Source organism: Notolepis coatsorum (genome assembly GCF_963971535.1).
Source record: "Notolepis coatsorum genome assembly, chromosome: 4".
In the NCBI taxonomy this organism is placed as follows: Eukaryota; Metazoa; Chordata; class Actinopteri; order Aulopiformes; family Paralepididae; genus Notolepis; species Notolepis coatsorum.
The window spans coordinates 69,665,253-69,726,200 of NC_140168.1; the positions used below are offsets into that span (position 1 = coordinate 69,665,253).

The 60,948-nt window shown below is 42.6% G+C and overlaps 2 protein-coding genes across 3 annotated transcripts; both read right to left on the reverse strand.

The window, feature by feature from the left end:
- Positions 1 to 3,534: 3,534 nt before the first annotated feature.
- On the reverse strand, positions 3,535 to 12,809 carry LOC311226548 (uncharacterized protein; the record flags this gene model as incomplete). The annotated part of the gene is made up of 2 exons (XM_084311968.1): positions 3,535 to 5,090; positions 12,524 to 12,809. The coding sequence occupies 2 exons, from the start codon at positions 12,807 to 12,809 to the stop codon at positions 3,535 to 3,537; spliced, it is 1,842 nt and encodes a 613-aa protein (XP_084168094.1).
- A 4,086-nt stretch (positions 12,810 to 16,895) lies between these two features.
- On the reverse strand, positions 16,896 to 59,572 carry LOC311226373 (uncharacterized protein). 2 transcript variants are annotated; one of them, XM_084311803.1, is made up of 2 exons: positions 59,298 to 59,572; positions 16,896 to 20,665 (listed from the first exon to the last, which is right to left on the reverse strand). In XM_084311803.1, the coding sequence occupies exons 1-2, from the start codon at positions 59,545 to 59,547 to the stop codon at positions 19,644 to 19,646; spliced, it is 1,272 nt and encodes a 423-aa protein (XP_084167929.1). In that variant the 5' UTR covers positions 59,548 to 59,572; the 3' UTR covers positions 16,896 to 19,643. The 2 variants fall into 2 exon arrangements, with proteins under 2 accessions (XP_084167929.1, XP_084167928.1); XM_084311802.1 differs by lacking the exon at positions 16,896 to 20,665 and adding an exon at positions 29,343 to 32,496.
- Positions 59,573 to 60,948: the final 1,376 nt, after the last annotated feature.

Here is a 60,948-nt window from a genome sequence, read left to right on the forward strand (position 1 = left end):
CACATCTTGTCTGCAGGGTGGTAATAATAATAACTTAATTTTATATAGCGCCTTTCATGAGACCCAAGGTCGCTTTACACAGACACACATTAATTGTCGGAAGCTAGAGGTCAAAGGCCATATTAAAGAGGTGAGTTTTGAGGAGTTTCTCGAAGCAGTCCAGAGTTGGGGCGTTGTGGAGTTCTGCGGGGAGGGAGTTCCAGAGGGTGGGAGCTGCCACACTGAAAGCTCTGTCCCCAAAGGTCTGCAGTCTGGTTCGGGGAATGGAGAGCTGACCGGTGTCCGAGGATCGCAGGGACCGTGACTGAGTGTGGGGGTGGAGGAGGTCAGTGAGGTACTGAGGTGCCAGAGCATGGAAGGACTTGTAAGTTATGAGGAGGGTTTTGTAGGTGATGCAGGATTTGATGGGGAGCCAGTGAAGGTGGATAAGGGTGGGGGTGATGTGCTGCCAGGGTTTTGGCAGGGTACAAGCATTTCATAGTTCCACCCATGGCAAGTGTGGACTTTGCGACTTAAACCAATACTGTAGCCTCAGTAACATTATTGACATTTATTACATGGCGTTTTCACATTCGCCGAAATGCTTGCTTGTGATTGGTCAACAGCCAATTATTTTTCGATAATGACCGCAGATTTTTCAATAATGACCGCAGAGCGCAGCTGTTCGCAATCAAGCCCACTGACACACACTGTTTCAGTGCTGCCGGCGATGACAGGGGGCGGAGCAACGAGCGGAGCCTGAACACAGCGGAGCCAGAACAGAGGCTGCTGCTCGCGATAATAATAATCACTTTATTTGGGCTGACAGAGCCACAGAACTGCGATTTGTCAAATGAATTAGGTATATTGTTAGTAAGTTAGCCATGTAATAAGTGGGATAATGTATAGCTTTACTCGGTCATTGTCGCAAAATAATTGACCTTCACTCCGTTTAAAACACCTCGGCGCGGCGCCTCTGTATTTTAAACTCCGTGTCGGTCAATTATTTTGCGACAATGACCTCCTAGCCATACATTATCCCTTACTTATCTAGTCATGTGCAAAGAGGATGAAATAGAGTAGTAAAGGGTTAACCTTCTGTCGTGTGGCAGTGAAAGGGTTAATACAGGGAGATGGCCTGGAGGAGAGACATTAGAGGGGAGGTGTTTCCCTGTTGCAAATAAAAGAAACGCACAGCTCAAGGCAAGCAGGCCAATCACCACTTGCGTTTCTGAATTGTCATCCACACAGGTACTGTACATTTCTAGTGCTCCCCGCTGATCCTCACTGTTCTCCACTGATCCTCCTTCTTCCCAACATGTCCTTCTTGTCGTCAACAATGGGACTAGCGTTGTTGAACGCCGACTCCTCTTTATGAGCATCTAGAGCAGCTTGTCATCCACCCAGCAGGGGAGAACACTGTGGTAGACCACTGTGGGAGAACACTGTGGTAGACCACTGTGGGAGAACACTGTAGGAGAACAATGTAGTAGAACACTGTGGTAGAACAATGTGGTAGAACACTGTAGTAGAACACTGTGGTAGAACACTGTAGTAGGACACACAATCACCTTTAAAACAGGGTTATATGGTCAAAAGCACCTATATTTAAGAAAACACTTATTTTTGCTATTAAACAAATTGAGCTACAGTACAAATTCAATCAGTTCACACTTCACAGACATACCAACAAACAAGAACATCTCCCGATGCTTCAGACATACCAACAAACAAGAACAACTCCAGATGCTTCACAGCAGCTAGAATAGTAACATAGATGATTCTGTATGTGATTATTCACATAAAATTTCAGGCCAAGCAATATATCAATATTTATTGTTCATCATATTAGGATTTATTTTGTTGTTATTGTGAGTTGTGATACACAATTTGTCTGAAAGATGAAACACAAACATTGAAAAAGTTTCTCCGAAAATAAATTCTGAAAAGATTTGTGATTTTGATAGTCAGTCAGTATCACAATTAGGCCTGTCACGATAACACATTTTGCTGGGGGGCGATTAATTGTCCTAGAAAACTATTGCAATAAGAGATATTATTGCGGTTTTGAGAGAAATGTATTTCCCAAAAGTTTTCAATTAACCTTTTTATTTTTTTTTACTATAATAATAGCATACTAATGCAAGGAAACAGTTTCAAAGTGCAATAAACCTTTATTTAACATTGGAAGACATTTTAAATATCCTAAATAAAAAAATGCTCAGTTTGATTGTTTATTATAAAACACTGAAACTGGAAACAAGCCCTCCGTCTGGCTTTTTGTGTCATGCCTTTTAACATGTACATGTATTATGTACCTTGCGGTACCATGTACAAAATGTTAATAAAGTATGAGGAAAAAACTGTGGAAACGTAATAAATAAAAAGGCAGTGAAACAATAATCAAATAAACACCAAAATATATACTATCTCTATTGGAATGGAGACTTCAGCACAGGATAAACTAGGGATGGGCAAAAATAATCCAGATCGATTGATCACATGATGTACTCGAGTACTCGTGGAGGAAAACGCTGTACAAAATAAACGTCTTTTCCGGTGTTTTAGACTTTTATTTTGAAACCCACTGACCGGAAGTATTGTTGTTATTATCCTAGCAGAACGTATGAGCGGACAATTTGTCTCGTCCGGTTCTGTGTTTTTGAGCTAATGATAAAACAAATGTTGAGATTGTTGGTGAACAACTAACTTTAGGTTAGTTTTAACGTTAGCTACTAACGTTAGATGCAGCTACTACAGGCAATCAACGATGAGGAAGCGTCAAAGCCGTATATAATAGATTTGCCCTGTGGTGCATAGGCACGACTCGAAACTACCTGTTATAATAAATTAATTCATGTTTAACTTGTCCCCATGTCCAGTCCTTTGACTAGCCCCACCCGTTCATTGTAAACAATGATGCATGTAATTGTATTAACGTTATTGTGTGTTGTAGCTATGCTATACATTGTATTTAGTTTGTTAGCTATTTAGCTAATGTTGATAGCATTGAATAGCATCAACGCTAGATCTTTAATCTTTATTTAGCAGTCCAGTTTCTCCGGGCAGTAGCGAGTAACTACTTGGGTCTAAAAATAGCTACACTACAAAGAACGCTACTTGGTTAAAAGGAGCAACACTATTGAGAAATGTAGTTAAGCTATGTGGCGTTGCTAGTGCCCCACGGAGCTCCTGTGCTGTACTCTGTAGTAAGGCCAGCGGCCCCCCACACGGAGTGACTGACAAGGAGTACTGGTTCCGCCTCATTAAAACAAACGCGCAAATAGCAATTAATCGCGCCCGTCAAAATCATTGCATTCATTTTAATTATCGCGCCGATTAATTGATTTATTGCTTATCGCGGCAGGCCTAATCACAATACATATATAACCTATCATGAACAACGATTGATTATTCCAACATGTGACTTTCCAAACCTAAGCAGATATCTTGATATAATATATATCGATAACGGAAACAGTTTTTCAGAATATCATGAACCCCCCCCACCCTGACCAGTCCCAATCTTAAGTATTCTCATTGTCTAGACAAACTCTACAGCTGTATGAAGCCTGTATGGAGACTGTCATTGGTTCTCAGGTGTGACGTGTCGGCTTTCTCCATCATATGAGCTTTCACGTGGGAATTCAATGATCTTTTTGCCTGAAAAGATTTGCCACAAAATGTGCAGGAGTACGGTTTCTCCCCCGTGTGGATCAGCATGTGTCTCTTCAGGTCAATGTCCTGCATGAATCCCTTTCCGCAGATCTGACAGAGGAAGATCCTCTCTCCCTTGTGGAACCTCACGTGCGTCTCCAGAGTTTGTTTCTGAGTGAACCCCTTGCCGCAAATGGTGCACGCGAACGGCCTCTCGCCCGTGTGGATCTTCATGTGCGTCTTCAGGTTCCCGTTCTGGTTGAACCCCCTGCCGCAGTCGCCGCAGGTGTACGGTTTCTCCCCCGTGTGAACCCGCATGTGCATCTCCAGCGACGCGTGCGCCGGGAACACTTTCCCGCAGATGTCGCACGTGTTGTTCAGCTCCCTGTGAGACTGCAGATGCAGTATCAGACTCTCCGCCGACTCGTAATGGTGTCCGCACAGACCGCAGCGGCATTCCGCCTCCTTCAGATGGGTTTCCACGTGCTTCACCAGGAAGACTCTTCGGTGAAACGCCTCGTGGCACACTTTACAGCAGTGGGAGGCCGGCAAGCCTTCCCCGCCCGGCCTCCTGCTCTTCTTGTCGGCGACGCCGGCCGCGTGGTGAACCTTCATGTGTCTTTTCAAATGGTATCCTTTAGCGAACACCTCCCCGCAGACGTCACACCTGCTGGACCCCGCCCGCGCGTGGACGGTCACGTGTCGCTCCAGGGAACCCGAGTGGAAGAACTCCTTGTTGCATTCAGTGCATTTGTGTGGTTTCTCCTTCGCGTGAGTTTGAATGTGCGAATGCAGGTTTCCTTTCTGGCTGAACTTTTTGCCACAGAATTCACAACTGTATGGTTTCTCCCCCGTGTGGAGCCTCATGTGCAACTCCCGGGCCACGATCGACTGGAACGTCTTGCCGCAGAACCCGCACATTCTGCTGCTCTCTCTGTGGGACTGCAGGTGACTCTTCAAACTGTCCGCGGACTCTAAACTCTCCCCGCAGAAACCACAGAGACTCTCTGCATCCTGCAAATGCATTTCAGCATGCTTCAACAAGTAGCCCTTTCCCCGGAAAACCTTTCTGCACACTTTGCAGGACTGAGAGGCGGCCTGCTGCATCTTCCTCCGTCTCTTCCTGGCGTTGAGGCCTCCCCCTTTGGCCGCCATCTTCCTCAGTGGTCTCGGCGCGCCCGGACCCGCCCGACGCGCTACGGTCTCCTTCCAGTCCCCGTCGGCGTCCTCTCCCTCGTGTTCAGATCCGTCAGAGGAGATGTCCTGGTAGTCGCTGTTGCAGTCCGTTTGGGGCTGGAAGTCCATAGTTAGTTCCACATCACCGGTGGTTGGTTCTGGTTCTCTATGGCCTGGACCGCCAGCTTCTGACCCCCTCTGTGTGGCCGAGGTGCTGGGCAGCGAGCCGGACTCTCTCACCGAGACGCGGTGGGTCTTTGCAGAAGGCTTCCGGTGTTCTGAAGGGAAAGTAAAATGCGAAAAGCGCAATTTCAACATTTATATTTTATTAAATTGTATTAGAATGCATTTAGCAGACGCTCTTATCCCAAGTGTCTTATGACAAGTGCAAAAATAGAGTAACCTCCAATTCTAGTACCACCAGGGCTGTGTGATAAATCCATTTCAATTACGCAGGCGGGCCGTTGGAACGTTAAGAGGTTAAGTAAAATAAATAATATTATCGTCCCAAAATAAAGTTGAAGACATATGTGGCAGCTTTTATTTAGAAAAATTACCGTAAGTATTATTGTGGTTGTCCTAGCTGGACACAGACTTTGCTACAAAGTTAACTTTACAATCTCAGGGAAAGATCCAAGCATTTTGATTACATAGTACTATCCTACATGTCTGTGGTCAGTACATAGAACTATCCTACATGTCTGTGGTCAGTCAGTACATACTAGCACTAACCTACATGTCTGTGGTCAGTACATAGCACTATCCTACATGCCTGTGGTCAGTACATAGCACTATACTACATGTCTGTGGTCAGTGCATAGCACTATCCTACATGTCTGTGGTCAGTGCATAGCACTATCCTACATGTCTGTGGTCAGTGCATAGCACTATCCTACATGTCTGTGGTCAGTACATAGCACTATCCTACATGTCTGTGGTCAGTGTGATAGAACTATCCTACATGTCTGTGGTCAGTGCATAGAACTATCCTACATGTCTGTGGTCAGTGTGATAGAACTATCCTACATGTCTGTGGTCAGTACATAGCACTACCCTACATGTCTGTGGTCAGTACATAGAACTATCCTACATGTCTGTGGTCAGTACATAGCACTATCCTACATGTCTGTGGTCAGTGTGATAGAACTATCCTACATGTCTGTGGTCAGTGTGATAGCACTATCCTACATGTCTGTGGTCAGTGTGATAGAACTATCCTACATGTCTGTGGTCAGTGTGATAGAACTATCCTACATGTCTGTGATCAGTGTGATAGAACTATCCTACATGTCTGTGGTCAATACATAGCACTATCCTACATGTCTGTGGTCAGTACATATAACTATCCTACATGTCTGTGGTCAGTACATATAACTATCCTACATGTCTGTGGTCAGTACATAGAACTATCCTACATGTCTGTGGTCAGTGCATAGAACTATCCTACATGTCTGTGGTCAGTACATAGAAGTATCCTACATGTCTGGTCAGTACATAGAAGTATCCTACATGTCTGGTCAGTACATAGAACTATCCTACATGTCTATGATCAGTACATAGAAGAACTATCCTACATGTCTGTGGTCAGTGCATAGAACTATACTACATGTAGTCAGTACATAGAACTATCCAAAAAAAATTAATTTATTTATTATCTTTTCCCCCCTCCCAATGTTAGTCGCTATGCCAATTCCCAATCCCCTTCCTGGTCGTTGCGCACTCTACCCCCTACCGTCGGTCTGGGAGGGCGGAGACTATCACATGCTTCCTCCGACACATGTGTACCCAGCCCACCACTTCTTTTCACCTGGCAGCGTGGACTCTCACTGAGAGAGTGTAACGTGTGGAAGGTCACACTACCTCCCTCCAGATCCTTCCCTCGCTGACTGTGCAGGCGCCCCGACCGAAGTGTAGGAGTCGCTGTTTACAACGACCCGGACCCACCCACCGGCTTCCCTCCCGCTGACTCTGCCAATCGAGCCAGTATGACGGCCGGCCAAGCCGGAGGCAACGCTGACAGCCGGATTCGATACCAGTGTCTCTTGCGTTGGTGACGAGCGCTTAGTCCGCTGCGCCACCCAGCCGCCTTGAACTATCCTACATTTCTGTGGTCAGTGCATAGAACTATCCCCTCACCAAACATTGTATATTGTGAATCCAATGTGCTTAAACCTTGATTAAAATTGTCTGTGCCTCGTGGAGTCGTTTGTTCCTACGGTTGACCGTATTTTACGTTGCACAGTTTGGAGAGCTAGGTGGTCACCATAGGAGGGACTCGGAGTTCCACCTCTGTCACGTTGTTAGGAGTGTTTACATTATTTTGCGAACGAGAGCAGTCATCTTCCCTACACTTTCCCCACTAAGTCAGGCTACATGCGGTAACGTTACACACAGGGTCAGAACGTGTGGCCAGGGAGTGAAATTAACTTTTTGACTCACCGGCCAGTGGCGGGTAGATGGGAAGAGTCTACCCGCCAAGCATATTTCTTACCTGCCAAAATTTAAAAAATATATATAAATATATTTTATATAAAAAAAAATTAAATAAAATATATATTATATAATCATACTTGTAGTTGTATTATCTGCGAGACATCGCCACCACGCAATAAGTCAAAATGCTTGCTATCTGCAAACAGCTCCACTGTCTGTGTGTATACTTGAGTAGCCTCCAGCTCCAGCAAGGATTCTCCGGCCCTGCAGCTAGACCCTATATTCAGCTAGACCCTACATTCAGCATGCAAGGATTCTCCGGCGATGCAGCTGGACCTATTTTTAACGTTACGGTTATTTTGTCAAATCACATTCAACATGCCCTCAGCTAGAATACGCATTCAATCAATGTTATAAGACATTGATATCAGGAGCTATCTGTAGCTACTGCTAGCCCGGTAGATAACGTTAAGACAATTTAGTTTACTGGGACAGATCGATCTAACTTGAGCTAGCTAACGCGAGCTAGCTAACGAGGGAACGGAGGTATTATGCAGCTCATGGAGGTCCGATCTAGACTAGAGCAGACTGCTACCATTCTGAGAGCTTAACGTTAGCACTAGAGCTGCGGGCGAGCTGCTACCATTCTGACAGCTTAACGTTAGCACTAGATGCTGCGGGCGAGCTGCTACCATTCTGAGAGCTTAACGTTAGCAGTGGCACTAGAGCTGCGGGCCGCTCTGTGTTGATACGAGCAGAAGCCAATAGTATCCCGCTGCAGGGCTGGCCCGGCTGGGCGGATATGACTCGTTGCCACGTTTTTTTTCAAAATAAGAATATCATACGAACCGAATGCTGCTAACTGCCGGAGCCATCGATATTATGACTCTAGCTGCGCTTGGGCCGGAAATGAGACCCGCACAGATTTTCAAAATAAGAGTATCGTTATGAACTACACGTCCACACGCCACACGGCGGGCAGGGCTCTCAGTGGCAATCGCCAAAGGTAAAAACTGAGCGCCCCTGGCGGGCGGCGGGCTTTAATTTCGCCCCCTGCGTGTGGCTCACATCATGTTACTTTTTTAATACAACAATGCTGTGAAGCAAGAGAGAAAGGGAAAGAGAGATACAGACTATAGACTAGATTCATAATAGACTTACCGCAGACATCCACCATGTGATTCATAATATACTTACCGCAGACATCCACCGTAAATTACTTGCCCACCGGTGTATGCTTTTTTAATTAATTTATTATTATATATAAATATAATTAAAACCCATTTAGTTAATTTTCACATATCAGTGCCCACATTCAAATAAAAAGCGCTAATTTGTAAAATACTGTGACTGCGGGCAGCGTACACACATACACACACAGAGTGACTCCGACACAGAGTGTGGGCAGTGTACACACAAACACGCACACAGGGGGCGAAATTAAAGCCCGCCACCCGCCATTGGCGAGCAGTTTTTACGTTTGGCGCCTCCCACTGAGAGGTCTGCCCGCCGTGTGGCGGGCAATAATAGTCATGTGAAAACCGAAAATCATGATCCAATTCTTAGCGCAGTTCTCACTCGCTGTCTCAGCACAGACATGCAGCGCACCCCGCACTGCTGCTCCTACCCCTCCCGCACCTGTTTCTGTATGCTGCATGTAAACAGAGTATTGCCTCGGACAGTCACCGTGACATTAGTCTAGTCAGAGGGACCTCTGTGAGCTAATGTTAGCTACTGTTACAAAATGACCCAGTCAACTATTAACTTTTAGTTTAATACATGAGGCATTGTGTAACGTTATCCAGCCGGCTAGCTACTGATAGCTCCCGACATCAACAACTGCTCCAGCAAGTGTCCAGTGCATAATACCTCCGTTGGCTAGGTAGCTCATGTTAGCCCACGTTAGCTCACTAGTCACTACGAAATGTCCCAGTAAACTAAATAGTTCAGAGGTGTTGTCCCTACAGATAGCTCCTGACATCAATGTCCTACAACATGCGTATTCGAGCCCCTGGCTTACATCGCATTAGGGCTGCTGAATAGGGTCCAGCTGCAGCGCAGGAGAATCCTTTCATGCTGAATGTAGAGTTTAGGGGCCAGCTGCAGCGCCGGAGAATCCTTGCTGGAGCTGGAGGCCACTCGAGTATACACACAGACAGTGGAGCTGTTTGCAGACAGCGAGGTGGCGATGTCTCGCAGATAATACAACTACAAGTATGATTATATAATATATATATTTTATTAAAAAAAATATTTTTTATATAAAATAATAATTATAATTTTTTTAATCAAAAAAAAGTTGGCAGGTAAGAAATATGCTTGGCGGGTAGATTCTTCCCATCTACCCGCCACTGGCCGGTGAGTCAAAAAGTTAATTTCGTGCCCTGCACGCACACACAAACACACACCAAACATTCCCCGCTCCCATCTGTTCTTTCAAAGTACTCCATAAACCTCACTATTATCCCTCTTTCCTTTACGCGACCAAGGGTGCTAAAAGTGTTATTAAGCGTGTAAATCAGACATTATAGGACCCAGGCCTAGAACTGCGCCCCGAGAGAAGGAACTGCGCCCTGAGAGGGAGGTTTGCCCTGAGTGGGAGGTTCGAAGGGTCAAAATGGGTATCAAACAGGAGTGAAGACTGTCAGGTTTTTTGTGGATACCAAACAGAGAAGGTAAAGAGGACTTTAAACTGTTAAACAGTAATCCAGAACTATTTTATTGCACTGTAAAAAACTGTGATTTTATGTCTGCACTTTATACATGTGCTCATTTCATGTCTATTCTACTACTTATTGCACTGCACTATTTCACTTTGTCTATTCTATCTTACTCTTTTTTATTGTTGTCAATTTTTTAAACTGAATCAAACTATAAACAAGGTGGCCTGTTGGGATGCTAGATCCTAATGTGAAAAACTGTGATTTTATATGTCTGCACTTTATGTGCTCATGTGTCTTTTTTCTGTTGTGAAGCACTTTGAGCTGCAATTTCTGTATGAAAGGTGCTATACAAATAAAGTTTATTATTATTATTATTATTATTATAAACTGAACGTGCAGACAGCACCTATATTAGGCTAGATTTAACTTAGTTTTAACTTCACATGAAGGCAAGAAAAAAGGCTCACCTAAGCCTAATAAGGATAATATCCTCCTATCGCCCAAGCCTCTTCTGAATGGACCCGTGGATAATAGCATGGAAAGCCATGTTCTTCATGACTTAGGATGCCAGTGTTCCATGGTTTGGCTCAGCACCAACACCAGGACTTCTGATCTCCTCTAACAGAGTAGTGAGAGAGCCCCCGCTGGAGACCAAGGTGGTGTCACACAGAAAGCAGTGTCAGATACTGCAGGGATGGATTCTATCTTCGTGAAGATTAAAATACAATAATTGCAGTGCATTACAAAACGTATACTATAACATCTATTATGTCATTTAGGGTACAGACCATCACCTGCACCTTGTGTCTACTGTTTACTTTACTCATAGTATATTCAGATTACATTTTCTTTATTGTCTATTTTTGTGTAGTAACACTGTCGCCTCACAGCTAGAAGGTCCAGGGTTCGATTCCCGCTTGGCGACCAGGTTTCCGCATTGCCAGGTACCCAGGTGGGGTATCTCCCGGGCCTTTCTGTGTGGAGTTTGCATGTTCTCCCCGTGCTCGCAAGGGTTTCCCCTCCTGATAAGATAATCATAAACCCAATGGAAAAACAGATTGCTAACGCTATCGCATTCCCTGACGAAGGCGGACAGGATCACTTGGATTGATCCCTGGGGTGAGGCCCCACGCCGCAGGCCCCTATCTGCTTCCGGCATGGGTCAAGTGCAGAGAGACATTTCATCGGCGACCCAATGCATGCGTGTGTTCCTGTGTGTCGCCCATCTCGCATGTGTGTTAAACTGCATGACAAATAAAGACTTCTTCTTCTTCTTCTTATATAATATAACCGATAGGGCATACAGACCCTCATCTTTGTTTACACGGTTTAATTTTCTCATATTTGTATTACGGTTACCGTCTGTAGTGTGATAGTAAAGGGTTAACCTGCTGTTGTGTGGCAGTGAAAGGGTTAACCTTCTGTGTATTGTCGCAGTGAAAGGGTTAACAGTTTGGTAGTGTGGCAGTGAAAGGGTTAAGATAAGATTTTATAGTTTAGACAGTTTATTTTTCTCATATTTTTATATTCAGATTTAATCATATTGTTTGGTTTATGTTTCTCATATTCATATTTTATTTTATTGCCTATCTTTATGTATTTCTTCTATTACCATGCCCATACTCATACAGATGAGTCTGGTCTCCAAACCACTTGGTCTTGGTTTGGTTTTGGTCAGAGGAATGCACTGGAAAAAGCACAAGACAAGGTTTTAGCTGTCATTCCTTCCTTGTCCAGGTCTCAGATCTCCGCCCATCCCCTTTTGGACGACGGATCGGCAGGAGTCACTCGGGTCTCGTCTTGGAACATTTCACGCATAGCAACCGAGCGCTGATTGATTGAACATTTTATTAACAGATTGCAGAATGGGTACAAACAATACAGTACGGCTCAATACACACAATTGTTAAAGGGATGCAGACCAGAGAAAGACTTTTGTCTTACATCAGGGTCCCCCATTTTCAATTCATCATAACATTTATGACATACACGACATACAAATATACAGTACTGTTTATTTACAGACAGAGTTTCTAAAAGAGAATATATACATTTGAGGGGGAAGAAAGTTAAACTGTACATTGGAGGGGGTAGGGGGGTTTGGACATTTACCGGGGCCAGTTTTGAATTGCAGCCTCAGAGCGGTTTTGAAGGTGGGTAGGGATTCACATTATTTTACAGCTTTGGGTAGCCGGGTAGGGCGTTCCACATTGTTGTGGCATAATTGCGAAACGTGTTTAGTCCCTTGTTTGAGCCGAATCTGGGTTGAACGCTGATGTTAAAAAATTTCCCTAACTGTCACCGAGTGCAAAATCAGTCATATAATACGAATTTATACCTGTGTCACTGTACAATAATACTAAAAATAATAATACACAATTAGCACTATTACTCAGTAATAATGTATATTTTTATATCCAGTTTAATCACCTGTACATTGTATTACTATTGCATTTTACTGTTAGATTTTCACTCTGGTTGGATGCCAAACTTCTTTGTGTTGTACTGCACTTGTGGATAATGATGACAATACATTTTGAACTTGAAAAGGCCCTGGTGTCACCAACAACGGACATTAAAACATCTCTGAATAATAACCATTTAAATGTACGAACCTGCTCTGTGTAACTTGATCTCTGGCTTCAACACTATGTCCAGCAACTTCCTCTGGCGACAGTTCTCCTGCTCCGAGCGACAGCATCTCTCCTCATATTCTGTTATTGTTTGTTCGAACAGCCTCAGTATCTCTTCAGCCGCCGCGACCAGTCGTTCATTAACCGACACCCTCAACACGTGGAGCTCCGTCACCTCAACCCGTTTCTCAATAACAACGAGTATCTCCGCCGCGGCGGCACATATTCTCTCGTTTACCGAGACTCTGAGAGCCTGTATTTGAGACATTTTCGTTCGGAAATGTGAGAAACGTTTGTCTTCTTTGTCCAGACAAAGAGCTTCAACCGGGGGACATAAACAACACGACTCGGTTCCGGACCAACGTGAATTCCTTGCACGACGTAAAGTTGCGAGGGTGCAAAGAGCGCCACCTGTCTGTGTGGAGTGCACATACTTCAGGGGGGTCAGGACGTTCAGACTGGAGGCAAAAGTGGCCCTACTATACTCCCCAAATCTGACTCAGATCTGTGAGCAGAACGATGTGAACAGCACAAATGAAATGTAATCTGATCTTTTCAATTCTGATTTGGGCCACTTTCATACGTGGTCCTACATCAGATACAGGTCTGATTTGTTTTAGCTGGCCTCCACTGCATTCAACTTGTAGATTAAACCATAAACTGTGAGTTCAGTGTCCTTCATGTTTATGACCATCATCATTATTGTTCATTTGCGCATGTGGGTCAGTTCAGGAGCATGACCAGTTCACACTGGAATCTGATATTGGATAACAGCCAACAGTTTTTTTTATCTGAGCAATAAATCAGAATAAAGCACTAAAGATTGCCGTATGAACGTATACCTAAAGTGATGTTCAAAGATTTTGTTCAAAATGAACCATACTCTCCTCATGCAAAGTAAGTGTCAGGTCAAATGGGAGGATTTACAAGTCAAGTTAGACCGCGCTCACAATAGTTGACACTGGGTGCTGCAATCCCGAAGATAAATGTAGAATAAAGCAGGAAGCCGGACCAGCACTCTCAGGTTTCAAATTTTAATTGCAGCCGGATACATACATGTTTCAGAACCAATGTGTTCCTTCTTCAGTGTTGATGGCTAGCACAATTTGATTTCTATACAATATAATATGATCATAATGAATGGGAAGTGTGATGAGGGAAATTAACACAGATTACAGGTGAATTGTTTCAGTGAAAAATCTGGTCCATATACAAAGCCAACACAAACTATTTTTAATACGACGTTTGAGTACCAAAATCCACATTGAGCAACTTGCCTACCTGCCTTCACTGTCTACAACTGCTGTACACTGTAATCATAACTATGTACGTACCTCAACCTAGTCTACCCATATAACTCTGTATGATAGCATGTACAACAATGCTGTATATACCATATACTATATATATATATGGTATATACAGCAACATTATTATCCACATCTGTCTGAATATACCTGTATATAATCCTTTATATATCTATTTATACACCTGCATAATAACCCATATCTGTATGATAACATGTACAATAATGCTGTATATATATTTTTTGTAATACTTACCATATACATATGTATCCACATTTGTCTGAATATACCTGCATATAATCCTTTTTACATACCTGTATAGATATATATATATATATATATATCTGTACATATCCCTTACCTACTCTTAACAGTTAAACCACTGGCCAGTGTGACTTCCTACCATAGTGTAGGAAGTCTCAGAGTATCTGGGAAGATACTCCAGTCCTTCTACTCCGGAGCTGTAGAGAGCATCTTGACTGGAAACATCACTGCCTGGTATGGAAACAGCACGCCACAGGACAAGAAGGCCCTACAGAGAGTGGTGCGCTCAGCCGAGCGTACCACGGGTATCGCACTACCTCCCCTGCAGGTTCTATACAACAAGAGGTGCAAATCCAGAGCCTGCAGAATAATGAAAGACCCTCACCACCTCAATAACAGCCTGTTCCAGCTGCTGAGGTCAGGCAGACGCCTGCGAACCCCAGCTACTAGGACAGAGAGGCTTCGGCTCAGCTTCTTCCCCCAGGCCATCAGAGCCTTGAACACTGAGTGCCACAGAAACACTGAACTCTCCACACACAAGCACACACACGACACGCACGCTGTACACGCTCGCACACTAGCAGCCACTTTAACATGAGCAAGCACACACTCATGCTGCACACGCCCACACTTATGGCCACAAAGGAAAGGTCACTTTAAAAATAGTATAGCAACAGTAACAGTGTATTGCACTACCAAAGGACCTAGCATGTCCTCCATGCTCTGTAAATAACGTATGTACAAATACCGAGATGCCCCACTATGTTACCTGTTTATTGCACAATGTTGTTTTATTGGATTCTATTATATGTTGTACTACTGTATTGCACATCGTTGCGGGCAAGACCACCCGCATTTCATTGTATACTTGTATGCTGTGACAAATAAAACTCTTGACTTGACTTGAAGTGTCTGTATACCTGTATCACTGTACAGAAATCTGATTAGCACTATTACTCAGTACTAGTCAGTAGTACTCATTTATTTGTATCCAGTTTAATCACTTGTACATTGTACTTTACTGTTACATGTGCACTCTGGTTGGATGCCAAACTTATTTTCATTGTACTGTACTTGTGCTGTATAATGACAATACATTTTAATCTAATCTTAATGAACATGGGTATAAAATAAACAAGTCTCTTTTATTCTGTTGGAGGGATGTGGCAACAGCTGCCCAGTACAACCACAGCCTGACACTATTGGCCACTGAGCAGCTCCACTGGAGCAGCTGGGGGGTTAAGCTTTTATTTTGTATCTTGTTTATATTCAGATCTCAATTTATTGCCTATATTTATGTCTTTCTACTATTACCCTGCCCATACCTGTACCCCCCCCCCCCTATGATGTCCGAAGGGGATCAATAAAGGAATATCTTATCTTATCTTAAGTGCCTTGGTCAAGGGCACTTCAGCGGTTAGTATCGAGGGACGGGAGAGCGTTATTCATTTACTTCCCTGGCCAGATTCGTTCCTGCCCACATCACAAGCTCACTTCTCTAACCTTTAGGCCACCATTGCCCCTCCCTGATGTCTTTGCCATGTGACGCCATTCTGATTATGACTGCATGGTTTGAATCCTGGTCACACAAGAAATACTGTATTATTGTGTGTACAATGTTTATGGGTGGAGCTCTGCTTCTGGATCATCTTCTGTTTCTGGAACATCTTCTGTTTCTTCTGCTTCTGGATCATCTTCAGACCATCTTAAGCAAAGCAGAGATCCCTTTAATGAGTTGTATGTGTAGAGGTGTTAGGTTTGATTCACTCCCTGAAAGCAAGACACTCAACTCAAGACACTCAGTTTCAGAGAAATCGGTTGGCTTAACCTTTCCACCGGTACAGGTTTAGATGTAGCAGCGATGATGTAGTTGCAATTGCAGGTTGCAAATGAAGGTCCCCAGAGTTTGTTCGGAACAGAGTAAATCTGCATTTGGCTATGATGCCCTTAGCTCATAGAATGAACTCCAACAGTCCTAAAAGAGTTTAAAACCTTGATCTCCAACCTTTGTCAATCAAGTTGTATACGTGTTTGAATTGATTTGTTATTATTGCTCATTGCCTTGCCTTGTTGTCTTATTGTTGATTTTATTTGCTGTGTGACTTTATGTGCTTTTATGCTTATTGTTGATAAATAAATTGATAATATTGATGGGTGAGGACAGAACAGTTAACAGAGCTGTCCAATATGTACTTATTGGTTAGTTAGTAGCCTGAGATGAGTCAAACTAAAGTGAATATAAATACTTTGTTTGCAGAAAAATCTTGAGTTATTTGATCTAATTCTATTGTGATTCAATACTACTGTATTATTGTGACCCAGTGAATACTTTTTATTATATGTATACTTTGATCTATATATATATATATATATATATATATATATATATATATATATATATATACATACAGTATATATTTATATATATTAATAATTTACATTAACCTCTTTTCTCATCATTCATTCTCAAACAGTTGCTAATATTAGCATTTTCCCCCATTGTGAATTACACTATTCCCATTTCTATCATTAGGACTTAATTTTCTTTATTTCTATATTATTTAGATTGTATCAATTAATTATTGGTTGATTGACCAAAGCTTTGGCAATATATCCAGAAAGGTACCTAGCCAATAAAGCTTATTAAATTGACTTCCCAGTGAGATGCTTCCTATCAGCAGCAGTCAAGTCAAGTGTTCCTTTATTAATCCCCTTGGGGACATTCAGGTGTCATAGCAGTATGGGGAGGGGGGGGGGGGGGGTACAGGATGAAAAGATAATAATAGAAATAGTAATAATAATGATGATAATAATAATAGAGTAGAACAGTATCTCCTCTCCTTGTTGTTTCTGAAGCTCACTCACCCAAATCTACCAGCACATACAAACAAAACAGCAAAAACAAACAAATGCATCTCATTTAGCAGAGCCTCAGGTGCCAGTTCTACAGATTCAACAGTCTCATCAGAAAACGTAAAACAAAGTACTAATCGACCACAGGAAAAAAGTACATAATGTACGTTATGTTATAGCCAGTAATATAAGTTATATATTTACTTATTGTACAAGTAATATATTTACATTTCGCATCGGCGAAAGTACAAAACAAACTGTGTGACAGGGATTCAAACCAACAACGACTGTGGTCGCAGGCGAGTGCTCTCACGCTCTCACCACTAACTCCACCCTGATACAAATACAGCAATACTAGTGATGCACCGATGTGAAAATTGTGGCCGATACCGATAACCGATATTAATATTGCTGTTCTGTCCGATACCGATATATATATATTTTTTAAGATTTTCTTTTGGAGTTTTATCGCTTTATTTCTACTGGGCAGTCCAGTAGGGAGAGACAGATGAGGAATGGGAGACGGAGTGGGGGGAAGACATTCAGCAAATAACGACGGGTTCGGGAGTCGAACCCGGGTCGGCCGTGTCGCGGCTGAGCGCGCTATGTGGTTCGCCACTGGGGCGCCCCCCGATACCGATATTTACAGATGTCTCTGTATAGAAAACTTTTTTATGATAATCAAATAAAGAGCTATTTTCCGAAATGCTTTTTTTTGTTCTTTTGTAACCTATTTTCAGAAATGACTGATATTTGAAACTATTTAAGGCCAAAACAAGTAAAGAAAAAGAAAAAAGATAAAAAAAGAAAAAAAGAAAATTAATATCGGTTCATATCGGCCCTATCTTGATATCGGACCGGTGTAAAAAAAACTGCCATATCGGGTGATATTATATCGGCGGACGATATATCGTGCATCACTAAGCAATACTATGATGATCATTTGTTTCAACATAACGATTATGGTTAAGATAGAAATTTTGATTTATGGTTAGTTTAAGGTAACAGTGTTGTTAAGGTTAGAGTTAGGGTTTGGGCGAGGCTATCAGAAAAGTGTGTCTTGGTAGTCTTGAGGTAAAGGCACTTGCCTCCCATGTGAGCATCGTGGGTTTGTTTCGCAGCAGGGGAACTCAAACGTTTTCTGGAAATATTTAAAGTTAACATTGGTCACTGTTGGTGACATTCAGTAATCCTGACGTACGGCAGTGACTGGTGAACTCTGGATAAACCGGTGATCAGTACCATGGAGACTTGTACACTGGCCCGGGGCTCTACTACATCAGATGTTCTGCGGTGTCGTCTTCCTTTCAGACATCCAACTAGAAATTCTCCACTGTCCCAAATAAAAGCACAATGTACATAATTAAATCAATCAGTAGGCTGGACAAGATATGCCTCCTAAAGTGTCTAAACGGTTTTCGACAACAATTATAGAAACGTGTGAAGTGCACAACATTTCCTTGTTTAAGCCACTGCAACGGCTTTGCCTGAAGAATTTACTACATGACCGGGACGTTCTAGCTTGTTTGTCGACAGGATTCTGGAAAAGTTTGGTCCGTTCGGAGGCAGCTTCCAGGGGAAGTACATACACCGGAAATTCTACCCCATAGACACTTTTGGCAGTAGTTCTTTACCAGGCTTTATCTCACGGAGATAAAACTGGGAACGAGGTTAATCAACCAGTAACTCACTCATCTGTCCCCTAGTGGTGGCTCAAAGGAAATGCACTTTGGGTAAAGTGCTTCACATCTATGACACCGTGTTACTTAGTTATTCATTGTATGAATAAAGTTATTTATAGGGATGGACTGATCCGACTTTTTCAGCCGGATACCGACACCTGGACTTTGAGTATCGACCGATTGTCATTTTGGGGTCATTGGACAAAAATTATTGAGATATAATACATTCGTCTCTATTAGAGAGCGTTACCTTGTCAAAAAATTTCTATTTTATTACATGGCGTTTTAACATTCGCCGAAATGCTTGATTGTGATTGGTCAATAGCCCCCGACAGCAGTGAATTATTTTTCGAAAACCACCGGTGATTATTGTTTTTCGCAGCTGGAGTAATCAAGCCCCACTGACACACACTGTTTCAGTGCAATTAGACACACCTGCCGGGCTGCCGGCGATAATAATAATCACTTTATTTGGGCTGACAGAGCCACAGAACAACTGCGTCTGCATTTTATCTCGTCTTGTCGATTTTGTAAAATGAATTAGGTATATTGTTAGTAAGTTAGCCATGTAATAAGCGGGATAATGTATAGCTATACTCGGTCATCATCGCAAAATAATTGACCTTCACTGACGCTTAAAACACCTCGCCGAGGCGGCTCGGTATTTTAAACTCTGTGTCGGTCAATTATTTTGCGACAATGACCTCGTAGCTATACATTATCCCTTACATAACCTGGTGCACCCCTAGTTATTTCCTTGTGTAATGGGACTAAAATCACGTTCTTCCCATTCCTACATACCTGCCCCTCTGTTCTACTTACACTAAAAGGAAATGTATCTTTATACTGATTGGAGAGGGATATGGGAAATAAAGGAATACTTATTTCAAACTTCCTATTTGAAGAAAATTTTCAGTTTTTCACTTACTGGGAGTAATATTACTAGTGGAACTCAATGGCTCTAGAAATACACAGGCAGCTTCCTTCCCACCACACCTACAGTTGTATGAAATCTGTCTGAAGACTCTCGTTCTCCCCCGTGTGAACTTTAACGTGTAAATTCATGGATCTCTTGGCTTGAAAATCTTTACCGCAAACAGGGCAGGTGTAGGGTTTTTCCCCTGTGTGAACCATAATGTGTAAATTCATGGATCTTTTGGCTTGAAACGTTTTACCACAAACAGGGCAGAGGTAGGGTTTTTCCCCTGTGTGAACCAGCATGTGCCTCTTCAGGTCGACGTCCTGCATGAATCCCTTCCCGCACACCTGGCAGAGATACACCCTCTCCTTCCTGTGGAAGCGGACGTGTATCTCCATGGTGTGTTTCTGTCTGAAGACTTTGCCGCAGATGCCGCAGGTGAAGGGTTTCTCCCCCGTGTGAATCCTCATGTGTATTTTCAGATGTATTTCCTGGTTAAATTCTTTGCCACAAATGCCGCAGATGTACGGTTTATCCCCCGTATGGATCCTCATATGTAGTTCCAGCGCCGGTATCGACAGAAATGTTTTATTGCAAAGCTGGCACGTCCTGCTGGTCTCTCTGTGAGTCTGTAGGTGAAGCCTTAAGCACTCCGTTGACTCTAAACGCTCGCCACAGAAACCACAGAGACATCCTGGGTCAGCTGTGTGCTTCGCCGCATGCTTCATCAAAAAGCCCTTCCCCTGGAAATACTTCCCACACACCCTGCAGCAGTGAGGCGTGGCCTGGGCCGACTTTCTACGTATCTTTCGGACACAGAGGCCTCGTCCGTTCACTGTCCTCTTTGTCCGCTTTGACGTCCTTAAACCTCCCATCTCTGCGCTGTCCAGGTCTTCGCTGTCCAGGTGCTTACTGTCCAGGTCCTCGCTGTCAGCCTCAGAGACGTACGATGAGAGCGGCCCGCACTCACTGGCGTGTCCTGGTACACAGTCCTCTGCATCAGGGTCCGTTTCCTTCCGCTGGGGAGCTGAGGTGCTGGGTAGACAGTCGGCCTCGCTCTCCTCCTCACCCTGGGTCTGCTCAGGGGGCTGGGGGGGTTCTGAGAGGAGGAAACAGTGTTAGAGGGGAACCTTTTAGTCTGGAATTCTGCAAAAACACTTAAAATTTGCCCACGTTTTGATTTGGTTGATTTCTGAGTTTTGTGGCCTCTCAAATAGTCTGACATCTGGCCAGGATTCCTTTGGGACAGGAGTCCATTTCACTATCAATCCTGTGATTAGGACGGGATAGAGAAAGAAATCAACGGGAGTAGGCAGGATGGGAATAATAATTGAATCATTTATACATCTATTAATGTATAAAGGTTTTCTTGATTCTGAATTAAATCTGGCATTACACTCTCTCAAACAACTTTGCCATATCCAATTCAAAATTGTTGCAATTGTTCAATCATTGTTGCAATCGTTCCCCTAAAACATCCCTATAAAACTCTACCTGCATATGTATGTATGTATATATGTATGTTGTGTATGTACATACTCAGCCGTGTACAGCTGTGTGGGTGCTGCCTTGCAGAGTCAAGCCTGATGTCATTGCTTTTTGTCTTTGTAGGGCAGTATGTGTACAGGTATGTATGAGCTGGATTATATAGCAATGAATGTAATGTATGTATGTTACCCCTATAGGGGAAAAATAACACAAATTAATAGAGATAATTGAAATAAAGTCAATATATAAAAACAAACAACTGAGCTGGAAATAAAAGTATTTGTGATGTTATTATTACATATAATGTAGAAAGTGATGCCACTTTTTGGAGTTGGTCCATTGACAATTAATTAGTGACTAACTGTGGGCTTTATGTCACTGTCTACCCTGTTAAGCTGTGTTTACTATCCATTTAAGAAAAAAAAACATTTCAAATCAAATTGATTTATAGCCCGAAATCACAAGGAATTGCCTCCGTGGGCTTCACTGATCAAGAAGAAACATCACAATAAATCCACAATAAAAACACCACAAAATCCACAATTTTGCAACAACCCCAGTCCCAGACTTTCCCCAATGAAGATACGGAACAACTCCCTAAAACCTAGCAATAGGAAAAAAGGGGGAGAAACCTCAGATGGGCAATTCAAAGGGGATCCCCCATCAGATGGTGTTGCTATCCTATGGATGATAGATAAATAGAACAAGTGATTAATAATTGGTATGTATATGTATTATATATATATGCTGGTATGAAAAATAAGATGATGGCTCAAGGTCACTCTCCCCAGAGGGCAGGAGAACCACTCAGATCCAGTTGAAATAGAGCGGGTATGGTTAGACGCTGTAGGTCAAACTGAGGACGGTGTAGAGCAGAATCCATCGCGCCTGTGGTGCTCAGATCCAGTTTGAGGTAGAACAGCCACTGCAATCGGTGCCCAACCTTTTTTGAACCAAGATCTACTTTTTAATTTACCACCTAGCCGAGAGCTACCAGCCAAAATTGTATATTGTAAGCCGTCATTTGAGGCTTTATAAAAGCAGCATAATGAACACAAATATGTCAGTGCAGAGTCCGACCTCATCTTAAATAACAAACAGCATTGCTTGTTGTAGTTAACAAGGAGAGGCAGACTTGATTTTGCAAAAAATAATAATAATAATAAATAATAATAATAATAATAACAATAACAATAACAATAATAATAATAATAATAATAATAATAATAATAATAATAATAATAATAATAATAATAATAATAATAATAATAATAGAATTGTATTAATCGAGATCTACTTGAAATCAGCCCGCAATCTACCGGTCGATCGCGATCGACTGGTTGGGCACCACTGGTAGACCATGAGGACGGCGCAGGGAAGATCACACCACCTTGTTTTTCACAACTTGTAAGTCGCTTTGGATAAAAGCGTCAGCTGAATGACTAAATGTAAATGTAAATGTAAATGTTTTCTGCCAGAACTTCCAAAGGAATTTGATATTGTATGATAAGAGCTGACCCCAAGTCACAGCAATTCATTATTGGGTGAGTAGCTACACACATAGAGACTGAGTGACGCATTACTGCATCACAGCCTGGTACCGCTGACCGGAAAACACTGCACAGAGGGTGGTGAAAACTGCCCAATGCATCACTCCCTACTATTGAGTCTATCCATCACAATCGGTGTCTGAGGAAGGAAGGCATGCAGCATTGTCAAGGACACTTCTCACCCCAATCATAGACCGTTTGCGTAGACCGTGTACGACAGAGTACAGCAACTTGCAATGGGCCTGGTCTACAAGATACACTACACGACCAAGGTACCCATGTACATGTCAAAATACTTCCCAAAGGTCAGTGAATACCACGATCACCAGAGGGAGCTCCACAAATCATGTTAAACCCAGATTCGGCTCAAACAAGGGACTAAACACGTTTCGCAATTATGCCACATCAATGTGGAACGCCCTACCCAAAGCTGTAAAGGAATGTGAATCACTACCCACTTTCAAAAACACTCTCAAAGAACACCTACGGGAGACTGCAATTCGAAACTGGTCCCTGTAAATGTCCTAACCCAACCCCCTCCAATGTATAGTAAATTACCAAGTATGGTTGTCAATATTCCAATGTACAGTTTTGCTTGTACAGTTGTACAGTGTCCCCCCCCCCCCCCTACTTAGGCTTAGCTTCTTCCCACAGGCCATCAGAGCCTTGAACTCTCCACGCACAAGCACACATGAGCACACACACAACACACACACTGTACACGCTCACACACTAGCAGCCACTTTAACATGAGCACGCTCACACTACGGACACTTTACAGAAGGAAGGATCACTTTAAGAATGTACAGATACCGATATGCCTACTTTGTTTACCTGTTATTGCACTGTCGCTCTATTGGTTGGACTCTTATATTATATTATTACTTGTATTATGCACATCGTTGCGGGCGAGACCCCCCGCATTTCACTGTATACCTGTATGCTGTGACAAATAAAACTCTTGTATCTATCTTGTATCTTGTATCCCACCCCGCCCACCCAACCACCTCCAATGTACAGCCCCCCCCCCCCCCACCTACCCAACCTCTTCCAATGTACAGTTTCTACGTCAAATGTATACTCTCTTTTCTGGACTCTTTTTGTATCACAAACAGTACTGTATTTGCAAATCTGGTATGTCATAAATGTATAGATGTAGCAATACTGTCTGTCTGTATGTCATGTCATATATGTTATGATGAATTGAAAATGGGGGACCCTGATGTAAACAAGACGAAAGTCTTTCTCTGGTCTGCATCCCCTTAACAATTGTATGTATTGAGCTGTACTGTACTGTACCCATTCTGCAATCTGTTAATAAAGTTTTCAATCAATCAATAAATCAATCAACATAGACCTGATTTGTACTTCTTGATGCCAGGGTTGAGAACCACATCCAACAACCCGCGTCGGCGTTCCATTTCTTTTTCTGAACAAAATACTTTATCTTCATATTCTGCTACAGTTTTTTCAAAAATCCTAAATATCTCGTCGGCAGCCGCGATTAGTCGTTCATTAACCAACTGTCTCAGCTGCTGGGTTTCAGACGGTCCTCCTTGTTGTTCGATTAGCACGAATATCTCGTCGGCAGCGGCACTTAATCTCTCGTTTACAGACACTCTCAGCGCTTCAGCTTTGGACATTTTCGTTCGTTTTCTACGCATTTTGCCTTTTTGTTCTAAATCAAAACACGAGAACGCAAGACTAAGAACTACGCGGACCACTTCCGGGTCGCCGAGACGCCCGTCGGTTACATGACGGTATAGAAGGGCACCACCTGTTGGTGGGGGTTTTAAAATACATATATTTTGCACGTTAACTTTTGTATAACACAAACACATTTAATCTTTATCATGAAATAAATAGATCAGGTGAATCCAGGTGAAAATCTGTGGTATGAAATACTTGCTAATATTGTAGTTGATGCAGTGGTGGGAGTTCTGGTCGGGTTCAGAGCCAGCCTGCTTCAGACAGGCAGTCCAAACACAACATTCCTGGGGATGCCCTGGTACCTCCCTGGTCCTCCATGGGGCACACATTAACCACGTTTACTAGGTTGTGTACAAAATAATACTCCCCCCGTCCATATCAACTACTACCTATTGTTGTAAAAAGTTTGGTCTGAATGCAGGTCCAAAAAACAGGCTTTATCTTCAGATAATCAAATGTTCTAGTGAACAGGGACATTAACCCTTTCACTGCCGCACTACCAAACGGTTAACCCTTTCACTGCGACAATACACAGAAGGGTAACCCTTTCACTGCCACACAACAGCAGGTTAACCCTTTCACTGCCACACTGGTTGGCAGTGAAAGGGTTAAACACTCTGGGACTGGGAAAAATGAAGGAAGAACAATTATATTGATTGATTCTTAAAGATAACATTCAGCCACTAGATGTCGCATCAGAGCACTCACATGTCATTTATGGAGAAATGGGAAGTAGGGAGAGGATAAATGCCTGCAACACATGTAAACAACGACATTAATTTTGGATCCACTTTTAAAAAGATCAATTCATTAATCAATCATTTGTTTTGGGGAAAAGCAATACTTTTATTCCACACTTTTCTAAAAGCTCTGTGGGTGTATTATATATTTTTTAATTACTCTACATAAAAATGTATCTATAGCATAATGCTTTTTTTCCAGTGGATGTGTGAAGATTTTCTCTAAGCGGTATTTCTAGCGCGCCTCCCATCCTGCAGATGTCTCTAGTTTGCCTTGTGTTGAGTTTCTGCTGAACTACTACGGAAACCCTTTTGATGTCATATATTTTACAGTGCCTGATTACTCACTGTAATAAATAATGTATACAACAGGGAATAGGAATATTATTTTACCTAGAAGACATACTGGTCCTTGGCCAGTCGGAGGAAGCAGCCAGGTCCCAGACCAGGTGGGTGGTGGAACACCTGTCCAGTCTGGGCTTCGCTGTGAACTGGAAGAAGAGTACTCTTCCCAGCCAGCAGGTGGAATATGTAAGGGATAATGTATGGCTACGAGGTCATTGTCGCAAAATAATTGACCGACACAGAGTTTAAAATACCGAGGCGCCTCGCCGAGGTGTTTTAAACGTAGTGAAGGTCAATAATTTTGCGACAATGACCGAGTAGTAGGCTATACATTATCCCGCTTATTATTACATGGCGTTTTCACATTCGCCGAAATGCTTGCTTGTGATTGGTCAATAGCCCCCTGACTGACCGCAGATTTTTCAATAATGACCGCAGAGCGCAGCTGTTCGCAATCAAGCCCACTGACACACTGTTTCAGTGCAATTAGACACTGCCGTATGCGACGAGCGGAGCCAGAACACAGAGGCTGCCCGCGATAATAATAATCACTTTATTTGGGCTGACAGAGCCACAGAACAACTGCGATTTGTCAAATGAATTAGGTATATTGTTAGTAAGTTAGCCATGTAATAAGCGGGATAATGTATAGCGCTGCACTGACAGCGGAGCCAGAGGCTGCCCGCGATAATAATAATCACTTTATTTGGGCTGACAGAGCCACAGAACAACTGCGATTTGTCAAATGAATTAGGTATATTGTTAGTAAGTTAGCCATGTAATAAGCGGGATAATGTATAGCCTACTCGGTCATTGTCGCAAAATAATTGACCTTCACTACGTTTAAAACACCTCGGCGCGGCTCCTCGGTATTTTAAACTCCGTGTCGGTCAATTATTTTGCGACAATGACCTCGTAGCCATACATTATCCCTTACTTACATGGCTAACTTACTAACAATATACCTAATTCATTTGACAAATCGCAGTTGTTCTGTGGCTCTGTCAGCCCAAATAAAGTGATTATTATTATCGCGGGCAGCCTCTGGCTCCGCTGTCAGTGCAGCGCTATACATTATCCCGCTTATTACATGGCTAACTTACTAACAATATACCTAATTCATTTGACAAATCGCAGTTGTTCTGTGGCTCTGTCAGCCCAAATAAAGTGATTATTATTATCGCGGGCAGCCTCTGTGTTCTGGCTCCGCTGTGTTCTGTCTCCAATAGTATCGCTCGTCGCTCCGCCCCCTGTCATCGCCGGCACGGCAGTGTCTAATTGCACTGAAACAGTGTGTCAGTGGGCTTGATTGCGAACAGCTGCGCTCTGCGGTCATTATTGAAAAATCTGCGGTCATTATTGAAAAATAATGACCGCAGTCGGGGGGGCTGTTGACCAATCACAAGCAAGCATTTCGGCGAATGTGAAAACGCCATGTAATAATTGGGTTTAATCCTAAACTCAAGGTCTATGAGGGCAACTCTCTCGGAGCGGTGCCAGGAAGATATCCTTGGTCAGGGAGTTTCATCCTGGCAGGTTGGTTACGGCTTGGTCCGTAATGCGCCTGCTCAGCAGGATGGCGTTGGCCCACTCTGTGGTTCTGCTTGGCCTCCCCTTTATGAGGAAAATACAGAGGTGGTTTTCCAGCATGAGAATCGACCCTGTGAGAGACAAGTGGAGGCGCCTGAGAGTCCCTATATCAGTGATAGGGGACCTCAACCACTGGAGGAAGCCAGGAACCCTCACCAGAGGTGTCCCCATGGGCAGCGTCACGTCTCACGTGACAGTCTTCTCTGACGCCTCCCTAACGGGGTGGGGGGGACATGTCAGACCAACGCAGTAGGGGGCAGTTGGCCTGCTCTGTCTACCCTACATATCAACTATTGGTACTGAAGGCAGTGCATTTGGTCCTTGGGGAGCTTATCACTCTGGTGAGGAACCAGCACGTCCTGGTCAGGACAGACAGCATAACGGCGGCTTACTGTATGTGAGCAGACAGGGCCCTCCCTGGAATACTGTATACTGCTCGGAATACTGTATGTGTTTCCCCCCATCCATCTGATACACCAGTTGTTGGAGTGGGTACATTGGGAACACAGGACTCTTATCCTGGTTGCGCCGGACCGGGGATCAGCATCACCCCGTTCTAATTAAACTCCTAGTGGCTCCACCATGGCCACTCCCATGGTCTCGGAGAGCCCTCTCTCAGGCACACGGCTCAGTGTTTCAGCCACCTGTCCTGGGACAGCGTCTGATGGCCTGGCTGCTGAGAGGTTGAATTTCGAAAGGATAGGTATTAACGCTGATGTGATTAATACCACCCGGAGCACGGTTTACGCAGGGAAGTGGCGTATATTTCAAGAGTGGTGTCAGGATGAGGGTCTGGACCCGATGTCATGTACTCTATACTCGGTTCTGTCCCTGCTTCAGTCTATCTGGGATAGGCTCTCGGCTTCGACAGTGAATGTGTATTCTGTGGCTATATCTTCAAGTCATATAGGCTTTGAGGGCAAGCCGCTATTGAGCCACCCACTTGTAAAATGTTTTCTGCTGGGCGCACGGCGTCTCAAGCCTATTAAAACGTAATTTGTCCCCAAGCTGGGACCTAAAATTAGTCTTGGTTAGACTGTTGGGTGCCCCTTTTTAACCTCTCGAGCATGCACCGTTGAATCAGTTGTCTTTTAAGACTGCGTTTCTCCTGGCCGTCACCTCCGCTAAACGCGTGGGTGTTATTTTTCGGTTCAACCAGAGTGCCTGTCTATACAGGGGGATAATGGAAGTGTTACTCTGAGGCCCAATCCAGCCTTTGTGCCAAAGAATATCCGGAGCTCTTATCGCTCCAGGGATATTGTGCTAAAGGCTTTCCACCCTCCCCCTCACGCAGGTGAGGTGGAAAAGAGCCTTCACCTGTTGTGTCCTATTCGTGCGCTGGCGATATATCTTAAGCGCACACAGGACCTCAGGGCAGGGCTACCAGTCAACTATTTGTTTGTCACGGTGGCCCTAACAACGCCTGTCACATTGGTTGTGCGAGGGCATCGCCCTTTGTTACACTTTGGCTGGACAGGTTCCCCCCGCAGGCATCATCGCATTCCACCCGTGGTGTGGCGGCCACTGCTGCCCTGCTTAGAGGGGTCTCAGTGGAGGACATGTGCGCTGTGGCTTTGTGGTTCTTTGGTTCTTTTGTCAGGTTCTATCTCATGGACATGACTGGGAGCTCTGTCTCTCATGCGGTCCTTAGTGCTGGGACCTCTTCTGCATCCTGCTACTATTGTTAGCAGGGATGTGTGCTGATGTAGACTGTGGGTTTTACGCACAGTTTACTCACATTTGTGCGTTTAGGGAAGCTGCGCCCTGTTACGCACAGTGTCCTGTCCTATCCTTATGCTCCCTGTTAGGACATGTGTGGGGCTAGGACCCTCTCTGCTTTTGATGGTCATGAAGGGATCTCAGGGGGTACATTTATCGGGGCTACGCGCTTGCTCTTTGCCCATTAGTCCAATAGGCGGAGCAAGACGCGAAGCCAGTATGAAATATAACGAAGGTTATTCTATAACCCTAGTTATGATTACTGGCAAAACGTATAGTCTAGAGAAACGATGACGTTAGAGCCCAATTCGCGCTTGCCCATTGTTGCTTTTTGTAATGCACATTTTCTGTGACTACATTATTTTACTTTTCAGTTGCTGCAGCCAATGAAAATCTGCTTACTACGCATGCTCAGACTGTTGTTCTATGGTAGTAGATGGACAGTGTATGGGAGTTCTCTCTTCTCTTGCTTATGGACATTTTCTCCTACACATCTGTCTCTAAGAAACTGAAGGTGTGCTGAAGTATTTACTAATAATGACAATGGAATAAAAAAAAATCCAAAAAACGGTTTATTATTATTAATAATTAGATATTGTTTTTACATTATCATAGGAAAAGAGCATTATGGAAGTCGACAGTATGATACAATTAAGACATTTACATGATTCACACATTTGTCCATCAGGCGAATGTAATTTAAATTCAAAACCACCAAAAATATCAACAACTCCTCTTCCCTCATGTGAAGAAATGCTCAGTGTCTAAAATGTAGTGGAGATTTCAGAAGCAGGGGTGGGGGCGATTGATACAGCAATATAGCTAAATATTATGCATGCTGATAGTATGTCCATACAGTGAATGATATTTAAAATTATTAATATTATCTATTTAAACTTTCTTGCTCGACAATCCCATTTTACTGCAATAAAAATGATTGTAATGAGGTTATCTAAGTTTTCCATTGGAGACATCATTTGCAGTTGAAAAAAGGTAATAAATTGCAATATATATCGCAATATCGAGACTAGTGATTATTATATAGTAGTATTTTCCCCGGAAATCAAGAAATGACCGCAAGAATATATTTATCTTTCAAAAAAATATCTATAAGAGGGGGATCTGTAACTTGACTCAAGATCCAGGTAGTTTCCATCATTTATCCAGAAACCAACTATATCCTGTAATCTAAAGGGGACATCTAATGGAAAATAGGCGTTGCTTTTTGTCTTTGTATGGATTTGGTCTGAAATGTCATTTAGACGCTGGGTGGATTACAATATCAATGACAGTAGGCAACTCCTTGCCATTTGGCCAGAGTTTTAAATCTTCAGATTAACATCCTGTTCAGAATTACTGCCCCTTGTGATGTCAAAGGCAAATATCAATAATTAATTAGCTGTGCTTTTTTGGAGTCAGGAACACTGCCTACCTAATTACTGGCCAGTTTGTAAAGGTGTTTTACTCTTGGGTGTGGGGCAGCCAGACAGGGAAGGAAATACTTGTGTGTTGCTACACCCACCAAAAACAGCCTGTTCAAGGAAAGAAGGAGGAGCTAGAAAATTAATTAAAAGTAGATTTAAACTAGTTTCTTTGCACATAAAAATACATACAGATTCAAGAAATCATATAAAACTGTTGAAATGATACATAACATGTCCCCTGTAATGAAGACGAACAGCGCAGAGCTGCTCCAGAGATAATGAATCAATGTAAGACCGACTCATAAATAATTTGTTTTACAACAAAAACGTTGTCGTAGTGCTAACAGTTCTCAAACCCAACATGCTTTTCAGTGTTTTACCAACTGATCCGTCCATCAGAGGAAGCACACAGCGGTGTCACTGTTGGTATGTCATGGCGACAGTTTGAGGAAATGGCTCGAGAAATGCCGGTTGTGTGTCATCTCCGTGGCAACAATTTTTTTTACAATTATCTTATTAAAAATGTCCAGGTTTTCCCAGAATGCATAGGAATCCCTCTGATAGTAACTGCCAATTCATATCAAGTTAAACTGCTGCAAATGTTTTCCTCCTCGTCTCTATTCTATGACACTTCTGTTTACTTCTAAGCTCATCTAGATACTCCTTACAGCTGTATGAAGTCTGAATGAAGACTCTCATGTGTCCTCGGGTTTGGTGCCATGATGGAGTCTTTGACTGCTTTCTCCCCCGTATGGACCTTCATGTGTGAGTCCAGAGACCTCTTCTCTTGATACCTTTTGCCACAAATTGTGCAGCAGTAAGGTTTCTCTCCTGTATGAGTCAACATGTGCCTCTTCAGATCTATCTTTTGAACAAATCCTTTCTGGCAGTGTTGGCAGCTGTAAGGTTTCTCCTTCTTGTGGAATCTCTCGTGTGTCTCCAAAGAGACCTTCTGACGGAATCTCTTCCCACAAAGGCTGCATATGAAAGGCTTCTCCCCCGTGTGAATCCTCATGTGTGAATCCAGATTTCCGATCTGCCGGAATCTTTTCCCGCAAACCCTGCAGGTGAAAGGTTTTTCCCCCGTATGAATCCTCTTGTGCACATCCAAATGCTGAGTCATGGTGAATTTTTTACCGCAAAGATCACAGGCATAAATTCTTGGTTTCTCTCCTGTGTGGCACTTGATGTGTCTCCTCAAAACGGTGTTTTCAATGAACGTTTTCCCACAGAACTCGCAGATGTAAGGTCTGTCCCCAGCATGCAGTTTAACATGCCTCTCTAAAGACCCTTTCCTGGGAAACTCTTTCCCACACTCTTTGCAGCTGTATGGCTTCTGTCCCGTGTGGATCCTCATGTGCATCTCCATGTCCCGAAAGCTGATTCCGCAGACGTGACAGATCTTGCTGGTCTCTCTGTGAGTCTGAATGTGAGCCCTCAAACTATCAGAGGACTCGGAATGCTCTCCGCACGCGCCGCAGACTAACCCCGGATCACTCAGGTGCGTTTCCACGTGCCTCACGAAGTTCCCCTTGTTGTGGAATTCATTGCCACACACTTTACAGCAGTGAGGAGTAGCCTGTCGTGATCTCCTGCGCTTGTTCTTGACGGAGGAGACGTCTATGGCGTCCTGCGGCGCGTGCGTCTTCATGTGCTTTCTGAACTCTGTGTTCTTAACGAATCCTTCCTCACAAACCTTGCAACTGAACGGTGTCTCGCCCGCGTGCGATTTCATGTGTCGCTCCAAAGAGCCCGCATGGCCAAAGTCTTTGCCGCAAATTCTGCAGTTATAAGGTTTCTCTGCCGTGTGAATTCTCATGTGCGTTACCATGTTCCCTTTCTGATTAAAGCCTTTGCCACAGACTTGACAGCTGAAGGGTTTCTCTCCTGTGTGAAGTCTTATATGGGTTTCCTGAGCCCGGATTGAAGGGAACTTCTTCCCGCACACATCGCAGGTCCTGCTGTTTTCCCTGTGAGACTGTAAGTGAGTTTTCAACGTCTCCGACGACTCCAAACGTTCGCCACACAGACCGCAGAGACCTTCCGATTCCTTGACGTGCTTCTCCACGTGCTTCATCAAGAAGCCCTTCCTGTCGAAAGTCTTTGCGCACACTTTGCAGCAGTGGGAGACAATGGGATAATTTTCGTCCCCTTCGTTTGCGGGTACAGGACTTCCTGGAGAAGGCGGGGCGGCGTCGCTGGCTGGTTCCGATCCTCCACAGTCCTCTCCGTCGGGTTGTGGCTCCGTGGGTCCAGAGGACGTGCTGGGTAGAGGCTCCGCCCGCTGGATCTGGTTCTGACGTGAGGATCTTTTTCGGCCTTCATCAGGACACTTTTTCACCCGGACAGAACGCTTCTGGGATTCTGGGGAGGAGAACCAGAATGGTCTTGGTTATTTTTCTATAAAATATCTATTTCATACAAACATGGTAGGGAAAAGGTGATGTGCATTTCCCTCCTTCAATAATCAATAATGTGCTGTGTGTGTGTTTGCATACACAGGATTCTAGAGGTCTGTGTCTGCAACTATTTTTTATATGTATTTATTATGGGTGGGAATCACCAGATGCCCCATTATCATGATACTAGAGACACAATATTGCGATTTATTACCTTTTTTCAACTGGAATGGAATGGAAACCTTATCTGCAATCAGGGTTCGAAATTAACGGGGGCTTGGGGCAAAATGCCCTCGAAAATTGACCAAATGCCCCCGAATATCAGTTAAGGGGGGCAAAAAAAGCCCCTGACAGTTTACTAATTATATATATAATTATATATATGCTCTACAGTGCGAGCATTTCCCTCGTATTGCCCCTAATAATATGTGTGTGTGCAAACCGGAAAAATCATTTACTTGCAGTGTGCGAGACAGACGAGTGATTGTGAAGAATTACAAAACAGCTCCGCTGTTAATAGTTCAGATTGAAACTGGACTGAAATTCAGTTTTTGGGTGGAATGTTTGTTCCAAGGAGGAGGGAGGCGGGGCCCGCTGCGTGTTACAGGCACTTGAGAGGTGCTGCGAACACAGAGAGAGCGCTCTGCTCTCATCAAGCATTACACTGCTATCTTAACGTTAGCAAGCTAAGCATCTGCATAGCGCGACGTGGCTGTGTAACGTTAAGTAACTTGTGTTCGGCGGGGAAAGACCATTCCATTTGTAACACAACTCCAAAAGAATAACATCCAAATCCGATCCCGATGCGCATTTCCTTCATTCCACAGCGCTGAGCGCGCAACGTATTTCATTGATCGATCTGGCCAGAGCCTATACTCACAAACGTTGCGTCAGTGGCGGCTCTACCACTAGGGGCGCTCAGGCGCCGCCCCCCCTCAGCTCCTACCCTGGTTATATGAGAGAACAAGACAAATACGTTTTTAGTTTTTTTGTTTTATAGCCCTATAAATAATATAAACATGTTTAAAATTAATAATATTTACTCATTTTAAGTATGTTTGTGTTTCCAATGCACAATATAACGTTATTATCGCAATTAAAAAACACTCGTTTTCCAAAGCAGGAAGTGACATCACGTTTTTTTTTATTTATTTTTTTTTTCCGTATTTCTCGCCCGGGCTAGAAGCGATAGCGCTCTGAGTGCGCGTCACAGTTTGATCGCTGTCTCCGTCACAGCCAATCAGTGCATACGGCGTTGTGCGTTGAAATATGACTATTATGTTGGAATCCGAGCGCGATTTGAAGCGGTCTAGGCAGCCGCGTGAACTTCCGTGAAGTATTTTCCATAGCCGCATTTTCGTGGAGACGCTCTCTGATTGGCCGACGCGATGCCAGTTTTTTTCCATAGCCGCATTTCTCGGGTTGGCTTACAGAGAGAATGCAACACAGCAAGTTCAGCAACAGCAGTTCAGTCGACTCGTCAACAACAACAGCAACTACACTGAGCTTAGGCACTCTTTCAAAGTTGGTTAAGGTTAGAGTTTGTCTTAGAGCATGGCGATAGAACGCCAGGTAGTTTGCAGGCTGTTCGAGGCGGAAATGGACAAAGACACAGCTCTTCACTCACACAGCTTGCTATATATGGATGCAGTGTGGAGGGACATGTATGGACAATGGATGGACATCAACACAGGCTGGATGGACAATGCCATGGAGTGGATATACTTTATCAACAAGCCAACAACAAGGTAGATTAGCGATCTTAACTCTAGTTTAATACATGATACGTTGTCTACTGATGCCGCATAACGTTGTAACGTTACAGCTACTGCTAGCTGTTAGCTCCGTTAGCTTAGCTCGCCACTTTTATAATTACTGCATGGAAACGGAGTAACGTTAACGTTTAAACGTTATGTCGAGGTCATACAATACTACAGTCGACATAAGGTTAACATTACCCCGTTTCCATGAAGTGTTTAAATAGCAGCAATCTTGTTGAAAATGTAACTTTACTAAAATGCTCTCTCTCTCTCGCTCTCTCTCTCTCTCTCTCTCTCTCGCTCTCGCTCTCTCTCTCTCTCTAATTTTGCGGCATGTGGGACATAACCACTCAGACAATGAATGGTAACTTGTTTAAAATAACGAGCTTTACAAATGTGTTTATTATTGAATGGATCTGACATCATCTGAGAGAGAGAGAGAGAGCGAGAGAGAGAGAGAGCGAGAGAGAGAGAGAGCTGTGCGTGTTTGTGTTGCTGCTGATGCATAATGAATGAATGGTGAGTTGTTTAAAATGACAACATACATGTGTTAATTATTTGATTTGATTGATCCGAGAGACAGAGAGAGATTGCTCCAGAGCATCTCAGAGCATTACATTTTCAACTCGACCTATTAACGAGAACTGCGACCTACAAGGCACCAGCGGCAGCGGCCGCTACTGCGTTGCGTGTGTGGGGTTTTTCATCAATTTGAAACAAGCCTCTTGACTGTTGGAATTAGGGATGTTAAAAATAAAATATCTAATAATATTATTCAATATTAGACATTCATTGATCCAGAGGCAACCGGTTATTATATCAAGACAACAACACAACTTGCCCTCACTCAGGGACAATAATATGTAATCTATTTAGATAGAATATGTATGTATTATTTACAGATAATTGAAGGTACCTCAAAACATGAAACCAAGCCATGATGTCACACATCGTGTGTGTGTGTGTGTTACTTGAACAATTGTCACTGTGCTCCTAAATTTCTGTGTGCTCCTAAATTTGTATTTAGATTTTATTTATAAACATTTTATTTAGGAGCACATGTGCTCCTTGGGAAAAAGGTTAGCGTAGAGCCCTATATATGGAGACATTAACATTACGTTATCAAACATACGAAGACTGTAAAAAAAAGTTTCAACAATGTTTTATAATCTTTATGTTAATTTTCATTATAAAAATGTTGTGCCCCCGAAATACAAAAAAAGCCCCCGAAAAGCTATTAAGGGGGGCAAAAAAAGCCCTTGAAAAAAAATGTTAATTTCTAACCCTGTCTGCAATAATATATAATCTGTTTGAACTATTAACACTTTGAGTGCCAACAACGAGATTCTCGTTAGTTCATGCCAACCGCTGAGTGCCAGAGAGACGAGAGATCTCGTTTTTGATCGTTATTTGTATTATTATCGATTTCCATTCATTTTTCATCAATCTAGCCTCACGTTACCAGTGGGGATCTGTCTGAACTCGAACAGGGAAAATACCACCCCCTATCGTTTCTCCGGATCCCCTTTGGATTGGATTGAATGAAATGCATGGAGAAAAAAAAGTCCTGCTTCCACATTTTACTTGTCAGACAAGTAACCGGAGACGATCCAAGTAATCGCCCACCACCAGAACAGCGGAAAATGTGTTTCCAGTACCCAGCATTGGATATTTGGAATGGCGATCAGGAATTGGAATAATATTTTTGGAGAACATCTGATCTGAGGTAAGGAATCTATTTTACCAGTCTTGGGATAATCAGAGCTATTTTCACCTATATATCAGCGTGTGCCATATGTGTGTATGTGTGTGTCTGTGTGTGTGTGCGATCAGGAAATAAGATAATCGATTTTTCAGCCCGCTTCTATAGCGTGCAAAAGTACACATATACTATCGATAATCTAGCGTTCATTTGAAAACGATTCATAAATAGGCCGAAAAAGTGTTTTGTGTATTCCAGTGTATTCTAGGGAGATGTGCATCTCCATCACTGAGGCCGATGCGATGCGCATCTCGATACGGTGCCACTGCCAACGATACATTAACGATACATTTGAAGCACCGGGCGATGCGATGCGATACGATTCACCCCTGTTGAGATACGATACGATTCGATACGATTTTATTCAACATAATGCGATTCGGGGCGATACGATCAGGGCACGAAATTAGAGCCCGCCACCCACCATTGGCGGGCAGATTTTAGGTTTGGCGAGTGAGACTGAGAGGTATGTCCGCCATGTGGCGGGCAAGCAAATAGTCATGTGAAAACCGATCTAAAAACATGATCAAATTCTTAGCGGAGTTCTCACTCGCTGACTTCTGTCTCAAGCACACAGACCTGCAGCACACTGCTCCTCCTCCTCCTCCTGCCCCTCCCAAACCTGTGTAAACACAGAGGCTCCTATTGCATCGGGCAGTCTGCTGACTGCTCTAGTCTAGTGGGACCTCCGTGAGCTAACGTTAGCTACCGTTACAAAATGACCCAGTCAACTATTCACTTTTAGTTTAATACATGAGGCATTGTCTAACGTTATCTAGCCGGCTAGCTACTGTTAGCTCCTGATATCAACAAATGCTCCAGCAATAGTCTAGTAGTGCATGATACCTCCGTTGGCTAGGTAGCTCACGTTAGCTCACGTTAGCTCACTACAAAATGTCCCAGTAAACTAAATAGTTCACTGAGGCGTTGTCTTAAAGATAGCTCCTGATATCAATGTCTTATAACATTGATTCGATGCGTATTCGAGCCCCTGGCTTCCATCGCATGAGGGCATGCTGAATGTGATTTGACCAAAGCAGAATATAGGGTCCAGCTGCAGCGCCGGAGAATCCTTGCTGGAGCTGGAGGCTACTCGAGTATACACACAGACTGTTTGCAGATAGTGAGCATTTTGACTTGTTGCATGCTGGCGATGTCTCGCAGATAATACAACTACAAGTATGATTATATAATATATATATTTTATAAAAATAAAAAAATTATATATATATATATATATATATATATATATATATATTTTTTTTTAAACCAAAAACGATCGGTATCGGCTGATATGGCTCATAGACAATCGGTGATGGGTATCGGTGGCAAAAACCGTGATCGGGGCATCCCTAATTATGTTCCGTTATATCCTGCAAAGAGGGTAGAGTGAGGAGTCTGATGATGTTTAACAGTAGGTTACAATTTAAGCTTAAGATTGAATTTACATGTATTGATTAATCAATCATCAATGAATATATTAAAATAATTTGCTTAAAATTTTACTCTGGCCTCTTATTTAAGTGTATTCTTCAACATATGACCCTATCTACTTGAAATTGACTGAATTGTTTTTATATATATGTGACACAAAAATGCGTTTTCTTTTGGCTGGTAAGAAATATGCTTGGCGGGTAGACTTTTGCACAGTACTGTGTTTTCTATCCACTTTAGCTAAAAACACACACACACACACACAATGTATATACACACTACTGTGAGACAATAATAATCACACACAAAGGGATTGTCAGCCCTGTGCAAGGATAACAACCTACAGCTGAACAAGCTAAAGACCCAGGAGATGATCGTGGACTACAGGAGGAAGAAGACCGACATACAGCCCCTGTACATCGACGGGGGATGTGTGGAGAGAGTCTCGGTCATCAAGTTCCTGGGTGTCCACCTGGAGGATGACCTGACCTGGAGAATCAACACCACGGCGATAGTAAAAAAGGCACAGCAGAGACTCTACTTCCTGAGAGTACTAAGAAACTACCACCTCAGACAAGACCTGCTTGTGTCTTTTTACCGCTGCTCCGTGGAAAGCATCCTCACCTACTGCATAAATGTGTGGTTCCTCAGCTGCACAGCCGCAGAGAGGAAGGCGCTCCAGAGGGTCGTCAACTCGGCCCAGAAGATCATCGGCTGCCCCCTCCCCTCACTGGAGGGACTATACAACTCCAGCTGCCTCAAAAAAGCAGTAAAAATACTTTAGGACCCACACCACCTGGGCAACAAGCACCTCGTGCGGCTGCGCTCGGGCAGGCGTTTCAGCGTCATGCCCACCCGGACTAACAGACTGAAGTTTAGTTTTTATCCCAGGGCCATATGTGCACTAAACTCAGCTAAATTTTAAAACAACAGTCTCCTTGCACCCCCCCCCCCCCCACGCACACACACACACAACATTAAGAGATAGTGCAATTATATTTTATACCCCCCTGTTTTATTAATGTTATTTACGCCCCACCCTGTTTTTATATTTAACACTGTGTTTATGACTGTTTTTATTCTTATTTTACTAGCACCTAGGGTTGCATTTTTTTAATTTCGTTGTAACAACTGTAACAATGACAATAAAGATCTATTCTATTCTATTCTATAATGGCTTATAGCAGACTTAATGATTTTATAATATTTCAGATAATGAAATTAAATGTTTATCATCAACTATCCAGTTAGTATTTATATTGTAACGTTTGGCCACTTTAAATCATTGAATGTAGAGAGAGAGAGAGAGAGAGAGAGCGAGAGAGAGCGCGTTTGAGTTTGAGCGTTCTGATGCTCCGTAGCTAACCACACCATGATGGCATTTTGTCAACAACAAAGTTTGAACCTGGAGGAAGCGATATAAATAAAAGAATTGCCAATAAATGTGAAGTTATCTTTGAACCTGACAGAAGTGGATGAGAGGAAATTATATGAATGAATCGGTTTTGACCGATGCAAAGACGCTAACAACAGATGCATCGCAAGTTCAACCTGAATTCTAGCCGATCCGCTTATTCCACCAGTGCACTCACATCGTGAAAGTTTATGCCGGTGCACCGATGCAAATCGGTGAATCTTAAAAGCTTAAAAGCTTTAAAGCATCATTAAAGAAGTGGGGCCTGGCAGACAGCGCTGCATGTGAGTGTGGAGACCCTGAGCAGACTGTTGACCACATCCTGACCATCTGCCCCCTATACAAACCACCCTCGGAAGCCAGCCTCTTTGATGTGGGACCAGAGTTAAGGGCATGGCTACAAGATACGGAGTTGGACCTCTGACGTTACACGAAAGAAGAAGAAGAAGAAGATCACAGAATCTTCTGAAACTTTCAAGAAACGAGCGTTTTTCAAAATGGTATAAAACGGAAATGAACAGATTAAAAAACAATCCGTTTCGACAATGTTGACTGCAAACAAGTCATTGATAAGAGCCGGCCATATTATACACATAGCCATAATTTAAGATATAGTTTATGCATTCGCAAATATGAGAGCTCTATCATTGAAGTGGGTGGTGGCACGCAACAGGGTTCCGGGGGACCGGACCCGTGGCACTCAAAGTGTTAAGACAACGCTTTCAGTCTGCTCACCTCATTCCAATCCTTTTTATTGCTGCAAAATGTCATTGGCAAAAAATACGTTTTGAATAATCTTCTCTCCATACTTGGCATCACTGTATCAATGCGGCGTGCAGAATATCACAATATATCGCTGTATGGAGTTTTCCCCCACCCCTAGCATTTATGCATTTATGCCGCTGAATGAAGAGGCAAAGAGGATGATAGACTCTTTTGAAATGTGGACGCTGAGGAAGATGCTGAAGATAACATGGAAGGATAAGATCAAGAATGAGGAGGTACTGAGAAGAGCGGATATGCAAGGAGGACAGCTGCTGGAGAGGTTGAAAAAGAGAAAGATGGAGTTGTGCTGGCATGTTCTGAGAGGATCCAGCGGGGAGATGTTCAAGAAGGTGGTGATGGGGAAGGTGGATGGAAAGAGAGGAAGTGGAAGACCAAGAAGAGGCTGGGTAGACGACGTCTGTGATTGGAGCGGAGTGAGAGGCGGAGTCACGGAGTTGGAGAGAAGAAGTGGGGACAGAATGGGTTGGAGAGTGATAGGCAACCTTCGGAACGAAGAAGCCACCTAATGATGATGATTTGGTTCACTGAAACATCTGTACCTTTGTTTCTACTCCGCAACTAAATAAAATACTTTAATATTGTAGTTTTGCATTTGTCTTGTTGTCTTGCAGGTAAATGTGCTGCATTGTGCAATGACATCTGATAAGGTGCACACAGGACAGCCTCCAGGTCAGTGGTGTGCACAGATAGGGCCGAAGGGGGGCTTGAGCCCCTGCCCTTTTGCCCCAAGTGCCTTCCCCCCCAACAAACGAATATATATATATAATTATTATTTTTCTCCCAAAATATGAAGACGGAAAAGTATACTACTATCCACAAATAAAATAGACCTTATCAATTTAGGAAGTACCCCGCATGCACCCCCCCGCCCCCACCCGGCTTGAGCCCCTGCCCCCCAAATTGTGCACGCCCCTGCTCCAGGTTGTTACTATTCATTACAATAACCACTTTTCCATAACATGGTTAATGGGGTTATGCCAGGGCCTGGCGCAGTTCATAATGTTGATAGCATGGTACCTTCCATCTATAATGGACAAGCCAGTGGAAAGTCTGGCTAGTAGGGCTGCACGATTTTGGGAAATAATCGAATTGCGATTATTCTGACAGATATTGCGATTGCGATTTGCGATGCGATTATAACATATTTAAATTTTTTTTTACAAGAAGCATGTTGCTGCTTTCTGTAGTCGGGTCCCAACTGCAAAATTACTGTATTACCCTGTATTATACACTTTTACTATCATGTAGACCAGGGGTAGGCAACCCTAGGCACGCGTGCCTGCATAGGCACGCGGGGGCATTTTCATAGGCACAGAGGGCAGCAGTAAAAAAAATAAATAAAAAATATATATATATATATATATATATATATATATATATATATTTTTTTTTTGGCTTTGAAACATTATAGTGAAATATTTTGCACTGTTGTCGCATTTATCTTGTTGAAATCCTCCCACAGGTTCTTTTTACTACCACATATTTAATTGAGACCCTTTATTTGTTTATTATTTCAATTTAGCTGGAAATACATTGCTACATCATTCAGTAACATTTGCAGAGCCTATAACAAAAACATTATTACGGTCACCATTGTGACCAGTGGGATTAATCAACACATTTTATTATTTATTTTTCTATTTCATGTTAAAAGCAATTTTTTTTTACTCAAAATGTGAATATTACCAAGTCAACTTGTGTTCTTAAAAAATTACAATAAACATAGTTTTATTAGGTTGAAATAATGTGGTTGTGTACTTATTTTTCTGTTAACTTATTATGGATTGAAAACTGAAAACCTTAATGCACACTAACTGAACTCAATCTTTTTAAGTTCTGGTAACTTATTATTTTTTTTTTTCCAGTGTAGTCTTGCGATCAATCAAAACTTATTTACACGATATACCTCACATTCACCCTCCATTCACATCCTGGTGTTCTCCTGGTGTTCTCCATTAGGCCTGTAGGTGGAGCTATGACAGCACACGTACAGTACACACACCGATGGTGTGTGATGTGTCCAAAAATTAATGGGCAAATGTGAGTGAAATGGTTGCACTGTATGCAGCTATTTGTCTGCATTGCATCCCCCCCCCCCCAAGATTTAGGGTTGATAATAATATTGTTAATAATAACAATAACAATAATGATGTAATAATGTAAAAAATTATCATTAAAAAGACCTGATTATGAGAAAAAAAAATTACGATGCATGGAATATTGTTGAGGCACACTAGTTACAACTATATTTCAAACAGGCACTCCATGTCAAAAAGGTTGCTGACCCCTGATGTAGACTATTCTGCTTTGTGTTTACATGTGATGTATTGTATACATGCACATTTATTATGTTCTTGTGTGATGTATCGCACATTTTATTGCTGTGTGATGTATTGCAAATGTTATTGCTGTCATCTTGGCCAGGTCTACCTTGCAAAGGAGATCTTGTATCTCAATGGGACTTCCTGGTTAAAAAAAAAAAAAAAAAAAAAAAATTAATTGCAGGCCTGGCGATTTGATAATTGCATCATTCCAAATCGCGATTTCGATTAAAAAACGATTAATCGTGCAGCCCTACTGGCTAGGTGGTATAATAGTGACCAAATTGAACAACGTAGATGTTATAGAGGGGATAGGAAGGATAGAGAAGTCAGGGTTTCCAGACAAATTGAAGTTATGGTGTTTGCAGTTTGGTTTATTCCTTTAAGTTGATGTGGACAAGGCGGCTAAGTGGCGCAGTGGGCAAGGCACTCGCCACTAATGCAGGAGATGCTGGGTTCGAGCCCAGCTCTCGGCATTGCTACCAGCTTGGCTGGTCGTTCATACTAACACAATTGGCAGTGTTAGGGGTGGAAAGCTGGTGGGTGGGGATCGGACGTTGTGGACAGCGACTCCTACAGGTCGGTTTGTGCGCCTGCGCAGCAGAATCAGGAAGCAACAGGGGCGGCATGTCCCTCCCACGCAGACCCCCGACTAGGGATGGGTACCTTTCACATTTGAACCGATACCGGTACCAGTACCTGTGAATCGATACCGGTACCCAACGGTACCTTTTTTCGGTTTCTCACTTGATTCGATACTCGGTAGTACCGACGTGTTTCGGTTCGGTGCCTCAAAAGTACCGAATTCGGTACCCATCCCTACGCAGGAAGACCACATTCATGAAGCTGTGTGACATCCTTCGGCCCCATCTACAAAGAGATGCAACCAGGTTCAGAAGTCCAGTCCCTGTGGAACAGCGTGTGGCCATATGCATTTGGAGATTGGCCACCAACGTGGAGTATAGGTCCATTTCCCACTTATTTGGTATTGGTATAGCTTGTGCTATAACCAATCATGTTGCCTCTGTAATTGTGGACAAGTTGCTCTCCCTAATTAGAACACCATCTGAACATGAATTTAAGATCATCGTTCAAGGTTTCAGTGACCGTTGGGGTTTCCCACAATGTGGAGGGGCTATTGATGAGACACATATTGGCATTTTAGCTCCACCAGACAGCCCTGCAGAGTACTATAACCGTAAGGGGTTCTACTCCGTCACTCTGCAAGGTGTGGTAGACCATCGGTCGAGGTTCTGGGACATAAATGTGGGTTGGCCAGGCAGAGTGCATGACGCAAGAGTGTTTGGGAATTCCAGTGTTTATGACAGGGGTAAGAGTGGCACACTGTTTCCCAATCTCACAAAGAGGATTGTGGGCGTAGATGTACCGGTGGTGATGTTAGGTGATGCTGCCTACCCACTCCTCACATGGTCGATGAAACCATACCCTGAAGGCAATGCAACTCCTGCACAGAAAACCTTCAACTACCGGCTCAGCAAAGCATGCATGTCCGTGGAGAGGGCATTTGGCTGTCTCAAGGGAAGATGGCAGTGTTTGATGAAGAGATACGATTGCCACATTGAATAGATCAACACCACCATAACAGTTTGCTGCATACTTCACAATTTTTGTGAGGTAAACAATGACGAATATGCTGACGACTTTGACGTTTGCAGAGACAATGAAGCGGCTGAATGGAATCCCCTCCAGGCAAACACCACTGCCACCGCCACAAGAGATGCCTTGTGCTCCTACTTCCCCAATGCTTAAAGGCCCAGACAAATCAAACCGCACTACATGGGTGATATCATACAGTGACACACTCAAAGGGCTTTCTAGAATGTCACATTGTGGTGAAACAAATGTGTACTCTTGTTATTTGATGGTTCCTTCTCTCGACACATTTTCTGTTGGAGTGTTGTTCCGCCCTGTTTTACTGTTGGGTCAAGTATCTATTGTCAGTATTATAACATTAATCTTGTGCACTATTTTAGTCAATAAATGTATATTTTACAATCAGTGTGGACCTTATTGGTTTAGAACAGAAACAGACAAAATACTGGTTAACTCATTCAGGGCCAACAGCGCCCTCTGCTGATGGCCGTTCTGGGCCAACGCTTTATCCAATGGAGAATAGGACTTATTTGCGAGTGCTTAAAACATATCAAATATAATAGCAATAGATCTAAATAACAGTGATCGGCAATGAGTTGCTTCCAGTCAACATGCACGAAACAGATCCTTTTTTCATACATTTCCATTTTATACCGTGATGAATATCAATATATTTCTAGGGCGTTCTGTCTCATCTCAATAAACTCCAGCAAATCGAGCTTAAATGTATTTCCTTAGAAAGCGTGCCATTTGTCGCTTGATTTATGAATCGTTTTCAAATAAATTATTATAACTAGATTATCGATAGTATATGTGTCCTCATGCACGAAGAGAAGCGGGGTCTGAAAAATCGCTTCTCCGTACTTTGGTCGGCGCGAACCTCACACACACACGCTCCGATGGCGGAGAAAGGTACATCTGATTACCCCAAGATTCGTAACATAAAGGCCTTACCTCACATCTGATGTCATGCAAAAAGATTAATCCAATTCCTGATCGCCATTCCAAATATCGATTGCGTCCATTGATCCAACGTTATAGTCCAAAAAAAATAATCCACGCTGCTCCCAGTCAATGCAATAGTATCCAGCTGCATGCCCGAGAAGTAAAACCTGGACCTGACTTATTTTTTTGATGCACAGTCCCAGCCAATCCAATCCAATGATGTGCAATACCATCCGGGAGACGATAGGCGGCGGTATTTTCCCTTTGCAAGCTCAGACCCATTCCCAATGATAACGTCAGGCTGGATGGATGAAAAGTTTATGGATATCGCTAATAAAAGAAATATCGATTAAAACCCGAGATTTCTCGGGTTTGGCGCCCAGAGCATGGCGAGTTAACCCGGACTATCTTGGTTTGGCCTCCAGTGAGTTAATGACTGCAATGTTTTAATCAATCAATATCTTCAAAAAACAGTGTTCACTGTTTAAGGCACGGTTGGGGGACACCATAAACAAAATGCTGTCAAAAAAAGAAGCATTGGTCTCACACAAGGTGCCTAAAATTTGCATTGTTTCCCACAGGAATGAACAACACAACTGGATACCAATTACCTTCCATTTGCAATCTGCCTTTTCAGTAAACAAACAAGATTTAACCATTGCAACTTATTCAAAACAGTGTTCACACACCTTGCATTAAACCATGTAGGGTAAAAATAGTATTCAAAAAACAAAACTGCAATATATACTCTGTAGTGTATCTCTAGTGAGTCTCTGTATCTCTGTAGTGTTCGTCAGACTGGATCTCTCTGTAGTGCATCTCTAGTGTGTGTATCTCTGTAGTGTATCTCTAGTGTCTGTATCTCTCTGTAGTGTCTGTGTGACCTATTGTCTGTGTCTACCAATTAACTTCCATTTGCAATCTGCTTTTTCAGTAAACAAACCAGATTTAACCATTGTAACTTCTTCAAAACAGTGTTCACAATCACACACCTTACATGAAAACATGTAGGGTCAAAGTAGTATTCAAAAAACAAAACTGCAATATATATATATATATATATATATACTAGGGATGCTCGATATTGGCTTTTTTACCGATACCGATATTCCGATATTGTCCAACTCTTAATTTCCGATACCGATATCAACCGATATCAACCGATACCGATATATGCAGGGTTTCCCCGTCCAAAAAACTGAATAATTTCAGGTAACTAATAATTTCACTGGATATATATATAACAAATATTGTTATTGTTTTTTTTTGTTTTTAAACCGATACCGATATTTTCCGATATCACATTTTACTGCCGATATCGGCCGATAATATCGGTCGGCCGATAATATCGGACATCCCTAATATATACTCTGTAGTGTATCACTAGTGTATCTCTAGTGTCTGTGTCAGTCTGTATCTCTCTATAGTGTATCTCTCTGTAGTGTGTGTCTGTATATCTCTGTAGTGTGTGTGTCTATAGTGTATCTCTCTGTAGTGTGTGTCTGTATATCTCTGTAGTGTATGTGTGTCTATAGTGTATTTCTATTGTCGGTGTCTCTCTGTAGTGTCTGTGTCTCTCTGTAGTGTCTGTGTCTCTCTGTAGTGTCTGTATCTCTCTGTAGTGTCTATGCAGGGAACAAACTTAACATTTCGACTTACCAGCCATTTGGCTGGTAGATTTTTAAAAGTACCAGCCGGGCAGATTTTTTACTAGCCAAAAATTATAAATAGCTTTTTAGTATATCGCCATGTGTTATTATTACATATAATACTCTCATATGCTTTTTATTTTTATTTTTTTAAACTTTATTTTTTAGCGTTTATCGCTTTTCTGGTCAAGCATGACCGACAGTTGTAGGGTGAAACGGGAGAGAGAGCAGGGGGAGACATTCGGCAAATGACGGCGAGTCCGGGAATCGAACTCGGAGTCAACCAGATCCGTGACGCAGCACGGAGTCCCGCGACGCAGCGCGGTAACATGGTGTGCTACTGGAGCACCCCCATATGCTATTTTCAATTAATATCATAAACATAAGGAATATTAGCATAATTTTGAGTGGACTGAAGGAATGAGTCAGCGTTAATAGTTTTAAATGCAAATAATTGATTGAAACATAGAACTGGGGTCGGGACACACACACACTGTGTTTCAACTCACCACCCCCGCATCATATTGTAGTCTGTCTTCAAACTTCCACTCCTCTCAACATTTTTTATATTTGAATATCAACATTATCTGTCCATCCTCAGTAATCCTCAGTTTACTATAATATACTCCTGTCCTGAGTCCTGACTAGTGACTCCGTCGTCTTTCCAAACGCACGCACACACACACAGGGAAGGGGAGAGTGCCCCCCCCCCCCCCCCATTTCCCTTTCCTCAGTGCTGTTCACTATGGCTCTGCCTCGTCTGATCATCAGGATTAGCTTGTTAGCTGACGTTAACGTTGTAGTGATTGGTACATAAACGTTAATTTCGGGCGATGTGGGCATAAAGGAATGGCGACGGTGCAAAGCATGTAGATGCATTGGACTCGTGAGAAGAAAAAAAACATCACAGACTTATTTTTCGCGCGCACTGCTGTGTTAACGCTGCTCTGTTTACAACGCTGCTCTGTTTTCAAGAAACAACACGGACTGGGCGGAAATCATATGACTCGCGGAGTTGCTAGAGGGTTTTCAAAATAAGAGTATCATATTAACCTGAACGTTGCTAGCTGCCGGAGCCCAGATATTATGACTGGATCTGCGCTTGGGGCAGCAATGAGACCCGCACAGGATTTTCAAAATAAGAGTATCGATATGAATTACACGCCAGCTGGCGGGCAGACTATTATTTTTAGATGGATGATTGTAATGTAATTGAGTAAAAGTACAAGTATACAAACCTAATAATACTAGAGTAAAGTACAAATCCCCCAAAACAGTACTTAAGTATTGTAACAAAGTACAATTACTCAAGTACTTCCCTGCACGGTAGTCTGTGTTACTGGTGTTACTCTGTGTTCAGGCTCCACTGAGCACATTACTTGCCCACACCGGTGGATTTTCTAAACGTTTTATCAAGCGTGTAATTATAACGTTTGACAGCAGTTATTTTTAGGTTTCACTTTCACTTAGTTTTAACTTCGTGAAGGCGAGAAAGAAGGCTCTAGAGACGACACGCTACATAACGATAGTGGAGGATTCTGAAATATTTCAGATTAAACCGTGCACTTCTACACAGCCATCATTGAGTCCATCCTCACCTCCTCCATCACAGTATGGTATGCTGCAGCCACGGCCAAGGACAAGGGCAGGCTGCAGCGTGTCATTCACTCTGCTGAGAAGGTGATCGGCTGCAATCTGCCACCTCTCCAGGTCCTGTACGCCTCCAGGACCCTGAAGTGTGCAGGTAAGATTGTGGCCGACCCCTTCCACCCCGGTCAGGGCAAAATCCTCATGCCAAAAGAACAGCTTCTTCTACCCCTCTGCAGTGAGCCTCATCAACAAGGCTTTGGACCCCCACTGACACCCCACTGTGTTACATTAACACACCCTTACTGGACTATATATTTTGATATACAGTCAAGACTCTTCATACTTGTTCATACTTCACTGTTCATTCTTTTTGCACATTATTGTTCAATTGCACAGCCATGGTAAATATTCCATCCCACTGTATTGTTATTTTTATTCTAATTAGTACTTGAGCACAATTGTACAGCCCTGGCCTATTTAATTTTATAATTCTATTCTATTGTGCTTCTATTTTAATTTAGTTTATATTCCATTTTATCTTATTCTACCGTAATTGTCTGTCCGTTAATGTCGCACCAAATGCCCAAATTTTGTTGGGCACAAATGCCCAAAATGTGTAAACTACTTGGCAAGAAAGACCTTTCTGATTTCTGATTCTGAGCAGAGAAAGCTGGACTGGAAACGAGCTCAGAGGACCAGTCCAGACCAGCAACAGATCGACTGGAAACAAGCTCAGAGGACCCAGTCCAGACCAGCAACAGATCGACTGGAGAGGAGCTCAGAGGACCAGACCAGCTCAGAGGAGCTCAGAGGACCAGTCCAGACCAGCTCAGAGGACCAGTCCAGACCGCGTGAATATTAAAGGCAACCAACTTGTGTTCGGCTTTTCTCTGACTGGCCGCGCCCCCCCCGCCCCCACTCGCAGGCAAGCGCAGTCGTCCCACGTCCCAAATGAAATCCAAGGAGCGCAAGCGAGCAGCAGCGCGGGCAACCAACTTGTGTACCATGGGCTGCTGTTCCAACGCACTTGTGTTGGGCTGCTGTTTCACAGAGAGGGACCCTGATGTAAACAAGACGAAAGTCTTTCTCTGGTCTGCATCCCCTTAACAATTGTGTGTATTGAGCTGTACACTGTATTGTACCCATTCTGCAATCTGTTAATAAAGTTTTCAATCAATCAATCAATCACTTGTGTATAAACAAAGCCCATACAGTTATGAAATGCGCTGAACTAGAAAGCGTAACGTTATTATGTTTCGCGTTCCATTGATTAACGCCATTACCTGCTGTGCTGTAGGAAGCAGAGGTACAGTAGGTGTAGGTTACATGTTTAATCAAAGCCCATACAATTTTTTAGATGAATGATTGTGGATATAATATAGAAAACACATCATTATGATATTGTCAGAGGGAGAGGCATGACTTCGCGACAGCCATATTAGACACTCACTGTACATCAGTGTGGAACTGTAACGTTATATGTTATTTCGCCCGTGGAGGCTGCTGAGCCTGAAGCGCTAGCGGGGCGACGCGGTGGTTTATCCCCGGCTTCCGTGCGCCGCCGCCGGCTTGATACGGCTTCAGCAGCAGCAGCGGCGGTGCTCTGTTGTAGGAAGCCCTTCAATGACAGCGGCGCGCTCTCATATTTTGCGAATGCATAAACTATATCTTAAATTATGGCTATGTGTCTAATATGGCTGTCGCTTATCAATGACTTCGCGACAGCCATATTAGACACATCGCCATAATTTAAGATATAGTTTATGCATTCGCAAATATGAGAGCTCTGTCATTGAAGTGGATGGTGGCAGCATTACTAACAGTAGCGATTTTTATTGTTTTGTCATGATGACCAAACATAATCCCAACATAGATAGGAGGTGTACTGTATGTCAAATGTCGGTCATGTGGTGGAAGAGTTTAGTACAGTCACACAACAGAACACCGCTGTAGTACAGTCACACAACAGAACCCAGCGCTCCTGCCGTGTCTCTCTTGCCGCAAGGGCGTGTGCTAGTGGATTGATTGATTGGCCGTGTGGCCAATCAGAGAAACGCTGAACGAAAAGCTGAACACAAGTTGGTTGCCTTTAATATTCACGCGTCCAGACCAGCAACAGTATGTGTGCACGATGCACTAAATAAGGCTGCAACTGCATTGGCCGTCCGTCAATTAACAGATGGATTGGAAGGTATTACTGTCCATTGGTAAATCTTTTAAAATTAGAACCTAAAATTAACTCCGTCTGTCCAACAAATGGATACTAATCATTGATATAATGTTAAAGATCAAAGTAAGCGCTCTACAGATATTGAGCGTCATTTTGTAAAATGTCCGGTATCACCGGTAATACCGGTGTTGTCATGAGTTTGTTAGTCATGGGAAACTCCACATCACCATGGCAACCCTACACAGAACCTAAAACTAGAAAGATGCATTCAGCAGAGCGCAAATCTCTACCAGGCGGTAGCCTGCACCCGTCATTAAAAATGAAGCAGATGGTGGTTATGACTAGGGATGCACCGATCCAACTTTATTTTTTATTATATATATTTTTTTCTCTTTTTTTTGTATTATTTCTTTTCTTTTTTTTAATCTCATTCATTCCATAAGAACGTAGAATAAACATTTACACTTTTTTTTAAATGGTCCATTTGCATGTTCTTGGTATCTGATTCTAGGGACATCTATGAATCTCAGGGAATGTATTCCCAGTGTCAGAAATACTGTGTATGTTATGTTACTAGGCTTGAGTAAATTGTAATGAACCAAATGAGAATATCAATTCAATTTGACTGTGAATAACACCATGCTAAAATTGACCAGACCTGAAAAATCTAAGCAAATGAATAAATGGAAGATGATTAAACAGAAGGTTTTGTAGATACAGTACTGAATTCTGCCATCCGGACACATGCAATTTGAAATACGATTATAGAATATCAGGCCTAAAATGGTTATGTGATTAAAATGCGTTTAATTAGATTAATTAATTACAAATCCTGTAATTAATTAGATTTAAAAAATGTATCGCCTGACAGCACTAGTAAATACCCATTGTTCAATTAATAAACTGTATGCCTCACTGTGTGGAAGAGACTGGGATCATTATTTTGTGCAAGGCAACATCAGGCTTGACTTAAAACATTACTTTCCTAACTTAGTGAAACTAAATGTAACAAACACACAGATATAAATGTACTGAATTGTTATTTCTTATTTTATTTCTTATAAAAATATATATATATATATATATATATATATATATATATATATATATATATATATATATATATATATATAAAAAAAACATTCTGATATATATATATTTTTTTTACCGATACCCGATCCAGCTATTTTAGTGATATCGGGGCCGATATCGGATCGGTGCATCCCTAGTTATGACAGCATTATAACATAAAGAAAACAGGCAGTGTTGCATGGGTTTAGTTGCCACTTGGACTGAAGAGCTCAACTGTAACTTATGTGACACAACTAAACACATCATCTTCGCCATGTCATGATAATACTCACGACAACACCGGTGACACCGGACATTTGACAAAAAACAGCACAATATCTGTAGAGCGCTTACTTTGATCTTTAACGTTATGCAGCTACATTGATCTGCTGTCTGTCTGTCTACATCTGTTTTTGATACATTTTTAACGATTAGTATCCATTTGTTGGACAGACTGAAAATAAAAAATAAACCAATGGACAAAAATACCTTCTGTCACTTTTCTATCTGTTAATTGACGGACGGACCAATGTAGTTGCAGCCTAATTTAGCGCATCACGCAAACATACTGTTGCTGTTCTGGACTGGTCCTCTGAGCTCCTCTCCAGTCGATCTGTTGCTTCTGAGCTCCTCTCCAGTCTAACTTTCACTGCTGCAGGTGTAATCCGAAATATTTCCGAATCCTCCACTATCGCTGTATAACGTGTCATCTCTAGAGCCTTCTTTCTCGCCTTCACGTGAAATTAAAACTAAGTGAAAGTGAAACCTAAATATAGCTTAAAATGTTCATAATGTCTGATTTACACGCTTGTTAACACAGAAAGGAAAAGATAACACCTAATGAAAGAAGGATAATAGCGAGGTTTATGAAGTACTTGGAAAGAACAGAAGGGAGCAAGGAATGTTTGGTGTGTATGTGTGTGCGTGTGTGTGCGTGTTTGTGTGTGCGGCCCACATTCAGTGTCGTAGCCACTCCGAAGAATATGTGGTGTGTGTGTGTGAGCAGCTCTGTCATAGTATTTTACAAAATAGCGTAGAATGTGGGCACTGATATGCAAAAATTAACTAAATGGGTTTTATTTCTATCATTGACTACCGTGTCAAACCTAACCTAGACCATAAGCCTAGACTATTCATAAACTAGACACCTAGACCCTGTATTCACCACCATCTCTGCCTGTGTTTCTGTGTCAGAGAGCCCTGTAAAAAGCCACATGTGTGGTGTGTTGCAGGTGCAACTGCTACATCGAGATTATTATGTGTTCATTTATAGAAAATATAGACATACAGTGTTGAGCTGCATCTCAAATGATTCCTTAGGGTCTCAGTTTTCTGATGGTGTGACACATGTATGTGGCACCTACTGCTGACCTTGAAGACCCCAACTCGTACAACTTCAGAGGGTTAAAGCCCTGATCTGTGATTTATTTGATGTATGGGCCTGGGATCAAATCCCACCAGAACAGTCTCTCCTCCTGTGTCTCCTCTACTCTACTCTCCTCTACTCACTGGGGGCGACAGTGGCCCGGGAGGTAGAGCAGTCGTCTGGCAATCCGGAGGTTCCCGGTTAGATTCCCGCTCCTCCCGGGCAGAGTGTCGATGTGTCCTTGAGCAAGACACTTAACCCATAAATTGCTCTCGATGAGCAGGTTGGCACCTTGCATGGTTGCCGCCGCCGTCGGTGTGTGAATGTGTGAGTGAATGGGGAAAATGTGAGTAACAAATTGTAAAGCTCTTTGGATAAAAGCGCTATATAAAAAACCAGCCATTTACCATTTACTCCTTCCTATGGTCTCAATAAAAGAAAAAGAAAGGCCAACATATGACTGAAACTATTTTGCCTGTTTTATTCTCCACCCATCGATTATCCATAGCAACACTACTATCACCGACATGGCGACATCTAGGCCTGCCACGATAACACATTTTGCTGGGCGATTAATTGCCCCCGAAAATATCGCGATAAGCGATATTATTGCGACCGGTTAGAGAATTCTTTTTTTTGGAGAAATGTATTTCCCAAAAGTTTTCAATTAACCTTTTAATTTTTTTTACTAATATAATAATAGCATAATAATGCAAGGAAACCGTTTCAAAGTGCAAGAAACCTTTATTTAACATTGGAAGACATTTTAAATATCCTAAATAAAAAAATGCTCAGTTTGATAGTTTATTATAAAACAAACTGAAACTGGAAACAAGCCCTCTGTCTGGCTTTTTGTGTCATCCTTTTAACATGTACATGTATTATTAATGTACCATGTACAAAATGTTAATAAAGTGTGAGGAAAAAACTGGAAACGTAATAAATAAAAAGGCAGTGAAACAATAATCAAATAAACACCAAAATATATACTATCTCTATTGGAATGGAGACTTCAGCACAGGATAAACTAGGGATGGGCAAAAATAATCCAGATCGATTGATCACATGATGTACTTGAGTACTCGTGGAGGAAAATGCTGTACAAAATAAACGTATTTTCCGGTGTTTTAGACTTTTATTTTGAAACCCACCCACCAGTCTGGCCGGAAGTATTGTTGTTATTATCCTAGCTGCCTAGCAGAACGTATTGAGCGGACAACTTGTCTCGTCCGGTTCTGTGTTTTTGAGCGAATGATAAAACAAATGTTGAGATTGTTGGTGAACAACTAACTTTAGGTTAGTTTTAACGTTAGCTACTAACGTTAGATGCAGCTACTACAGGCAATCAACGATGAGGAGGAAGCGTCAAAGCCGTATAGAATAGCTGTGGTGCGTAGGCACTGCAGCACGACTCGAAACGACCTGTTATAATAAATTAATTCATGTTTAACTTGTCCCCGTGTCCAGTCCTTTGACCAGCCCCACCCGTTCATTGTAAACAATGATGCATGTAATTGTATTAACGTTATTCTGTGTTGTAGCTATGCTATACGTTGTATTTCGTTTGTTAGCTATTTAGCTAATGTTGTTAGCATTGGATAGCGTCAACACTAGATCTTTAATCTTTATTTAGCAGTCCAGTTTCTCCGGGCAGTAGCGAGTAACTACTTGGGTCTAAAAATAGCTAACGTTACACTACAAAGAACGCTACTTGGTTAACCCTTTAATCACCAAGAACGAGTTAACATGTCAATCTCCGCCATGCGTAATCTGCCAATGACGCCGTAACACGTCATTGAGATCAATATTTCAAAAATCTGTGATGGCAATCATATTTCACCCGCAGAGACTTGAGATCTCCTGTTGATCTTCTCTCAACTCTCCAACGGTTCAAGAGCACCATCTGGTGGCCGATCGGCGGATCGCCCAAACAGCAAACCGGAAACAGAAAGTGGTGCTCATCCAAATTCGGTCCGACCACTCGCTACAGCTCCCGGGGCTCCATCTCGACACACTGGATAATCAATCGCTCGCCCTAACTCAATAAACAACGTTATTTGGACGTATATAGTATTATACAACCTGGAAATGGTTCATCAACATCCCATAATAGGAAACTTTCTACTCCAAGCTGATCGCCCAACGGCCCGAGGAGACTGGGGTAAGTTTCAGCGTTTATTATTACCGTGTTCGATACAAACTGCTCTGATGATCATATCACCCACACTACATGAATCATCTAACGTTGGCCACGGAATTATAAACGACCCCCCCCCCCATCCGGTCAACATCAGATGATGAGTAGTAACTTCTAGAAGCACGTACATTTGAAATTTTTTATCTGGCGCCGATCGCTATCAAACTGTATTTGATCATCAATATAATGCATTTATGGCTATAAATCACGTTCTGCAGAATGCTGCAGAAAACGATAAAAACATATTTATACTTTAGACCATATTTTAGTATGAATATGTGAATGAAAAAGTAGAACGTTGCTACATCCTAAACGATAGATACTTGACGTTGAATGGGCCATAGTAATGTCAATTTAGCAATACAATTTAAAAAGTTATAGCCCTGCAAAGAAGGGGAACATCTCCATAGACTTTCAACAGTGGCAGATAGGGGTATATGATCAGAATAATCCCTGGTAGATAAAGGGTTAAAATGAGCAACACTATTGAGAAATGTAGTTAAGCTATGTGGCGTTGCTAGTGCCCCACGGAGCTCCCGTGCTGTGCTCTGTAGTAAGGCCAGCGGCCCCCCACATGGAGAGTGACTGACAAGGGGTACTGGTTCCGCCTCATTAAAACAAACGCGCAAAGCAATTAATCGCGCCAGTCAAAATCATTGCATTCATTTTAATTATCGCGTCGATTAATCGATTTATTGCATATCGCGGCAGGCTTAGCGACATCCCATTTTCTATTTTTCTCCCATCCCAATTTCGTATTATCCAATTCTTCCCTCCCCTGTCTTGAACGTTGCTAGACTATGCCTCCCACTGGTCGGTTGTAGTGAGGACAGAAGCCTTGCATCACGTGTCCCCTCCGGTACATGAGGAGGCAGCCTGTCGCATCTTTTCACCGCAGCTCGAACTCTGTGGCGAGGAGTAACGCGTGGGAGGCTCACGCTGCCCCCGCTACTTCCTGCTTCCGCCACACCGGCGTCACCAAACCGACCTGTAGGAGTCGCTGTCCACAACTTCCAATCCCCACCCACCGGCTTTCCCACCCTCTAACACTTGCCAATTGTGTTAGTATGAACGACCGGCCAGCCGGTAGCAACGGCAAGAGCTGGGCTCGAACCCTTGAACAGCCCTTCTAAGGTTTCTCTCCTCCACATTGCCAATTTGCCTGTGTTGCTTTTTTCCTATTGCTAGGTTTTTAGTGAGTTTTCCTTACCTTCGCTGGGGTATGTCTGGGAGTGTTGTTGTGGATTTCATGATGGGTTTTTTGTTTTTGATTTATTGTGATGTTTCTTCTTGACCTGTTTAAAGAAGACTTGTCCAGCCCATGGGCACATTAACTTGTGTTTGCGGGCTTTACAAATACATTTGATTCGATTCTATTTGATTTACATTAGAAGAGTCACTCCAGAGTTGCACCAGACAGGATTGAAACAGAGTAATAAAGATGTGGGCCCCAGTTTGAAAAAAAAAAAAATAGAGAATCTAACAACCCCTATATGGGACACACGTAAGGGACAATACGAGTATGAAATAAATATGGTTCAGTTTGAGAAATTATTTAGAATATTAGGCACAACTTTTCTGCCCCTTACCTTCATTCGTTTTTCACAGAGGCATGTCATTCAATTTCACCTAGACCCTAACCCTAGACTATTCATAAACTAGACCCTAACCCTAGACTATTCATAAACTAGACCCTAACCCTAGACTATTCATAAACTAGACCCTAACCCTAGACTATTCATAAACTAGACCCTAACCCTAGACTATTCATAAACTAGACCCTAACCCTAGACTATTCATAAACTAGCATTTGACCCTAACCCTACCCTAGACTATTAATATACTAGACCTAGACCATAACCCGCTAGACTATTCATAAACTAGACACCTATACCATAACCTATTTATAAACTTAAGACACCTAGGCCATAATCATGAACTAGACATAGACCCTAACCCTAGACGATTCATAAACTAGAAATCTAGACACGAACTCTGTGAAATAAAGATGGTTCTAGACTAGGAAACGGAATTATCTTGAATATTAGGCACAACTTTTCTATTCCATTCCATTGACTATTTGTACCAGACCAGTAAGGAAAACAACTAGTAATACGGACACTAGGACAGTTGTACAGTGTCCCCCACCCACCCAACCACCTCCAATGTACAGTTTCTACGTCAAATGTATATACTCTTTTCTAGACTCTTTTTGTATCACAAACAGTACTGTGTTTCCAAATCTGGTATGTCATAAATGTATAGATGTAGCAGTACTGTCTATCTGTATGTCATATATGTTTTATTGATTGATTGAAAACTTTATTAACAGATTGCAGAATGGGTACAATACAGTACAGCTCAATACACACAATTGTTAAGGGGATGCAGACCAAAGAAAGACTTTCATCTTGTTTACATCAGGGTCCCCCATTTTCAATTCATCAGGACATATATGACACATGACATACAGATTGACAGTACTGCTACATCTATACATTTATGACATACCAGATTTGCAAATACAGTACTGTTTGTGATACAAAAAGAGTCCAGAAAAGGGAGTATATACATTTGACGTAAAAACTGTACATTGGAGGAGGTTGGGTGGGGTTGGGTAGGAGGGGTTGGGGGGGGGGGGGGGGGGGGGGAACACTGTACAAGCAAAACTGTACATTGGAATATTGACAACCATACTAGGTAATTTACTGTACATAGGAGGGGGTTGGGTTAGGACATTTACAGGGGCCAGTTTCGAATTGCAGTCTCCCGTAGGTGTTCTTTGAGAGTGGTTTTGAAAGTGGGTAGTGATTCACATTCCTTTACAGCTTTAGGTAGGGCGTTCCACATTGATGTGGCATAATTGCTAAACGTGTTTAGTCCCTTGTTTGAGCCGAATCTGGGTTTAACATGATTTGTGGAGCTCCCGCTGTTATTGTGATCGTGGTATTCACTGACCTTTGGGAAGTATTTTGACATGTACATGGATACCTTGGTCGTGTAGTGTATCTTGTAGACCAGGCCCATTGCAAGCTGCTGTACTCTGTCGTCTACTCTAAGCCATCCTCTGACAAGAACAAGTTACAGGTTGAAAAAGCCCTCAGCTCGGAACTAGGCAAAATCTGCATATGGCTCGCCGACAACAAACTATCATTACACATGGGCAAAACAGAGTCCATTCTCTTCGGTTCAAATAACAAACTCAGCAAGACTGACGGCTTCTCGGTTACAGTGGGTGACAATATTGTCACAAGGAAAGATGAAATTACCTACCTGGGTTCCATCCTAGAGGCTAATCTTTCCTGTGACAAAATGGCATCCAATGTAATAAAAAAAGTCAACCAACGAACGCGTTTCTTGTACCGGATCTCCTCTCTGGTAAACAAGAATACCCTGAAGACTCTAGCAGGAGCACTCATTCAAGGGTACTACGACTATGCTTGCACCTCATGGTACCAAAGCACCTCAAAGGCACTAAAAAACAAATTACAAACATCTCAAAACAAGCTAGTCAGACTACTACTTGACCTGACTCCTAGAACCCACCTCACCCCTGCCCACTTTGACAACCTAGGATGGCTTAGAGTAGACGACAGAGTACAGCAACTTGCAATGGGCCTGGTCTACAAGATACACTACGCGACCAAGGTACCCATGTACATGTCAAAATACTTCCCAAAGGTCAGTGAATACCACGATCACAACACCAGAGGGAGCTCCACAAATCATGTAAAACCCAGATTCGGCTCAAACAAGGGACTAAACACGTTTCGCAATTATGCCACATCAATGTGGAACGCCCTGCCTAAAGCTGTAAAGGAATGTGAATCACTACCCACCTTCAAAAACACTCTCAAAAAACACCTACGTGAGACTGCAATTCGAAACTGGCCCCTACAAATGTCCTAACCTAGTTGTACAGTAAATGACCAAGTAAGGCTTTGTCAACATTCCAATGTACAGTGTAAAATGTGTGTGTGTCCCCTACCCAACCCCCCCCCCCCCCCCCCCACCTCCAATGTACAGCCCTTACCCAACCCACCCAACCCCACCCCACCAACCTCCTCCAATGTACAGTTTCTACGCCAAATGTATATACACTCCTTTTCTGGACACTTTTGAATCACAAACAGTACTGTATTTGCAAATCTGATATGTCATAAATGTATAGATGTAGCAGTACTGTCTATCTGTATGTCATGTATGTCATATATGTTATGATGAATTGAAAATGGGGGACCCTGGTGGAAACAAGACGAAAGTCTTTCTCTGGTCTGCATCCCCTTAACAATTGTATGTATTGAGATGTACTGTACTGTACCCATTCTGCAATCTGTTAATAAACTTTTCAATCAATTCAATCAATCCTAGGTTGTCAAAGTGGGCAGGGGTGAGGTGGGTTCTAAGGTCAAGCAGTAGTCTGACCAGTTTGTTATGATGAATTGAAAATGGGGGACCCTGATGTAAACAAGACGAAAGTCTTTCTCTGGTCTGCATCCCCTTAACAATTGTGTGTATTGAGCCGTGTATTGTACCCATTCTGCAATCTGTTAATAAAGTTTTCAATCAATCAATCAATCAAAGGACAGCCTTGCAGGCCCGAGTCGGGCCTCGGTTGCGTTTTTTTCTTTTCTTTTTTTTAACAGCCACTGTAAACTAAAATGATGAAACATTGTTATGTACAAACCAGCTGTGTGCGGCTTGCCTGCGGGGTTCAGATCGTCCTCGGCCGCCACGGTTTTCTCAAACACGTCGAAGATCTCCTCAGAAGCAGCGATTAGTCGCTCGTTCACCATCCCTCTCAGCGCGGCGTTGTCGTTGATTTTCTTCCGTTCTTTGAAATAACCGAATATCTCCTCGGCGGCGGCGAGTAGCTGCTCGTTTATGGCCTGTTTCAGCAGCTGCACTTTAGACGTTTTCGTTCGTGTTTTAGACATTTTTTTTGTTATGATTATGTTTGTCTTCTCGACAAAGAAAGGAAAGATAAACAATGCAACTACGAGTTCCGGGATCGACGTGTTGTGCGCATGTCAAGTGGGTTGGGGTTGGGCAAAGGCGTAGCGCGCTGTCGCCACCTGCTGGGGAGATACAGGTAAAACATATAATAATAATAATATACTGTGTGTATCTATGTGTATAACACCTTACTTTTTTCTCTGACCCAATCACATTTTATGCTACACCATATACAATTAGCTTTGTCAACACTGCTCTGTCAGCCATGCCAATAAAGCATATTGGAATTACATACACACATAACATCATAATGATAATAATAATGACAATCTTTATTTGTATAGCAAATACAAATTTGCTTTCATACAAGAATTGCAGCCCAAAGTGCTTAGACATGGGCCTAAAATGAGCATACAATTGGCATATTTATAGATAGGCATAAAATGAGTAGATAATTTACATTAAAACCTCCCAAAAATGAAATGAAAAGATTTATGTAATTAAAAGCTATCCTTTTCTTTTTAAAGATTGTAATACATTTTGCATTAAGATCTTGCAACCGGATTTCAGCTTTCTACTGAACATACAGAGAGGAAATTGGTATCTATCTTCTTGTCTCTCTTCTTGACTCTGGAGAAGATGGTAAGCACATTTCCGATAATGGATTCTCGTCAAGTCAAGTCAAGAGTTTTATTTGTCACGGCATACGAGCATACAGTGAAATGCGGGGGGTCTTGCCCCCGCAACGATTGTGCAATAATACAATAATAAGAATCCAATAGGATGAGAATAAGACATTTGTGCAATAATACAAGTAATAAGAATAAGACATAACAGGTATATGCACATGAAGTTTACAAAAAGCATGGTAAGACATACTAGGTCCTGCGATAGTGCAATACACTGTTAGCTACGGATGAGGCACTGGGTCTTATGTACACTACTATACAATCTACAGTTATACTATGTGTCCTTATGCTAGCTTGCTATCCATCTGTTTACTATACAAGAACCACTCCCATTCTTGTTTTTAAAGTGACCTTTTATTGTGTAAAGTGACCCTGAGTGTGAGCGTGTGCAGCATGTGTGTGTGTTCATGCTAAAGTGACTGCTAGTGTGTGAGCGTATACAGTGTGTGTGCTCATGTGTGCTTGTGTGTGGAGAGTTCAGTGTTCAAGACTCTGATGGCCTGGGGGAAGAAGCTGAGCTGAAGTCTCTCTGTCCTAGTTGCTGGTGTTCGCAGGGGTTTGCCTGACCGCAGCAGCTTGAACAGGCTGTTGTTGGGGTGGTGAGGGTCTTTCATTATTCTGCAGGCTCTGGATTTGCACCTCTTGTTATATAAGACCTGCAGGGGTGGTAGTGCAATACCCGTAGTACGCTCA

What these genes read in the sequence shown, in the direction of transcription:
- LOC311226373 (XM_084311802.1), bottom strand. Translation starts at nt 59,547, where the DNA reads ATGTCTAAAACACGAACGAAAACGTCTAAAGTGCAGCTGCTGAAACAG. An exon ending in AGGCAAGCCGCACACAGCTG is followed by an intron (nt 32,497 to 59,297) that starts GTTTGTACATAA and finishes TCTCCTCCCCAG; the next exon opens with AATCCCAGAAGCGTTCTGTC.